Raw genomic sequence first — 70,092 nt, forward strand, 5'->3', positions numbered from 1 at the left:
GTTGGACATAGCTTAAAACCTTCCTAATGCATGATTTTGACAATGTTAATGTCTAGTTGAAATGGCATGTTTTGGTAAATGTGTTTGAATTAGGTTTGGAAATTAAAATCGCATGTTTGAACATAAAGTAGCATAGATAATAAATTGGTATTTGAATGGCTAGTTGGTTGGATGGATGATTTATAATTGAATGAGTTGAATTGGTATGTTTTGTGTTAATTTGAACTTATATTGAATTGATTGATTGGAAATGGTTAAATGACTTGTTTTGGTATGTTTTTGGTATGGTTTGATTCAAGTAAAGATGGGCGATTTGTTCAGTAAATTGAATAGGTTGTTTGGAAGCATTAAATAGGTACCGAATGGTTCATTTTTCTTAAAAACAGGTTCCACATCACGATTATGGTTCTCAACATCGCAACATTGGAAATTCAGAGAGTCTCGTTGCGACATATTGAGGTGCCCATGTCGCGATGAGGAAACACTGAAGTCACGACGACGGTTAATTTTTAAAACTTTACAATTTGGTCCTATTTCGTGCTCGGGTCAGTAAAAGAGCTTTAGTAAGCTCGATTAAGGCTCGAGTTTAATTGATTAACATAATGTAAATGTGTTTAGCACTTAATTACATGTTTGATTGATGTTTACTGTATAATTGACTATAGTTACTTCGACAACAAATGTGACATACTGTAACTCGAACCCGACAATCGAATCGGGCTAAAAGTGTTACAATAACTATTGAATGCCATTGGTACTCTCATTTTTTTAAAAAAAGACATCTATAATTAATATTCATGTTCCACGTATATTTAAACATAGATATAAGATTTGCTTTCTCAAAAATTTGTTTTATTCCAATCTGGTCAAAGCCAACAAAAGTGTTTGATAGAAACGAGAAGGACAGACAGACAAACTTTGTGTTGTGTTTTAATGATAGTCACTAAATATGGCGTGGCCCGTTTTCTTATACGGAACCATAGTTTCTACATCCTGGAAATGGAACATCAAGCCGACATTTTTAAGGTTAATTTCTGCTATTAGTCCTTAATTTTTGCGAAATTTATATATTTAATCTCTATATTTTAATTTAGTCATTTTTAGTGATTGAACTTTTCAAATTTTAAAGTTTCAATACTAACCGAACGGTAACTATTAAATTCAGTAAGTTTTGCTATTTCAAAAATCTGAGGTGGTAAACATATTATCATATGTGTAATAGCATGTCAATTGATTATTTCTGCATATTACTAACTAAAAATCCATGCAATGGATTAACGATTGTCATTTGCTTTAAGATTGAAATTTTAAAATTCGAAAAATATAGGGACTTAAAATGATCCACTTGAAGAATATGGATTAAATCTGTAACTTTAAGTATAGTACAGGACTATTAATTGAATTTAACTACTATTATTTGGGTTATGACTAAATTTTAAAATTCGAAAAATATAGGAAAATAATTGATCAAATTAAAGTATAAAGATTAAATCCATAATTTTGACAAAACATTGAGATTAATAGCAGAATTTGCCTTTTTTAATGAAATAAAAATATAACCATGGAAATATTCTTCATAGAACTTTGTTGTTCAATTCAGACTCAGAGAATTTTGTACTTTCTACTCAAGTTCTCTCGTGATTATCCTACAAGCTGTATTCACATGTCTTGTTATATATATATATATATATATATATATGGGTAAACTATACTAGTAGTCACCCAATTATTAATAAATTTTTTTTAATTACACAATTATGAAAAGTTATAATCACACAATTATGAAAAGTTATAAATTAAATGATCATCTAACTATTAGTAAATTTCTTTTTTAGTCACACAACTATGAAAAATTACAAAATAATTATTAAACTATTCAATTTTGTCATTTTTGGTCCCCAGCTGGCTACCATAAAAATAGAAATACCCAAAACTCCAAGATAGTTAGGTGACCAAAAAAGAAATTTACTAATAGTTAGAAGACCATTTTATAATTTTTCATTGTTGAGTGACAAAAGAAAATTAACTAATAATTGGGTGAATATTAAATAGTTTACCTCAAAACCCTTGCTATAATTTAAGTGCAGGTGTGTTACTTAGCATTGTGTTTGATATAGTTTTTTTGAGGCAAGAAAAATGGCTAAGGTTAGTGAGAAACTGATGGTGTATTGCTTGGTAGCAATCTTTGTGGTCATTGCAATGGTGGAAGGAATTTAAATGGCTGGATTTTTATTTATGATTTTTTTCTAAAATTACAATGATAATCAAAATGGAAGCAAACCCTTTATAAGATCCATCACCTTGGAGTACTCTCCAATGTTCTTCTCATCTACACCATTCCTCACTAACTGCGGGAGAAACAACCAAACGGCAGTCACCGCCACAAATCCCAAAGCTGACGCCCCGGAAACCACCGGGTGCAACCTCATTTTCTCAGGCACCACCTTCTTCACCACCACTTCCGCCGCCACCGCAACCCCATGTAAGATGAAAAACCATGTCACCTCCCAACTAGGAGCCACACGAGTCATGTAATAAAAAATCAATTCATGCATCAAGCCGGAGACGACGAACACAACGACGATCGCCGGCAACGAAGCCCACCTTGATCCGAGCAAACGAGTAGAAATACGGCGTATGGGGTAATATACGGTTGGTCGTAGAATACTAGTAACCATAAGGTTCCATCTACGACCCCAAAAATCTTGTAAAGAGGTAGCCAAGTAGGGTTCATTGAACTGTGGCTCGAACTCGAACCCAAACATGGCTCGAGCAAGGGTTGCGGCCAAGGCTAGGATGAGCTCAAGCTCAATGTAGATGTGGACACAGTACATTGCTAGAACTACATTTTTATTGAGAATTTGTTTGTAGCTATAACAATGATAAAGCAAAGCTAATATTAGAACTTTTATAGCAAACAAGATTGATCTTTGGGGTGGTTTAGATCTGTTTTGAGATGGGGTTTTTTGTTTTGGTTTAATGGGAAGAGAAGCTAAGGAAATGAAATGAAAAAGGTTGGACGGCGGTGGTGAGAGCGGTGGTTGGTCGAAACAAAAGAGGAGGAGCTTGAAATTAGCTAACCAAGAGAGGAAGAAGGCGGTGATGCCGACGAGATGGGCGGTGGAGATGGTGAGAGGGAGGTAAAGGAAGAAGATGAAGATTGGGGTTAAAGAAATAAGCTTGAAAATGCCTTTGGGGAGCTTTGATGGTATGTAGAAACAATAACAAAGGGAAATGATAGCTAAAATCCATACCTTGATGAAATTGTGAAGTTCGTTCTCCATAGGTTGATCTTTGGATCTTTGATGAAAATGAAGTTAATGTTTAATATTGACAAGGAATGTAGTTGACTTTACTTAGATAAGTGCATAGGCACGTGTAAAATTTAATGTGTATTTAATTGAATGTTGTATATAGATGTATTGCCTCCAATCATATCATAATGAATTTAAGCCTAGAATTTGTTAGTTTTGAATTTTGGTTGGACATGATAAATATAACTTTGGTTGTTTTTGATTAAAATATTGATATAATTTTATTTTTTTTAATTTTAAAATGTTACATTAGTAAATTTAATAGCATTAATTTGAATTTTTAAATTTGAAAATTAAAGGATTAAATTTCTAAAAGTAAAAATACAAAGATTAAATTTTAAATGTACGAAAACTACAAAGAATAGGGTGTATTTTTAATATCAATTATTTACTCTATAATTTAGCTTAGAAAATAATTAACCTAATGCGAAGCGTGGACAGAACTATATTAGCTATATTTCAAAGTAGAAAAATGAGAGAAAGCCCAAATTGTCCTTTTCATAATAGTTACCTTGTTGTTGGTTACTTGACCAGCTGAACTAGCTTGGTACTGAAACTTTTAGTAGTTATAATTTTCAAGTTGATTATGTGCACATCGCACTAATTGTTGATACAAAGTGTTGGCTTAGTGGTACATGGTGATTCATATAAATCACTATGGAGAGTCGTTCGTGGTGATATATAACTCATAATCCTTGAAATGGGTTCCTTTGAGGGAATTTAGAAGCTTGGTCATGATGCGTCTTTTTGCACGTTGATAATGTGCTTAATCAACATGTTTTTAGTGATTTTTTGTAATTAATTTTGGACATGGATGCTACTAATTCGATACTTTTTTTTTCCTATTTTCTATATTGGTACAATGCAAGTTTGAAATGTTAGAGTACAAGTTGCTTTCAAGGTTATGCACTTAGTAAAGGTTAGTCGTCGTGCTGGTCTTGTAATTAATTTATCACTACAGAAGAATTTGGAGATTTGAGATTGTTCCTCGATCTCTATAACTGACTTATCGATTGGAGGAGAGAATCCATTATCCGGGAGCAGTTCAAAGTCGAAGTCAAAATTGCGCCTAAGGCTAGATTTTTCATTTTATCGATTTATTCATTTTTTATTTTGTTTTACTTATTTCTATTCCATTTTATTTTTATTTAATAAAAGGTCCAAAAAGGTAATTTAACCAATTTACAATATGAAATAATGGCCTATGATGACATTCCAACTATCTTTGATTAATAGTTAATTAATTAAACTTAGTTAACTCATCCTTAATCTAAACAAATTAAAAGGAAAAGTTATCATCTTTTATTCATCTTCCTCTCTTGGCTCAATCTTGAAGGAGAGAAAACCTAAGGAAACATTTCACATTCGGCTACAAAATTGGTATGTGCAATTAAGCCATTTTCTTGTAATTTTTATGTTTTTGAAGCCATGGGAGCTTGATTTAGCTAGCTCATGTACCAATTTGTAAAATTGTTAAAATTTTTAAAAGTTTTCATTGCTAATTTCTTAAAGAAATTAGTGTTAAATCGATAGATTTCAAGCTTAGATATGAAAAAGGATGAGATTGTAAAGTTTAAATTGTTAGTTTTGTCAAGACGGATTAAAGTGTAAAAATTGAATATCTGATGTGAAATTTTTTTGACAATAGATAGTAGAGGGTCCTAAAAGGATGTGAGTGAGATCGGTTTTGAAATCTAAGCTCAAAATTGAAAGTTATGGCAATTTTGATTTTAGGGTCTAAATTAAATAAAATGCAAAAATTTAGGGGCATTTAGAAAATGAAATTGAACTGGTATATGCATGTAAAAAAATGTTATAAAATTTGTAGTATTGTTAAATTGAATTGAATAATTGTATAGATCGAGAATTGAACCAACCCGAAGATAATTGGGGAAAAGAAAAAATTATTGATTAGTCCTTCTAGTCTCATTTATTGCTCTTTTTCCGTGTAAGTTCATATGGAACTTACTAAATTATCTTTTGTATTTTTTTTTCAATTGTATGTTTATATTTAAGTGAAATTGTGGAAATTGGCTTATTTGGCTATTTATGGACTGAATTGTAAAACATGAAAATGTTGGCTATATGAAAGGGTACAAAGTACCGATATGAATGTTACATGTTTACAGGATTTGTATGAAATATGCATTCTGATATAAGGCTTGAAATAATACGCTTAAGATAACGATGCTAGTATGAATTTAGTAAAAGATTAGGATACGTATGGCATGCCATTAGGGTCAAATATGGAATCACAGGGATTTACATGGTTATATGAGATCCAAAATTTGTTGCGGATTCTTAGCCTATATGTATCATTGGTTTAGCCTAGACTAGTAACCTCAATACGATGTTAGCTTGTTTGAGCAAATTCATAAATGTCAGCTTGTCTGAGCAACCCTAATCCCTACCAACTTGTGTGAGCAATATAGTTACGTGTATCCGAAATGTTAACCTAACGGAAATGAAATCATTGTAATGATACAAATGTGGATTGACTTTTACATGCTTTCAAATTGAATATGAATTTTTTTGTACATGTTTCAAATTGAGTTGTGGCAAATTATTTTTGTTTAAAGTTCTTGATATGAAAATGGACTAACCTATTTGTTGTATATGATATTATATGTTAGCTATTTCAAGATATGTCAAATGATGTCATATTGAATGACAATGTATTTAAATGTTTAGTTTGTTGTAATGTCAAGGTAAGTTAAATTTCATATGAACTTACTAAGCAATATGTTACTTTCTGTTTTCCTTGTAGATCATTACCTTGCAGAACATATCAAGCAGATCGCTTTGAATCTCACACTATCCTGTTTTTTAATCGGTAGCTTTTCGATCATTTTAAGTTCGGAATTGTGGCATGTATATAGTTGTTTTGTATATGTTAACTTTGAAAGTTGGACATAGCTTGAAAGCTTCCTAATGCATGGTTTTGACAATGTTAATGTCTAGTTGAAATGGCATGTTTTGGTAAATGTGTTTGAATTATGTTTGGCAATTAAAATAGCATGTTTGAACATGGATTAGCATAGATAAGAAGTTGGTATTTCAATGGCTAGTTGGTTGGATGGATTATTTATAATTGAATGAGTTGAATTGGTATGTTTTGTGTTAATTTGAACTTATATTGAATTGGTTGAAAGAAAATGGTTAAATGGCTTGTTTTGGTATGTTTTTAGTATGGTTTTATTCATGTAAAGATGGTGATTTGTTGAGTAAATTGAATAGCTTGTTCGGAAGCACTAAAATAGGTATCAAATGGTACATTTTTATCGAAAACAAGTTCCACGTCAGAACTACAAATCTCAACATCGTGACATTGGCAACTCAGAGAGTCTCGTCGCAACGAGGAAACACTGAAGTCATGATGACGGCTTGGAATTTTTAAAACTTTACGATTTGATCCTATTTCGTGCTCGGGTCAATAAATGTATTTAGAACTTAATTACATGTTTGATTGGTGTTTATTGTATAATTAATTGTTAAAATTTAATGTCAATAATGACAATGAATCACAAAGAAAGAGAGAAAAATAGAACATGCAGAATTTTACATGAAAATCTTTTCGGGAAAAAATCACGGGCTGAGGAGAAGAAATTCACTATGTCGAATTCGAATGATACAAGATAAGTATAGATTACGTCTATTTATAGGTTTGTAAAACCATATTTTAATCAAAGTCAAATAAAAGTAATGCAGCAAGATTAAAACACCTTATTGTAATCAACATCAAATAGAGGAAGTAAACTTCTATACAGATTTCACTTGTGCAGCATGTACTATACCGCGGGGGATCTACAATGGGCTACGACCTTTGCCCTCGTAGATCCCCCTATCTTGCCACTTGTATTTTATTTTTAACAGGGATTTGAGTCATACAATTTCTAACATTAACGATAGTTGCTTCAACAACGAATATAGCATCCTATATCTCAAACCTGATCGGATCTTCGGATTAAAAGTGTTACAATGAACATTGAATTCCATCGGTACTCTAATTTTTTTAAAAGACATCTATAATTAATATTCATGTTCCACGTATATTTAAACATAGATATAAGATATGCTTTCTTAAAAGTTTGTTTTTATCCAATCTGGTCAAAACCAACAAAAGTGTTTGATAGAAACGAGAAGGACAAACAGACAAAACTTTGACAATTCACATGTTGTGTTGTGTTTTAATTATCTTTTTTATAGCCTATAGTCTAGATTATGATTGCATGCCCTGTTTTCTTATACGAAACCATAGTTTCTACATCGAACCGACATTTTTAAGGTTAATTTCTGCTCTAATTAGTCCTTATTTTTTGGGAAAATTTGTTGATTTAATCTTTGTATTTTAATTTAATCATTTTTAGTGATTATATTTTTAAAATTTTAAAATTTCAATACTAACTAAACAATAATTGTTAAATTCAGTAAGTTTTACTATTTCCAAAATATGATGTGGTAAGCATATTATCATATGTGTAATAACATGTCAACTAATTATTTCAAAATTCGAAAAATATAGGGACTTAAAATGATCCAATTGAAGAATACAAACTAAATCCGTAACTAACTATACGTATAGTACAAGACTGTTAATTGAATTTAACTAAACAAACTCAACTGTTACTATTTGGGTTATGACTAAATTTCAAAATTCGAAAAGTACAGGAATAAAATTGATCAAATTAATAGGATAATTTAACTTTTTTAATGAATTAAAAAATATAACCATGGAAACATTCTTCATTGAACTTTGTTGTTCAATTCGGATTCAAAGATTAAGTATTTTCTACTCTTTAAGTTCTCTCGTGACTATCCTACAGACTGTATTCACATGTCTTGTTATATATATATATATATATATATATGCATGTATGTATGTATATGGGTAAAGTAGGCTAGTAGTCACCCAACTATTAGTAAATTTCTTTTTTAGTCACACAATTATAAAAAATTATAAAATAATCACTAAACTATTTAAGTTATCATTTTTTGTCCCCAGCTGGCTAACATAAAAATAGAAACACCCAAAAATTCAATATAGTTGAGTGACCAAAAAAAATTTATTAATTGTTGGATGATCATTTTATAACTTTTCATAGTTGGATGACCAAAAAAATTTTTCTAATAATTGGATGACTACTAAGATAGTTTACCCTCAAAACCTTTACTATAAATTAAGTGCAGGAGTGTTACTCGGCATTGGGTTTGAAATAGTTTTTTTGAGGCAAGAAAAATGGCTAAGGTTAGTGAGAAACTTATGGTGTATTGCTTGGTAGCAATATTTGTGGTCATTGCAATGGTGGAAGGAGCTAAAGGGGCAACCATATGTAACATTCCATCGAGTAGGTTGAACCTTTGCCGGCCGGCGGTCACCGGGAGATACCCTCCACCACCGACCAAACAATGCTGTCTTTTGATAAAACATGCCGACTTGAATTGTCTTTGCAACTTCAAGGATGCTCTTCCTGCCTTCAATATCAACCCTTCTCGCGCATTTGCATTGCCTAAGAAGTGCAAATATAATCTTCACATACCACCAAAATGCAGGGGTAAGTTCTTGGGGAAATAGTTTTGTTGAGGGTTAAAAGTTTTTAAAGTGTCATCTATTGAACAATCGGTCGTAGTGTAAGTGGTATAATGTTCCTTAAGTGATAACCTGTATGTCAATGGTAACCCCACTAAGGGCGAGACGCTCATGACCCTTGGTGGGTGGTTGTGTGCCCAAGTACGGTCGAGGCACTTCTTTTATGAACCATTTACAGCTTTTGGCTAGGGATGGTAAAAAAATCCAAATCCAACGAGTTTCGACCCCACCCGATCCGTTAGGATTGAAAGTTTTTTGGAAAATTAGGTTCGAGGCGAGTTAGGTCAAGTTTAAGGTAAAACTACTCCATTCCAAGATATTTACAAAATTACCCCATATATATAATATTAAATTTTAAGCTTAAAAAAAAGATAAATCAATTAAAAATGTAATATTATTTCCTTCAAAATGAAAAACAAAACAATTAAATTAAATTCGAATCGGATCGAATTAAATTAGAATCGGATGTCTTATTAAATTTCAAGTTTAGAGCAATTTTTTTCTTAAAAATCGAGATTGGGACAGATTGGTCAAGCTTCGAGTTGACATAGAACATCCCTACTTGTGATAGAGTCAAGGACAAAACCCGAATCAAGAGACAAGTTTGTAAATCATTGTTTTCTTGTTTGATAACATTAATAGTGGGGACAGTTTTGGTTTCTAACTGATATGTCTTGTTCTTTTGCAGGCTGAAGCACACTCGAATGTTCCCTCATTATCTGCTGAAGAGTTTTTTTGGACCCTGCTTAGATCTTATATGTATTGAAATTGTGTTCTTTGAGTTTTTCGTCTTTCTTGCAATAATCATTTCAGTTTTCTTCTTATTATTTTTGGTCATGTCCTTAATGATTGTATTGTTCATGAATGTTACTCGAATTCGAGTTTCGATATTTTATAAAGATTTTCATATATCAGTTTACTGAAATTTAATTGTAACTCAAACACCGTTTGATTAAATTTAATTATTAATCTTGTACCACGTGTATAATTGTAAATTTAGCTCATGTTCTTCAATTAAATCGTTCTAAATCTCTATACTTGTCAAATTTTGAAATTTCAATATTTAACGCAAATGATAGTCGTTAATCTATTGATTGAATTTTTAATAAAAAAATGAGAAAATAATATTCTGACGTGATATTACATATATGATAATTTGATGTATTATATTTTAGAAATAACATAACTTAATAAATTTAAAAATACAAAGTTAGAAAAACATAAAAATTATATCTACAACTTTCACAAATTACAAGAATTTTTTACAAAGCAGACAATGTCACATGCAGCAATAGGTTACATTATAATACATACAAAACAAAGAAATCAATGCAAATATAGATTGAAATCCCTATACTTTTCAAAAATTAAAAATTTAGTCCCTATACTTATATTTCTAGAAATTTAATCCTCTACTTTTTGTATTTCAAAATTCAGGTTCAGCTAATTTTTTTTGTTAAATTTTAGGTTATTGACAACATTTTTTTTATTACATAGCTACCAAATGAATACTTTTTTTTATATTTCAGAATCCAATAGCAACAAATTTAACAACAAAAGAATTAACAGTATTAACAGTTAGACCTGAATTTTAAAATCTGAAAAGTAAGGACGAAATTCCTAAAAATACAAGTACAGGGACTAAATTCCTAATTTTCGAAAAGTCGCATCTAACCGTGGAATTTACATACACTTTGAGTTATCATATCCTCAAGGTCACTGATGAGTTTCAACAAACAGAGGGACTCACTCTGGTTTAGCTTTTACATTCTGTTTCGCCTCTATAGCTGGTTTAACTGCCAACCGAAAAACCCAAACCGCTAACAAAGTCGCCTCTATCGGAGCGAGCCAGTATACGAGTATATGTTCCTTCGAGATATGATCTCCACGAGCATAAGCCCATCCCATTACCTACATGTTTTAAATAATAATAAAAAAGAGTTTGACCGTTAGGTTCTGTTATCGACCACATCGATCGGGACTAAGAAACGGTGGGTGCTTACAGAGGCAGGGTTCATGCATCCACCAGTGAGATTAGAGCCAAGAATATGAAGAGTTAACTTGGAGATGCTTGCGATCCACGTCTTCATAAAGAAACTGCTAGGGATCTTGGTAGTAAGCCCGAGCGAGATGATGACAATTGCAAATGTTAAGAATCCTTCAGTTAATGCACCTTGATGGATATCGACATTCAAACGTGGCCCGGATCCAATCCCCGGAAAGATCTGGATAATGAGCTTAACCCCAGTAATAGATCCAATTACCTGAAAAGGAAAAAAAAACCATACATAACAACATATCAAAGTGCAATGAAGTAAAAGCTGTTTTTGATCTATCATACAATCAACATTTGAGATCATAAATAGCTTTGGCAACATACACTGATCAACCGAAACATAGTTCAAAAATGTTCGGTTTATGGTCGTGTGAGAAACCATGTTACAAGTCATGTCAAAAACCTAAAAGAATGATGTACTAAGCAAAGCCAAAGGGCTAACGTAAAACAACGGTTTGTTCCCCTATCACTATTAGGAGTGCAAATGAAACACTGGTGACAGCAAGCTACTCGATTCGATAATTATCGAGCCGAGCTTGAACTCAAGCAACTCAAGCTATCGAACGAGTCAAATTCGAGCTTAGTAATACTTGATTTGAACAGCTCCTGAGCCTTATCGAGCTTTTCATATTTTATATTATTAAATTACATTATTACCCTTAATATATATTATTAACCCTAAGCTTAATTTTTGGGCAGAGCTCGAGCTTAATTACAAAATTCGTTAAATGAGTAGCTCAATTATATCTCAAACTTAAAAACAGATGTTCTACCAAGCTCAAGCCAAGTATCGAGCTTATAATTTCAAGTGGAGCTCGAGTTTGACAGTATTCAAGCTCAGCTCACTTACACCCCTATTCACTATTAAGCATGTTTAGATTCTTGTCTAAAGAGAAACAACATTCTTTGAACAACCATGTACAAACAACAGATACCATACATAAAAAATACCAGACACTTGGCTTGTAAATCCATATCCTTGGTAAGTTTGGTAAGAACAAACAACATTATAGTTCCCTAAGTACTTGATGCAGACATGAAATGAGATAAACAATGGCAGTATATTCAGTAAAAGTATCATGGAAGCCCTGTGCTAGGAGTCAGATTGCATTTTGCCCCCTTTATTCAAAAAATAAGCATAAATGGTACATGGCGTGTCACATGTCACTCTATGGTATTTCTTCAACCACGCCAATTTTTATCAGTATAAATGAATGAAACTTTTAACGAAAAAGATCAATTTGCTCTTTAATGCAATGTACAAAGACTAGTAAAGGGAGCAAAATATAATCCAACTTCTAATTCAAGGCCTCCATAGTACTTTTTTACCAATTTTCAGGACTAGTTTGCTTTAGTAGAGCAAAATGGAATCCCCCCAATGGTTACCTAGTGGATTCTAACAAAGTATCATGCACCAAGGCACAAAATCCAAACATCAACAAACAGGAAACATCAAAAGAAATCTAAAATTCAGAATTAACCTAAACATCAACAATGTATATAATTTAATCATTAAATATACATATAATTTGTTGTAAAAAGACATTAACCTGAGCGGGAATTCTGGCCCCAACAGTGAAAAGGAAGTGGGCGAAACCACCAGACACGGCGGAGGCTAAAACAGTCAAAGGATTATAAGCGCCGCCATTAGTGACCTTACCCAAGAAGGCGAAGAAGAACATGTTGATAACGGATAAAGAATTCTTCACAAATTCAGCCTTGGGTCGGTAATCAATCCCTAAAATTTGATTCACCAACAGCTTTATCAGAAAATTAGACCATACCCACATCAAGGAGATGATAAAATCGTATATAATCACCCCCCTCTTGCCCATCTTTTTTTTTTCTTTTTGAAATTCCAGTTTCTATATGATCATACAGATTTCCATTTAGCGCTTTTCTTTCAACTCTTTGTTTAAAGCTGACAAATTTCTCCAAACAAGGAACTTTCATGGAAAATTCTGCGAATGTTTTTTATATGGGTTAATTACAAACATAATCCTCCATTTTTTGTAAAAGTTCTAAATTCGTCTCTGAACATTTAACCGTTAGCCATCTTGTTAAATTTTTGGTACAAATATGCTATTAGTTCTTGTACATTGACAAAATGTGAGATTTAGTCCCTTTATAAAATATTAACAAAAGACAATAAAATATTACTTTGGTTAAAGGTAGTAAAGATAAAATGAGAGTCGTAATATTTTGGGTTCAAATCTCTTTATACACGTATTTTCTAAATTTTATATAAAAAATGAAAGAATAAAAATATCTTTAAAATAATTTTTTTATAAATAATTCACCACTAAATTAGTAATTCGATTAAGGATGACAGCAATTTAATAAAAAATCTTAAATAATATATCAATGCTAAATATTTTGGTCGCAAAATTTTAAAATTAAATTATTATATGACGTGATTAATAGCAAAAAATATGATATGATAATTAAATTAAATTAAATATTATTTAATGTGATTAAATTAAATTAAAATGTTATATATTGTAATTAAATTAAGGTAATAGTGGGTATCATAATTATATAAAACCAACTCCTAAGCGAGTTTTTAGTAGTTAATAAGGATATTTTAGGTAACATAAAAAATTAATAGGGATATTTTAGGTAGTATTAAAAATCAATAGAGATAATTTATTCCTTAGAACTTAATACGGGAATTTTTTTTAAAGGTAAAATCATTAGTTCATTCAATGAATGGAATCATACAATTCAGAGAAAAAAATAGTAAACACTTGTCGTAGATAATGAAGGACAAGCTTCTTCAACACAACAAAGGCTTTAGCCTTAGCATCAAAAGAACATTATGACACGTTGATAATTGGCTTTGTCACAAGTCAAGCACGACGTATCTAAAGTGATTGCAAGCACTTAATACGATAAGGAAATCAACCCCAGATGGTCTATAGCAGAGAGCAAAAATCGACAAAAGAATCGAGCATTCACCAATCTAGAGAGGATGACAACAAAATCATCCGTAAAATCAATTGTAAAACTAAGATTACATGCATAAGCAAGACTAAAAAACGTATAACAAGCGTAGACAAAAACTTCTAAAACTAAAAACTTATTAAGTAATGGAAAAACAAATAAAAAAACATATAAAATTTAAGACAACATGGGTCCAAATCGACATTTGAAATCATTAATTATTCTGAAATACTCTCAAAACAGAAATAGATTAAGAAGTTGACAAAGAGCCACCTACTTTCCAAGAAAAACTACGGATGGCCGGTGGAGTTTTAGTGAACGACAAACACCATCATCTATCCATCACAAGTTGTGAAAACAACAAAGATATCCACAAAATATATTTACAAATTGAAAAAAGAGAAGACATATGTAGTGAATGAGAAGAAGATATTCATAAAATTTAATTTATTTTTAAATATATATATTATAAGAAGAAGACCTTCAAAGCTTTTTAGAAAGATTTAGAAAGATTTAGATAAAATTAAAAATTGTTTTAGATGATTGAATAAATATAAGGACATGTCCAAATCATAAAACTGATGTTCAAAGCTCTTCAGCTCAAATCGAGATCTTGTGTTTAGAAACATATGTAAAATCATTTGGAAATTTTTATGGGGTGATCGGAGGTGTTTGGGGTCTGATATAAGTTTCAGAGAGTTCAAAACAACCAAAACAATGCAAGGGAGTCTATCCAAGGGCAATGTGTCGATACCTATACCCAAGGTTTTGGTGCCTTAGTTTGGAATTGTAGCATTTTGACTACTGTCATTGATCTCTCAAATATTATTTATTGTGGTTCAATTCAATTCAATAATTCTTTTGGGGTCCATGACTGATTCAACCCGTCAATCTAATCTAATGTAAACAACCATGATTATCAATTTTATATGTTGAACTACATAAATTTAAAGTTTGAGTCTCGACCCGTGACATTACCACCAACATAACCACAGATTATGTAACTTAATTTTGTTTTAAAATAATTTTGTAACTCATTAAAAAAAATGGGGTTTATGATTTGCATGGTAAGGCCAAGTTGAAACTTGCTGCTTGGATATCTTCTTGGTATCCATAACAAAGTATTAGCTATCTATTCAAGGGTATGGCTTGGATACCTTTTAAATTTAAGTGAAATTTAAGTTAGCCATTGTTTGCCGATTGAGTCTTAGTTCGATTGGTATAGGTATTGTTGTCAATATAGGAGGATGTGAGCTCGATTGCGTTGAAGCGCTTATCTTCCTATTTATCGGTTGGAGGGCTATGGGTTGTGTTAAAAATAACAGATATGACCAGAACACCTTTATTCGAAAATTATTAAAAATATTAAATCAACTTAAAATTAATATTTTCAATGATTTAATTTGTTTAAGTACGTTCGATAATTGATTATAAAAAAATAAACTATAGATTTTTTCAATGAAAAAAATGTGAAAAATGTTAAGTAGATAAGAAGCTACTTATACTTAATGTTGAATTTTTTAATTCTGATTATTTTATTTTATTTCTTTTGACGTTACCCTTTAAATAATTTACTTGGGATTTTAATTGTTAAAATTAAGGAAAAATAACTTATTTGGCCCTCTTTATAAAAAAAAAATTATTTTAGCCCTCTATTTAATTTTTCGCCTTTTTTAGCCGTTGAACTTGTATTGTTTGTTAAATCACCCTAAAATAAATGAAAAAAATTAATTGTCTGTTAACTTTACTGACGTGGCATCCATGTGACAATCGACATGTATGACACGTTAACAATTAATTATTTTTTTTAATTTAAAAATATTAAAAATATATATTTTATATACTTTTTAATAATTTTTAATTTTTTAAATAACTTTATAATTTTTTTAATTTTCCAAATTAAAAAAATTAATTAATTGTTATCATGGCAATCCATGTGTATATCGCATCAACAAAATTAACATACGTTAACTCTTTCATCTATTTATGGAATAATTTGATAAATAACACAAATTTAAAGACTAAAAGGGACAAAAAAATTTGGATAAGAAACACAAAAGTCTATTCTTGTAATATCGTCTCAATAGTTGATTGAGTTTTAGTTCGATTGATATGGGTATTTTTGTCAATGCAAGAAGACGTGAATTTGAGTGTGCTGAAACGCATTACCCTCTTATTTATAAGTTGGGGAAACTATAAACAATTCTAAGCATTATGTTAACAAAATAATCCAGATAAATTATTTCAATATATATACAGAAATATATATGTGCCAAAAACCTGACAGCATATCTCAGTATCCAGAAATAACAGATGCTAAACCATGTGCTTTTTATTTATTATGAAATATAAAGACTATGATTTCCTAGAGTTATAAGCCTATGGTTTTAACATTAATTTTTAAATTACTAAATAATTATTCAACATGCACCTACCCGTATATAAAAATATTTCCGGTAATAATTAGGGCTGTCGATTGAGTCATATCTCGATTGAAATAGGTATTATTATCATTGTAGGAGGATGTGGGCTCGAGTGCACTGAATCGCATTATTCTCCTATTTAAGGGAGGGAGAAAGAATATATTAGTATTTACTCCCTTAAATAGAGAACTCACATCCTCTTACATAAGCAACAATGCCAATACCATTCAGCCTAAGACCATTCAATTCAATGTATACATCTTTTAAACACAGTACATACATATTTATTTAATATTGGACCAATTATTATAATATTTTATGAATTTTCATCACTTTATAATTTATTTATTTGTATTTTATATTTATATTTATTTATACTAATATTATAATATCAAAATCAATGAAGTGGTCCTCACGATTTGGGTTGTTTCTATATTACACAAAAACAAAAAATGTTACAATCAAATTTTCTTTGAATAATTCAAAGCAATATATATATATATATATATATATAATATGGAAAAAAAAAAGTAAAGTAGGTGTCTTGGAACATATCCCTTAGAATTAGTGTCACCATCATTTGCCCTTTGAACAAGTCTTTTTGTATTTAAGGCACCTTTCTACTTACGCCTGTTTTGATAAGATTGATTTAGGGTAAAATTTGTCACAAGTCCTTGTATTTTTAAAATTTTAAGAATTTAGTCCTTATATTTTTATTTTTATGATTTCAAAATTCAGGTCCAACTGTTAATCTTTTTTGTTAAATTCAAGTTATTTACAAAGTTATTGTTTTAATTACATGGCAACCGAATGTCAACAGCAACAAATTTAGCCGCGTTAATAATTAGACATGAATTTTAAAATCTAAAAAATAGAGGGACTAAATTGAAATACTTTAATCATTTATTTATTCTTATTATAAAATGATTTTGGATTATTTATTTGTATGTACATGACAAGTTGGGATAATATAAAAGAGAAACTTCCTCCCACAATAAAATATATCAAATTATTTATTTTACAATTTAGGGCTTCAGCAATGCCTTTGACTATGGTTTTAAATTGATTAGGTTGTTAATTATAAATTATAATTAGGTAGGAGAATTAAGGAATATAACATTAAAACTATATAATAAAATCGAGATTGTCAACTATTGGACTATACTCACCGAAATTATAAAATCAAATTATCTCGAAATAAATGAAAAAGTTAACTTTGTTGATCTGACATACATGTAACTGTTACATTAATAATTAATTTTTTTAATTTAAAGTTTTTAAAAAATTTATAAAAATGATTATGATATAATAAATATGTAGATAATGAATTATCATGTCACATTAAAGATGAAAAGTATGCTTTCATAAAGGTGCATCAAAAAGCATGAAGTCTACTTTAAGATTATAAGTACTGCAAAAATTAGTTGTTGGGTAACCATCTAATTGAACTTTTTTTTTCTTTTTAGTGTCAACTATTTGGTCAATAAAATTCATTTTTCCACATATGAAAAATGATATATTTCTACTTTATTTTTAATATTATGATTAAAATTTACTTAAAAGTGTTATGGAGATTCCCGTACTAGAAGTGAGATTAGATTATAATTTTTATATTAAAAAAATACGTAAATTTCTATGTGCGTTAGGTTAAAGAGTAAGCTAATCCTTTTATTAAAAGTTTTATCTATTTTTACAACTAATTTCTGTACGTCAGTAGAAGGTACATATGGTATGCAATGAGTCACTGTTTAGTTTTTTCATTAGCCACAAAGGGATAAAATTTTCAAAAGAAATGATAAATTGATTTTTTTATCTAACCTACAATGGCTAATTTGTCTATTTTTTTGCGTAGAGGGTACAAAATGCAATCTGACTCCTAATACAAGAACTTCCATGGTACTTTTACCTACTTATATTGTATTTCCATTGAGAATGTCAATAGCAAATAATATTATGTATCTATATTATTATTTTAAGTGTTCGACTAAATTGGTGTCACGAGTTAACTCGACACCGTTTCAATCAAGTAAATTATTAAAATAATCTTACATATTTTAAATAAATTGTATTATTACGAGGGTACTTTTGTATTTTTTTATTTCTTAAAAAAGATTTCGAAAATATTGATATTTAAACCCATACCACCAGTATCTATAAAATCTCTCCTTTACCACTTCAACCAAAGCTTTATTTTGATACGTTTACCCACATTAGTTGATTGAGTTAGTATCATTAGTCAACTCGATACTAACTCTAGAAAAATGATAATAACATAATAAACAATCGAAATGCATTTAATATTCTTAATCCGATGTAGTTAAATACGTAATTTTCATATATATATATATATGTAAAAGTTGGGTCATTTTAAAATTCTCTTGGCTTTTACATAAAGCAACTTGCAATTAATAAAGAACTATTGGATTTATATTTTTATATATTTTTTTGCTTTAGATTATTTAGTAATGTCTTTAATAGTTTTATAATAACCAACAAAGGTAGAATGGTACAATTATTGCCTTTTCTTTAATATAAACATAACCAATGGTACCTTTTCTCCCTGTTTTTGTAATTAATATTTTAATCATGCATGAAATCATAATTATCATTATAAAGAGTCTAAAGATGAGTTGGTAAAGATAGAAACTCCTTTATATAATTCCATTATCAAATTTTGAATTGAGATCATCTCTTTATATATATATGTAAGTATAAATTTTTTATATCAGTGGCAGAGCCAGAAAATTTTTTTAAGGGCCAAAGTGTAATTTTATCATTACTGCTAATTTGAGATTTAATCTCTCTATTTCGCGTTGGGTTAACTAAATTATAGAGTAAAAATGTAAAAGGTTATAATATGCTCAAAATACTTGTACTCTTCATATCTTTGGAATTTAATCTCCATACTTTTATTTTCAAAAATTATTTAATCTCTCTATTGTTTAATTTTTATAATTAAGGTCTATTTGTTAACACCGTTAAAATCCTTTTATTAAATTTGTTGGTGTGATATTTTGAATTAAAAAAAACTCTATTGGTATCCGTGCAACAGAAAATGATATTATAATGAACTTGAATTTAATAGAGAATTTTAACTGTGTTAACTATTCTAAAAAATTGACCTCAGCATTTTAATCAGAATAAAAATATTTAGACCAACTAATGGCACTATATAAAAGTTGAAGAATCAAATTATGTCAAAATTAAAATATAGATATTTAAAGCTCACATTTGAGCGAAATATAGGGATCAAAATTGAAATTTAACCACTTTTATATAATCTTAAAGAAAGTAGATGGATTAGACTTGAAATTGGCCATTATTTTCTCATGTCAAAAGAAAAAAAAAGAACAAAAAGTACGAATAGGTGTCTAAATTATATCAAAATTAAAGTATAAAAAATAAATCTCAAATTTGAGTGTAATATAGGATCAAAATTGAAATTTAATTATTTTTACATAATCTTAAAAAGGTATAGGGATTAAAATTGAAATTAGCCACTATTTTCCTCATGTCAAAAGAAAAGAAAAGAATGGACAGGTATCAAAATTAAAATATAAATATAAAATATAAAATTTGAACAAAATATAAGAGAAAACTGAAATTTAACCATTTTTATATAATCATAAAAAAGTAGAAACATTAGAATTGGAATTTAACCATTGTTTTCTTATGTATAAAATTAAAATTATATCCTCATTTATCTTTTATTTTATTTTTAAAAAAGAATTTAGTGCCCAAATTTATCTGTCCTTTAATCATATACAGCTAAGAGTCCAAGCATACAATTTTTGAATTTGAATTACTTGAAATAAAATAATAAAAAGAGTTTAATATATTGTTTTGTACTCGAGTTTGACATTTTTTTTAATGTGACACTTATGTTATTTTTTTGGTCCAAGTCGGTACCTATATTCGATGAAAGTTACATATTTTAGTACCCAAATGTAACAATGTTAATTTCTTAGTGTTTAGTTCGGTTTTTTTAGTAAAATAAATTTAGTATTAATTATGATTTTCTTTAATCCCGTGTTTAAGTTTTCAAATGCAATCTGATGGATGATGTAAGTTTTATTAATAATATTAAGGTCAACATCAAAAACCAAAAAAAAAAGGAAAATCAATTAATGTTTTTATACATTGACTAAACCCAGCCAAAATCCCAAACCAAAACACAATTTGCCAAATCTTTCAATTTCACCCTCAACATTTTATGTTGACCCCAATTTGCTATTTTATTATTGTTCTTATTATTTGTTGTGGTGGGGTTTCCACCTTGTAAGGTGACCATTTGACGAGTTAAGATGATCTCACGGTGGTGGCCAGCCAATGGTATAATCCCACGTGGTTATTTGCCAGGGTGGCGATAGGGTTTGGACACACACTACCAGACAGCTGTCCTCCAATCAGAAACTTGGTGGCTTAGTGCGCCGCATCCAGTTGCTGGCTCGAGCCGTGGGAAAAGAAATTGGGCTTAGTTTTCCTTTTGGATGAGATTGAGAGATTATAAAACTTCATCAAATTAGTTTATTTACCGTTAAATGGGTTAATTTAGTTCTTGTATTGTTAAAAAAATTAAATACGATCAAACACCATATGTTGTCCAGATAGTCAGGGAGTTCACCGCCTCAGGTATAATTTGGGTTTGAGTCGCGTTACTCATGTTGTTGTTAGGGCTTTACCCTCCTATTGTAATTCACAAAAAAAAAAATTAAATAAGGTCAAATTGGAATATAGTTAATATTTACTGTTTAATATTTTTATGGTTTTGTAAATCAAATCTTTTGTTTGGAATTAAACTGCAATTGAAAAAAATCATTTTTAAGATATTTTTTATATGGTAAATGTTAACTTTGATACAGTGTGGACTTATTTGATTATTTTTAACAGTATATGGACTAAATTGATCATTTTAATAATAGAGGAACTAGTTTAATCCAATCCTTATAATACATGGAATTCTTAGGTACTTTAACATTTTTTTTTACATTATAGGGATTGAATTTGGACTTATTTGCTTCCTTTCAATGATATTGACATAATTTGTGCTTGGCCAAGTTCGTTTCGACCCAAATTTTAGACTCGTCCATATTATTTTCTTAATTTTTTAAATAAATATTTATATTTTTAAGCATTTTTAAACATTTTATATATTTTTTTAATTTATTAAAAATTTATATGTAACCTCCCCAATCCGGCCTAGACATTAAGCCCGAATTCGAGAGATTACATCGGCCACTGAAATGGCCTAGTACATTCGAAGTTTTACAAAATAGTCATATTTAAACAATCATTTTATTTTAGAAGAAAACTTAGCCTATTTTCATGAATTAATAAAAACTGATTAAGCTTAATATTTTCCTTGTAACGGTGACTACTTTTGAAAACTTCGTTAATTTTTAATTTATTTATTCTTCAAAATTTATTTATAATCTAGTAGAGGAAAGAGTGATATCTAGTTTAGTTTTAATAAAAACCGAAGTTCATGCATAATTAATTAATATCCATATTTCAACCTCCTAAAATTAAATTATGTGTCATGCATGCTATTTTTAAAAAACCTAAGTCTCATGCCATGAATCGAAATTAAAGCAATATAGTCTCTGGATAACACAAATATCGAATCATAAATCTAAAATATTTTAATAAAAGTAAAATTGAGTCGAGACCCTATGGATGTCGAGTCCGCGACCTAACCTAGTGGGTTATCTATAAAGATAGAAATAATGGGGGAGAGAGCTTATAAAGTTCAATGTAAGTTCAATCATGAGAAAATCAATGAAAACAATAGATAAAACATATTGAATAATAATGCATAGAATAATCACAATTGAATAACAATTCAGAACATCGTTGTTTCAAATAAACTCAACACAATATCATTTCAAAATTCATAGTTTTGTATGCGCATGTTTATGAATGCAATGTAGTTTCAATTTAATAGAAAATGTCCTACCCAACTCTGCTACACACCACAGTAAAAGTTCCCCACAACTCATCCATCCCTACACACTGCGTTGTGGATAAACCATAAATTTGCAGATAAACTGCTGCTGGGCTATGGATACACAGCAAAATTTGCAAATGAAAACTGCCACTGGGTTGTGGATGCACAGCAAAATTCACAGATAAAATCTACTAGTGGGTTGTGGATACACAACAAAATTTCGCAATTAAAATCTGCCACTGGTAGGGGTGAGCATTCGATCGAATCGAATCGAATCGAATCAAAAATTTTTGAGTTAATCGAGTTTTCGAATCTCATTTTATCATCCTAACTTTATTTGAAGTTTTCTCGAATCGAGTCGAGTGAGATGGAATTCGAATCGAATCGAATCGAATCGAATATATTTGTTCGAGTTAAATTTTAAAAAATAATTTTGGGTCCTTGTAACCAATGTAACCCATCGTAATAAAATTTGTCCAGCTTAATCAAAATTTTTATTAACTTTCATCACTTCATAATTTATTTATTAATTTTTTATATACTGGTTAGCTTCTTTGCTTGCTTAGTTGTTTCAATTATCTTCAGATTCTTGTCACTATGTATTTTAAAATTAAAAAATATATTAAATGTAAAAATATGATTTTTTAATAAAAGTTATTTTAAAAATAAAATGTGAAATTGATACCAATATAAAATTTTAACACGAATATTTTATGGCATAATTAATAATTCAATTTTAATATAAATATTCAATATGACTAAACAATTCAATAATATAAATAATATAAAATGTGAAATTTAATTTAATAATATAAATAGTAGATATAAATAAAATTATTACTATTTATGTTTAGTGATTTTTTTGGATAATTTTGATTTTTTATTTGAGAGTAAAGGGTGAGAAGTAAAAGTTTAGGGGAAAAATAAAAAGTTTTGGGGAATAAAAGTTTGAGGGAAAGTAAATAGGGGGAGTAAAATTTTGGAGGGAAAATATTAAAAAAAAATTGGAGGGGGGAGGGTTTGGGATAGATGGGAGGTGGGATGAGAAGGGAATAAAAGTTTTAGGGGAAAAGTGGGAGGGAGTAAAAATTTTGGGGGAAAATAAAAGGTTTTGAGGGTTTTTGGGAGTAAAATTTTGAAAAAAAATAAATGGGAGAGTAAAATTTTGGTGGGAAATGGATTTTGGGTAGATTGGGGGGTTGGGAGGGGAGGGGAGTAAAAGTTTTGGGGGGAAAGTGGGAAGGAGTAAATGTTTTGAGGGAAAAGTAAAAAGGTTTGGGGATTTGGGGTAAAAATGCAAAATACTATAGTTTGATATTCGAATTATTTGAATTCGAAAACTCAACTCGATTCGAACTCGAAATTCGAAAAAAAATTCGAGTTGATTCGAATAACTCGATTCGTTTAACTCGAAATTCGAATTTTTTTTTCAATTTTTTCGAGTCGAATCAAGTTTTGCTCACCCCTAGCCACTGGGCTGTGGATGCACATCAAAATTTGCAGATAAACTGCCTCTCTTCCTCCGTACATATTGTCCCACCCCATGCAATGTAATATGTCATGCTTTGTAATAGAACAATTCAAAACTAGCAATAGACATGTTTAACATGTACTCAATTCATCATTAACAATAGACATGTTTAACTTGTACTCAATTCATTATTAACAGTAGACATGTTTAATACGTACTCAATTCATTATTAACAGTAGACATGCTTATCATGTTCTCAGTAGGGCGGTAACGATAGTATCATTAACAATTTATCGGTTTCACTTTAACATAAAGCATATAATATTCACAAATCATGTGATGTAACAATAGAACTTTAAGCATTTAATTCATAGATTCCAGAATTAACATAGTATTAGGGACTTAATTGAGCAAATAAAAACTCTAAAAATAATTCAGGGAATATACAAGGACTAAACTGCACATAATATAAATGTTTGGGCAAAACTGCGATATGGCAACCTATAAATAGGCTTATTACAATTTTATTCCAAATCAAAATAAAATAGGTCAACAACCTTCAATAGATTCAATCCTTCTTAAAGTAAATCTTGATCAACTTCTTAGTAAATAAGTTTCTACTTGAAGTAAATCTGATCAACAACTTATCCATTAAGATAACAATAAATTGTAGTCAAAGTTGAACTTCTAATTCAAGTCAAAATTATCACCCCTACTTGGATACGACTTTAAACTCCTTTAACCCTAGTTTCTTTGGTCATAAAAAAATGTTCAACACATTCTTTATTTGCTACTTAATATAAATCTCTAATATTATCTTTATACAAGTCAAAATTGCCAACAAAACAAAATATACTTTGATAACACTAAATCTGCTCTGATCTAACTGTTGTTCAAATACGATCTGAAACAATAGAAACAACGATCAAAGTTTCCAAAAATTAATTTCATATTTAATGTGATTAAACATGTTGAGGTTTTTGGAAAAGCTTTCATAGGTGTCAAGGTATTTAATAGAATCCCATTTCGCACCTCAAAGGGCTTGAAACTCATTGTTCGTTAAATTTCAAATTGACTCGACACTTGAAATTAAGCGGTGGAAAAATATTTTTTAATAAATAATTCTGGATGTTTGATAATTTGGAAAAAAGAATAATTGAATAAAAATTTCCTAAGGCTCTACCCGATGTTTTTTAAACTAGACTGGTGGTTGAACTCTTCAAACCACCAGTTCCCAATTTGATTGGTTTGTTTAGTTCAAAGTAAATAAATTATTAAAAAAATAAAAAAAAATCTAATTCAATTAACTCAACTAGTTTTTTAGTCCATTTCAATCTATGTATATCACTTTTCAAGTCAAACGATTTTTTTCACTTTCCGAACTGGTACCCCGAATGGTTCATGGCCCAATCAACCATTCTAATTTGATTAAAAAACATTGGTTATACCATCCAACCTTTCAAATACCAATAAAATGGAGAAAAGAAAAATATTTTTTTGGGGCTCATGATAATCTTGTGGGATCGGTGACACTCAATACTTATCTTATTGTTTTACGGCAAAAACCTCCAAAAAAAAAGGCTTAATATATAGATTAACTCTTGAACTTGGCAACTTTTCTCAAACTAACTCTTAATTTTTTCTTGGATCACATTGGTCCCTGAGGTTGGCATTTGTTACGCAAATCATTCCCTATGGTTAACACCATTAGTTTTTTTAAGGCTTAATATATAGATTGACCCCTAAACTTAGCAATTTTTTTCACACTAGCCCCTAAACTTTTTTTTTGGATCATATTGGTCCCTAAGGTTGGCATCCGTTACACAAATCGACCCTTACATTAACACAATTTGTTTATAAAAAAATTGCTAATGTGGATAAGTATGGGGGCAACACGTGGAGAAATAAAGGGATGTGTGTTTAAAATATTTTTTAATTTTATATTTTATACTTTTACACTTTCTTGCAATTTTCTAAAAATTAACCAAATTTATTTATTTTTTGATTTTCTAAACATATTTAATTTTTTTAAAATTTTAACTAAATTTGTTATTTATATATATTATTTTCAATTTTTATGTATATAATTTTTGAGGTTTTATAATTTATATATTTCTTATATTTTTTAAACAAAATTTTAAGATTTTTAATTTTTTTTAAAGAATGGTTAAAAATGAATTCACGTGTCGTTCTTTTATTTCTCTTTGTGTTAATCTCGTGATTGCGGTTGTCCACATCAAAAAATTCTTAAAAGCAAGCAAACAGTGTTAGCGAAGGGACCAATTTGTATAGCAGATGCTAACCTTAGGGACTAATATGATCCAAAAACAATTTTAGAGGCGAATGTGAGAAAAGTTATTAAGTTCAGAGCTAATATTAAGCCAATAATAATAGCCAAGAACCTTCCTGAAACCGGCTCGAGCCGAGCTTAGGACAACGCGTAATTTGGTATAGCATTAGAAAAAAAAAACCTGATTTAAAAAAAGAAAAAGTCATAATTAAATATTATAATGAATTAAATGGAATAATTATATAAATATTGAAACCAACCAAAAAAAAAACAAAAGAACTAAAGACAGCCTAAAAAGTTCAGTATTTTTCTGTTATTCTTCTCCGTAATCTTGCGCGGTTGACGAAGGAAGGGAAGGAAGAAACCGTCGACGGAGATCAGTGGCGGAACTGAGCTGAGTTGTCATCGGAAAAGATATTTCCGGCAATGGGAAGCTTACGTGGCATTTCGGTTGCCATTTTTGTAGTTCAAGCTTTGTTAGCTTCAGTAACTTTGGTATCTGCTCAGGGATCTACCAACGGTTCTCGTTGGCAGACTCTAAGTGGTGCGTTTCTCGTTATTAGAGTCTTCTCTTTGTTTTCTTTCTCTTTAAGCGATTACATGATGAGAAGAATCTCTTCTTCTTTTTTCGTTGGTTTAGTTTCTTGTTTCAATTTTTCTTTTAGCTAGTTTTCGTGTTTGATTGATGAGAAAGAGGGAAAAATGTTGAGAAAGTAGCTTTTTGGGATGGAAGCATGTTCAATTTTCCATATTTTGGCTTAATTGTTAGGTTTCGTCTCCTCAAAAGTGAAGGAAATGATAAGAAAATGGTTCAAACTAAGCTTACTTTGACTTTGAGCTGCTTGAGCTTTTAGCAGATTCGTTAAGGTTTATTTTCTTGTGTTATGCTTGAATTCTAGCTTTCTTTTCAGTGTTTTCTGTTTGTTTTCAAAGAAAACGGAGGAAAAAACGATGAGAAATGTATGTTTACTAATTTCCAACTCCATGCTTGTCAAAGTGGAAATATTTCCTTTATTTTAAATAAAATTTGACCTTTTTTTTAAATAGATTTTTTATCCTTAAAATTTAGTTATTTTCCATTTGGTTTCTGAGAAAGTTAATGAGCCAGGTTTTTTTCTCTATCAAAGTCAACTGCAATTAGTGTTTTCTTTTTTTCCCTAATAATATGTGTGTGGGTCATTTTAACTTTTATAGGTTTACTTGAAATATAAGGCTTTTTCTTAGTCTTATATATTTGTTTCATTCGTTCACTAGTAAATCTTTTCGGTTTTGTTGATGAGAAAATGGAACAAATTGATAGAAAATGCACCTTCATGCCTTCCTGATTTACTTATTTGAATATTATTGTTTCTATTTTGAGTCTTCCTTCTTAAATTAGAATGAGATTTACTCACAATTCACTGAAGAAAGGCTCTCTTTTTTTTTTCCTCTACCAAAGAGGTTGAGCTTTCTCCTATTGCTTCTACCTAAGGCTGGTTGAAATTACGATGACATCACCTGACAGCATTCTGAGCTATACAGCATTGGAACATTTGAGTCTATAGATGCAGAGAAAACTTTTAGCATTAGCATCCGTAGCAGCAAAAAGTTCTGTAAAGTTGGTCTCCCTTTTTATATGATGTTCCATAAGATTAAACGGTTTGATTGCTTTTGCAGGGAAGGCACCCTCCGTCATAGCTCACGGTGGATTTTCAGGAATATTTGCTGACTCCAGTTTTGGAGCTTATAGTTTGGCTTTATTAACTAGTCTACCTGATGTCATCTTGTGGTGTGATGTTCAATTAACAAGAGATGGAGCTGGGATTTGCTTTCCTGATCTTAAGCTAGATAATAATTCTGACGTGGCAGTTGTATACAAGGATAGGCAGAAGACTTACCTTGTCAATGGGGTCTCTACAAAGGGATGGTTTTCTATTGATTTCACTCTTAGAGAACTTGGAAATGTCATACGTAAGTTTAGCACACAATTTCTCTTCTTTTTTTTCTTTTTTTTTGGTCATCATCAATGTTCTCTTAGTATCATTCATTACTTTTGCCCTTGCTACATTCTGATTATTATCATCATCTCCTCAAAATTAGTTATCAGTTTTGAATCTTAAAACATAAACACATTCCCTAATCACTACCTAGTTCAAGCAATTACGAGCAATCAGGTTTTTGATATGCTTGTGCTAGTTGTTATGTCAATATTAAGACCTATAGAGGTTTAGCATCTTTTCTAAATTTCTTTTGGTTTGACTTGCTTCAAAATGTACTAGTAATAAAATCTTCTCTTCTTTCATTTGTTTGATGTTTCACATTCTAATGTTCTGTTTGTTATTTGGACAGTAAACCAAGGTGTCTATTCTCGAACTAATAAGTTTGATGGCAATAGTTACCCAATTATGACTGTTCAGGAGACCTATGCACAGTTGAATCCACCTCGGTTTTGGTTGAATATTCAGGTAAAGAATTTGCAAATGCTTAACAATGCCATCTAACTTTTTCCCTCCTGTCCCTTCTTATCCCCTTGTTAAATAAGTATAACTCCACCTTCCTGTTTTTGGATTTAATTGATTGTCTTTCAATTTTGCAGCATGATGCATTCTATACACAACACAACTTGAGTATGAGAAGCTTTGTACTTTCTGTAAGTAGAAATAGGAATGTAACTATTGACTATATCTCATCACCAGAAGTGGCTTTCTTGCAAAACATTGCCCCAAGTTTCCAAAGAAGTGCAACAAATCTTGTCTTCCGGTTTCTAGGACAGAATGATGTGGAGCCTTCAACCAATCAGACTTACGGTTCTCTCTTAAAAAATATCACATTTATCAAGACATTTGCCTCCGGAATTATTGTGCCCAAGTCTTACATATGGCCTGTAGATAAGGATCTTTACTTGCTACCTTCTACTTCTCTTGTCTTGGATGCTCACAAAGAAGGGCTAGAAGTTTTTGCCTCAGATTTCTATAATGATGTTCCATTTAGCTTCAACTACTCCTATGATCCAGTGGCCGAGTATCTTCAGTTTATTGACAATGGTGAATTCTCTGTTGATGGGATGATATCCGACTTCCCAATAACTCCATCAGCTGCTATAGGTGAGTTATACGCCTCTGGATGCAATATAAATCTTCATAGAATTCTTCAATTTGTTTTTGCATCTCACACACTGATATTTGCTTTTCAATTTAAATAATGGTTGAATTTAAAATATTCTTAAGGATCATTACTTGTCTCTGTGACTTGTGCTTGCAAATGTCTTACAAATTTCTTTAGTTTTCTCAACTTAGGTAGTATATCAAGAGAGCGCACCCAAGGATCTTGCACTTTGTTGGTTTTATTCTCATTAATTGCCTCATGCCATGGTTGCATCATATAAATAAGAGGATGAAGTGAGATTTTGTCTGCCTTTTCTGTCTCTCTTTACTCTCTTAGCCTGACACGCTCTACTGCCTACAAAATAACTTTGATTATTGAAAGAAAGATTGCCTTATTTTTACTAAATACCATTATGTTTCGCTGCTAATGGATAAGAACTTTTTTTGTTGAGATGCTAACTTTTGTTGAACATTGCAGATTGCTTTGCTCACCTTGGCAGAAATGCCTCCAAACAAGGTATGCCATTATATGATGCTTCAAAGTGAAAGACCTTAGGTTTTCTTGCTAGGAGTCAGTAGTAAATGATCATAAGATTGTGTGTTTTAAGGTACCAACTCAACTAAACTATTTTTCTTTTGTTGCAATGTTACAGTGGACCTTCTGGTCATCTCAAGTAATGGAGCAAGTGGAGACTATCCTGGTTGTACAGATATGGCATATTCAAAAGCAATTCAAGATGGTGTAGATGTTATTGACTGTCCTGTTCAAATGACAATGGATGGAACACCTATTTGCTTGAGCTCTATCAATCTCATAGATAGCACAACAGTTGCTCAATCACAATTCAGCAATCTTACAACAACAATTCCACAGATTATGCTGGGCAGTGGAATATTTTCCTTTAATCTGTCATGGAGTGAAATTAAAACCTTGACACGTAAGTTAAATTTAGTTTTCTTTCTATAAAATAGAAACATAACATGTTGGGAAAAAAAAAGTTTTCCAGCTCAATCTAGATTGAAGTTTGTACATTACATTGACTGGGTTTATAAAAACTTGACGCTTTGAGGATGCTCTTCATGTTCATGTTGATGGAGCATGAATAAAAAAACCTTGCTTTGGGAGATAATGGTTCCTTACATAGGGTACTTATTTCAATTTTGTATACTTTGCCTATCATCTAAATCTGTGTTTTAGTTGCTGACATTTAGCTGGCTTGTTGTTTCTTAAATAGATATGATTTGCATTAGCTTTTCATCAACTTCCTTGTTTTAATCTTTCATTACTTTCACTGTAGCTATAATATCAAGCCCACAGTCACAGTACAAATTGTTTCGAAACCCGAGGTTCAAAAATGCTGGGACGTTCTTAACATTATCCGAGTTTTTAACCATAGCAAGCAATGCTAGCTCTCTTCAAGGTGTCTTAATCAGCATTGAGGTCAGTTCTTTCCCTTCTATATTTTTCCTCTTCAAGTTCCTTCCATTGGAGTTTACTTTCATGGTTTTCATTTTCTATTTCCACACTTTATTGAGCCTCATGATGGATGTTAAGAGGTGAGGCACAGTAACTGAATGGTCGCTATTGTTTTCTGTTGTGCCATGGTGGTATGATTAGCATGGGAGCTTAATTATCCGGAGATGCATATATTTGTATTTCATAACAAACATTTTCTTGTGAAGGGTTGTTGACATTTTTGACTTGTTTATTCCTTTTCAGAATGCTCCTTTCCTTTTAGAGCAAGGATTTGCCGTAACCAATGCAGTGCTCGATGCTTTGAGCAAAGCTGGCTACGGTAACAAGACAGATCAGAAAGTCATGATTCAGTCAAGTAGTAGCTCGGTTCTAATGAAGTTCAAGAGTCAAACCAACTATGATCTCGTTTACAAGGTTGACGAAGATATTGGTGGTGCTCAAAGTTCAACGATTGATGACATTAAGAGTTTTGCTAGCGCTGTCGTCATTAGCAAGGATTCTGTATTTCCTGAAAATTCTGCATTCATCACTAGTGCTACGAATGTTGTACCGAGGCTAAAAGCTGCTAATCTCTCTGTATATGTTCAAACCTTCAGTAATGAGTTCACATCTCAAGCATGGGACTTCTTCTCCGACCCAACTGTTGAAATAAACTCATTCTATTTAGGAGGTGGTATTAATGGTGTTATTACAGATTTCCCGAAGACATCTAATAGATATCGGAGTAAGTACTTGCTGATTGAATTTTGACACTGCTATGTGCTGAAACTATAACATTTTCATCTCATTGTACTACCAGCTTTTATGAACACCAGTATTGACGTAATAACCGTTTTGTAGGGAACCGATGCTTGAACAGACTCAATCAAATTCCTGGCTACATGAGTCCCGTGCAACCTGGAAGCCTTTATGGACTAATCACAGCTCCTTACTTGCCACCTGCTGAAGCTCCAAATCCGTTCCTGACTGAAGCAGATGTCAACGAGCCCCCTTTGCCTCCTGTTGCTGCAAAAGCCCCAAGTACTTCTCCAAATGGTACTGCACTTGCCCCAACATCACCAAATGGACAACCTAAAGTTGCTGCAGCCGCCATCATGCAGCTATCGACTGTTTTTCTTGCCATTTCTCTACTGTTTTGAAGCCGTCGAAAACCTGGCCTTCCCCTAACACGTTTTACCCCCTTGTTGTCGTATGTTATTGCTTCCGTACCGAGTAGCTCGAAGGTCTTATTGCAGGAGTGGTGTGGCAAATACCACTTGTTCTTTTTGGTTCTCTCCCCTTCCAAAGTCCAAAACAGAAGTTAATTCTTTCACCTTTTAGTTTTGAAGGTTTGTTCATTCTTCTCTCTTGTAATTTTCAAAAACACAAAATTCTTCAAAGAGGTACATGTCCTTAATGGATCCTTTCCTTATTTGATTTGTGTATAAAGATATGGTGTGATTATTCTTTTGTGTTAGCACTTACTCTCTCCTTTGTTTTATTTCCTTTGATATTAGGCTCCAAATCTTTAATTTATTAATTCCTAAAAAGGGCTAATTATGGGTTTAGTCCTTACACTATACTGAAAATTGAGATTTCGTCTTTCTATTTTAGTTTTGTATTATTTGGTCCCGTTTTATGATGTTATTAGTGGACAACGAGGGGAACTTTTTTTTTTTTTAGCTAGCTTTAAGTACTCGGGTAATATATAAGTTATTATTGGTTGAACATTGGTTAACTAGAGACATGATTTTGATTGTGTAACTAAATAATAGTATTACATAATCACTCTAATAAGCAGTGTACCTCTCTAGAAGAGCTCTCCCTTAGGGTTTCTTCCTAGGCCTTCGTCCTCGTTTGCCCTTCCCAGTGACTCCTCCTCTGTCAGCTCGACAGACCTTCTTGATTCCCTCTTCCTTTTTCTTGTTTCTATTCGTTGCATTCTCTTCTTTCCTGCATTAACTCCTATTTTTGTAATCATCTTCGTCGCCACCTTTTTTCTCCCCCTACATTTAATCTACGTCACCCAATCCTTGCTAATCTTAACTAGTTTCCTCTCTCATGCGTTCCCCTCATTATTGCTCTTACCCTTCATCCTTTGGCTATCCCATAACCCCATTAATCTCATCATAATGCTACATCCTTCCCTGTCGTTTCATTTCCTCCTCCCTAATATCCTCAGGCCTTTTCTTTCATCGTTTCGACTTCCCAAGACACCATGACTTACAGACACTTAAAACGACAGAAAATAGGATCCCTTGGTCTTGTTTCTCTTCACAGTTTACTGGTTTCCCCTCCATCACTCGCTTCTTGTTCATTTCCAATCCTTTCCTTCTCTGATCCTCCTCCTCTAAATCCCAAGATCACCTTCCAGAGATTGTGCTTGGCCTGACAACAAATCTTCTAGGACCTCCTCTAAGGATGACTCTAGCATGCAACATACCATTCAAGCTGAGGTCCATCCCCATGCAAATGCAACAGTCAGAAGGGGCCTGTCATCCCTTTCAACCAGCAGGAGTTTGAAGTTGGTAGAGCACAATGGAATCATTACCTAATCAGATATATGCATGACTTTAGATGTTTCGATCCTCCTAATCTCAAACGCACTATCAAATAGACTTTATCGAGGTTCGGTACATGTAGATTCCAGAAGTGGTGACATTTTCATTCTCAGATTTGATTCCATGAAAAAACTTCATCAGATCCTTTGAGAGGGGCCATACGCCATTCATGGTGCCCTACTTATGTTAGCTAGATGGTCCCCCAACATCACTTCCTCCAGAGAACTATTTGCCACCTTACCTGTTTGGATACAAATTTGGGGACTACCATTGGAGTATTTTCGTTCTTTTGTGGCAATCAGATTAGGCAGAATCGTTGAAAGGGTAGTGCAAGTGGACAGCCATGACGAGACTCCTTAAAACATTCGTTTTCTCGGAGTCAAAGTGGAAATAAACCCTTGGAGAACTCTAATCTCTGGATGTAACATCCAAAGAGATGACAAAGTTATGCAATGAGGCCATTTTCAAAAGGATGAACGATCACATGTGAAACACTGTTCCAGTGACCTTCAAAATGTTGAGTATATGGTAAACGAACAAAAGAATGAGATTTGTGAGAATCTGGGATATGAAATTGAAAACAATGCCAATCAGACCCTTTTCAGAGGTTGCATTAGAGCAGCCATAGCCAGAGGCACCAACCGTTCCACTTACGTGAACCTTGACACTCCTCAAGTCTAATTTTGCATTAGTTGATCGTATCTTTTCTGCAGAAGAACAAGATTCCATTTTGGTTATAGTTTAAGAACTACACCTCCAAGAAGTTATAATGCAGATCAAAATGATGAAGCAACCAACCCCATCCCATGGCAATGGTATTTCGAGTATGGCTAACCCTATTCCTATTGACGATGACGATGAGGAATCTAACCCCTCAATGGATGAAGATGAAAAAAATAGTGAAGACTTAACTCCCTCAAAAATAGACTTGGTGATGAATGCTATTACTGGTGATCTTCCATCTATTCCCTCTTCTTCCCTTACATTTGATAATCATGCTTTAGCAATCATTCCACATTCTAGCAACCCTATTACGAATCCCTTCTTAGCCCCCATCCTTGATTTTGGCCCCTATGCTCTTGATGTCGAAGTGGATGATTCCATTAGAGCCCAATTTCTTGCCTCTTTCATCAGGGCTAATGAACAACTTCTAAATTGGTGGGTCAACAGACAATTCAAACAGATTGAATGGATTATTGTTGAACTATCCTCTCACTTTCTCTCAAGGAGTACATATCTTAACTCTAAAGCTTATGCTATGACTTTTGTTTAACCTATGAACAATAGATCTACCAAATTTTGAGGTGACTTTTGCGAACTACCGCCTTCTCTTGATGATTCCACCAACCAAGCTGAATCAAGTCAGGCTGAGGCTTTGGGTGGCTTTTACATGACCCTCAGGTTGTATCAAGTAAATCTCTTCATCAATATCTTTGAAAGTTGTTTTAACATTCATTTGATGGACTTCTAGATTTCGCAAGGCTGCAATTGTAAATATCATTTAAGTTACTCTGGATGTTGGAGAAAAAATATCAAAATTGTCAAAGCCTTTTTTTATCTATAATCTCTTATAACCAATCAATTGTTTCATCTGCTTTCATTTTCCATTTGAAAATTCACTTAAAATATAATGGTTTGATTCTTGGAAGAAGATTCACTAATTCACACGTATGATTTTGCATGCTGGAGTTAATTTCACTCTTAGCATCTTTTCATGAGGTGCTTTTGGATAATCGTATAGTATCATTATACATTTGAGGTTCGGCTTCTAACATTAAAGTTAGAAAATTCAATCCAAAAATTTTTTCCACCCTTGCTCGTTTACTCTTCTTAGCTCTATCTCAGGCAACTTTTAGCCTGCACCCATATATTAAGATATTCACTTTGAATTTTCTTTTGTTAAAATTTTCCAAAAAAAAAAAAACACCCACTAGGTAGTAGTGTCATGCTTTTGTGCTAATGATGTCATTTGATTTTAAACCTAAGATTCTAAAAGAAAATTGTTTATTTGTATTTATATTTAGAAATTCAATATATTAATAATTAAATGGCAAAATGATAAATTTAGACATTAACTTTGACTTTTTTTATTTTGACATTTATTTTAGTTAAATTTGGCCATTAATCTTTCAAAAAAAGTTAAATTATTTTTTTAACGGAAATATTGACTAAAACATTAATTTTTTAACGATGTTGGTGTGGTAACTCGCATGATAGCCCACTTATATTTCATACTAACATAACACTATTTATCTTGTACGCCCCAAATTTTGTGTTTCTGGATTGTTAAAAATTGATAAGTGAAGTGATTTGGTTTAGTGATTAAGGGTGAATTTGGACGGACGGTGCGTTTACCTGCTGTTAGTGTAAAAACAGCAATGGCGGTGAGATTAGATACTGTAGCGTGAGACAAAAAATAAGCTAAACGCACCGCACCCAATCGCCCATCCAAACCCACCCTAGGTGTTGTGTCCTTGTGTGAGTTGTTTTAAGTTTGAATCCATTCCCTTAAAGTTTTAGGTATTTTTGTCTCGTTCATCTTTGAGCATCTGGCTTATGTTTTATTTTTGTGCAAGTGTTAAATAATAAGTTTATTGGTTCAATGATAAAGCCTTAGCTTATCTTTGGTAATGTGTTTGAACCCGTATCTGAGTTAAATAGAATTATTTTTACTAATGATCCAGTGTGCGGCCCATCTAGAGATATTTGGGTTAAATTCGAATTTATGAGAATCTATTTAGATAAGGATCAAGTTGTGGGTAGTTTTAGATTTTTTTTAATTTTATTTTCTTTTTCTTTTTTTAAAAATAATTTATTTCACAAACTTGGTTTTTATACCCAGTTTTTTCTGCTGTTGCATCTGACATTGCACGGTATTTTTCCTTTGTGCTTGATCGAGAAACTGTTCTTTGTTTCTTGCTACTCCATAAGATAAGTGAACCAGCAAAGAAGACACAAAAACCTGAAATTGATCTCCTTGAATCAGGATCTCCGCCCCAGTTAGCATCTGAGTAAGCAACCAGATTAGGTTGCCTTTTGACAGTAGGGAAAAAAGAAAAAAAGCCCATCTGCTAATGTTCCTTTCACATAACCAAGGATTCTCTTGGCAGCTTGAATATGTAACTCACGAGGATCATGCATGAATTGAGATTTATTTGTTTTAGCTAAATTTGATCACTAATCTTTAAAAAAAAAGGTTAAATTTTCTTTTAACGAAAATATTAGTTAAAATATTAATTTTTTAACAATGTTGACGTGACAACTCGTGTGACAGTCCACTTATATTTCATACTAACATGATGCTATTTATCTTATATGTCACGTCAATAAATAATTTAAATTTTATAAAAATATTCAAAAATACAAAAAAATATGTATAAAAAGCTCATAAAATTACACATGGGTTCCCACGAAAACTGTCACGAAAACTTTCATGGTTAAAAATTTAATATTTTAGTCAATATTTTTATTAAAAAATAACAATTTTATACTTTTTAAAATGTTGATGGCCAAATTTAGCTTAAAAAAAATGTAAACGTTAAAAGTTAAATTTATCATTATACTTAATTAAATCTATCTTTATTTTATGTTTTCTTTTGTTTTAAATCATTGTCTCGTTTGTCGATTAAGCCTTAACTCAGTTGGTTTTATTGTTATTGTAATAATAAGAAAAACGTGGGTTCAAGCACATTTAAATACTTCTCTCCTTCTATTTTAAGGATAAAAAAGAGTTATGAGTAGAAATAAGCTTTGTATTAAAAATATTGTTTTAAAATTATCAAGTGTATAAAATAATTTTAAATTAAAAAAAGTATATATATATATATTTTTTAATTAAGCAGGTTTTTTTCAACTAAGCCCTTAGCAATATTTTGAGCTTTGTTAACAAAATCATCTAAATATCCACTACCCTTCTTGATGTACACTTCTTTAGCATATGCTTCCCATATGTTTTTATTATTTGGTAAAAAGATTTCTCCAGTCTCTCATGTTAATTTTAAAAGTGGGCAACGAAGAAAAATTAATTACGGTGTTAATGTTTTTTTTATTATCAATTTTACATAATTTTGTTTGGCATAATATAAATTTGGTCTTCAATGTTTATATATTTTTGTTAATTTAGTCTTGATTCTAAAAAGTTCAACAAATTTAGTCTCAACATTTTCTCATATGTTGCGGGCTAAATTTGTTAGATCATGACCAAATTAAAAGGATGTGTAAACTTTAAGGGGTAAATTTGTTATCATACCAATTAAAATTATGTACAATTGATAGAAGACATTAATTCTGTAATTAATTATCCTTAATTGCCTACTTTTAAAATTAACAGAGATTAAATTACTCCGATTTTTTTTTAGAAGAAACAACTTACTCAATATCTATATTGAAAGAGATTAAAAATGTTCTTTTACGACTTTCATCGTTAAAAAATTTTAGTATAGCGTTAGAAATTTTGATATCGAGAATATTAAATGACTTGCTAATGAGGTATGGACCCTCCCACTACCAAACCCATGGGTCACCACTAGGAGAAAGAGGTCTACTCTAGAAATATCAACAACTTAATTTTCATAATTAATCATGATAATGCAATTAATTTATCTTTTAATAGTCATTACTTAGCTGATTTTAATGCACTTTCTTTTTCCTTTGTGTGTAGTATAAGCAAAATATTATCCAACACACCATAAATGAAAACATTTTTTTTTGTCAAAGGAGTGATAAAAAAATATTGAAAAATCACGATAGTTAGGTGAGATAATAAGGGTCTCTCTTAACTTAATTAGTGATTGAGAGTTTGATCCTTACTCTGGGTATGGAGCAGATTTAAAACTCGTAGCCAGTATCTCCCCTTAATAGGTCTACAGAACGCGGATGATTAATTACTGAGCTCACTTTGATAAATACATTGAAAAAAAAATGAAAATTTCCTAGTTCCTCATTAGACTATTCTTAATCCAAATTTACCGTTTTGGCTAATTTTAATTATTGGCCTTCACAACATTATTTGAGTTTCTATTATCAATTTGAATAGATATTTTTTAAAAATTTAAAATTAATATAAAATAATGTGAGGAAAGACTCCTCATATTATATCATGAAAATTTAATGTATATCTTTTTATCACTTTGATTTTTAATCTTCAAAATTTCGATCCAACTCACATAGTAATTCACGTATACTTTGTTAGCATGCACATATTTTTAAAGATTTTTATGAATTTTTTAATAATTTTAATTTTTTTTTATTTTTTATAAAGTGCACATGACAATTAGGGAAATTGCTACACTAATATCTTTAAAGTTTAATGATTCAATCAATTTTTCATTTAAAAGGTAATAATTTGAATAAAATTTAAAAGTTGAGGCTAAAAAGTAAAAATGATAAAAAGAACTTGTGATTTTGCCTTTTGAAATTAAGACTGGGGCAACTTGTATTTCTTGTGGCAAGGGAATAAGGGTTCCTTTGGATAGGCAATGTATTTACATGCGGTTAATATAAAAATAGCGATAACAGTAAAATTAAATATTCTAACGATATTGTTGCGTGAGACAAAAAGAAAGCTAAACGCACCGCACTAAAAGTAAACGTCCATCCAAAAGGACCATAAGGACTGTTCATTTACAAATTAATACGGGGTAGAATATCATCCCTTCATATTTGTGGACCATTGCATTTTTCAAATCATAAATAGGAGGATAATGTGCTTCAGTGTATTCGAACTCACGTCCTCCTGTATTAACAACAATGCCCATCCAAGATAAATATTGAATGGCTCAAGTTTGCTTAGTTAGATATGTTCAAGATCATCACTTTATTAAACAATAAGTTGAATATTTTTAAATTTAATTATTTGTGTTCGTGGTCAAATTCAAGCTTGAATTAAAAAAATTCCAATACTAATTTTTTTTTTAAAAATGTATATATTAAAAACAAAAGCTAAAACATCTATTCGATCCTTTCAATTTCGAAATTGAATAAATTGATTTCTTTAAAAAATAATTTAATTTTTGTCAGTTTCAAAAGTGAGCAACTAAGAACAATTAATCACGACACCAATATTTTTAGCCAATTATACATAATGTGTAAATTTAGCACTTTGATGTTTATATATTCTATGTAAATGTTGGCAAAATGTGTAAATATCACATGCTAAATTTGTTAAATTAAGACTAAATAGACAAAATGTGTAAGCTTTGAAAACTAAGTTTGTTATTATAACAATAAAAATATGTAAATTTGGCAAGAAAAACATCAACACTTGGATTCTTTTTTCGAGAGAGACCAATCTATTCTATATCAAAATTAAGAAGGACCAAAATGATATTTTACCGAAAACAAGATGCTCCTAAACTAATTTAGAAAATGTCAACCATTAATGGAATAATGATCATTACCACATCATGGCAACGCTATGATGACGTTTAACTTAGAGTTGAAGGTATGGCGAGTCTTTTAATTGGCCAACTCTTTGCCCCCTCCCTTTTGACCTTCCATAATTCACATTCTTTACATTTTCTTCACAACAATCCCAAAACCCAAAAGAATAAAAAAATCCCAAACTTTTTTTTTCGAAATTAGTGATATCTAACTTCAGTAGCAGTGATTAATCGTCTCGTTGTGCAAGTGTTTTCTGAAAAGATAAGCTACTGATTACAAATGCCCGAGGAAAACAATAGTTGTGTTGGTTTAAATGAACCAAGATTGGTAGTGAGGAAGTTTTTGGCTAAGCCACAATATGAAGGTGCTGGAGCCATAGTGAGAAGAAGCATTGGCAGGTAGCTTGGGAATATATATATATGATTAATTTGGTGCTTATTTTTTCATTGGAATGAAGGAATTTGAGCAATTTAGATCAAAGGGTATTTTTTTTTCATCTTTTTTGCAGGTTTGAGTTGAGATACTTTGATCCTTTCCTTGTTTTGGATGAATTTTCAGGTTAGTGTCACTCTGTTTTTTGCTCTGTTTTCTGTCTTTTTTAATATCTATATTGTAATGTTTTGATTCTGGAAATTGCAGTCACAGCACCTGCTGGATTTCCAGATCATCCACACAGAGGTCTGATTTTCAGTTTTATATGTAGGTTAAAATATGCTATTAGCCCATGCACTTTTATATAATTTGAGATTTAGTCCACATACTTTTAAAAGCCTCTTATTTTACCAAAAATCTTAGTCAAAATAATTATTATCATCGGTAGTTTTCATTAAAATTTATCAGATAATAACTTAATCAACATGTCAAATTAATAATTTTTTATAAAAAATACTTACGATTTAATGATTGAATTGGAATTTTTAAATAAAAAAAAGTTAGGAACTTAATTTCTATATATATATTTTTTTGGTTATTCTTATACATACTCTGTTTCTCTTGTTAACAGGATTTGAGACAGTCACCTACATGATACAGGTATACAATTTATCATTTTAAAGCTAAACCTACATACTCTGTTTTTTTATTGAAAAATTATGTGTTGATGTACATTGTTAGGAGCGACAGTCACGAACTCCGAATATAATAGACCATAAAACGAACATGAAATATATCAAAATAATAACTTATAAAAGAAAAAAGAAAAAGTCAAATTAGATGTGATAGTTTAACTTTAAAGAAAGCAACTCATAAATGATAAATTGATCATCTATCCTACTTGAATGATTAGATATATAGATATGTATTGGGTACTGAGATATTTAAAGGGTTAAAATATTTGTATTTTTAGAAAAAAAAATTAAAATTTGGTTTTTATAATTTTATTTTTAAGAATTTAGTCCTTTTACTTTTCAGATTTTAAAATTTAGATTCAATTTTAAACATTATTATTTTTTGTTAATTACAACATCATTATTTAATTACATGGCTACCAAATAAATTTTTTATTTCAAAATGTTACACGAAAAAAATTTAACAAAAAAAATTAACAATGTTAACAGTTGGACTTGAATTTTGAAATTTAAAAGTAAATGAACTAAATTCTTGCAATTAGAAGTACATGGACTAATTGGGGTTTCTTTTTTTTTGTTTGTATTTGACAATTTGTCGTTTTTTAGGGTTGTTATAACTTTTGCCCCTAAATTTGGTAACTAAATCCACGATATACTTGTACTTTTTTGTCCCACTTTGGTACTTGAATTCGACAAAAAAGTTTATTTTGGTCCCTGACCTTAAAAAAATATAACAGTTTAATGATGTGACACTCCTAGATTGTACTACTTCGACATCTAAAAGAATAGTTGACGTAATGACATGACACAACTTTAGAGTTCTACATCATTAAACTCTTATAGTTTTTCAATTTCATGTATCAAAGTGGACCTAAAAAAATATAAATATTAAAATAGACCTGGTTATTAAGTTTAGGGGAAAAAATAAATTTAACCCTTTTTTAATTAAGGTTTTTAAACAAAAGTGTATGAAATGAAAGTTACCTTTGGTTGATATTGCAATAGGGGTCAGTTACACATGAAGACTTTGAAGGGCATAAAGGGACCATTGGAGCTGGTGATCTTCAATGGATGACTGCTGGGAGAGGCATTGTCCACTCTGAGATGCCTTCACCACATGGTACCCAAAAGGGTCTACAACTATGGGTCAATCTCTCCTCCAAATATAAAATGTAAGTTTAATTTTATATATATATAAAAATGAGGTTCGGGAAAAGAAAAACTATCGTAAATATTGGGTTCGGATTCATAATTATTGAAAGTAATCTTTTTTAAAGGTGACTATATAAATCGGTTTTCTAAATCCTGGTTCAATTAAATAGATATTTACAAGTTTTATGAAATTAAAATGGGGATTAAAAGAGATCACAAATTTGCTAAATACCACCTCTTGCTCTAGTTCTAAGTGTTAGATTTAAATCTTAAACTTATTAAATGGTCAATGATAAAATGTATCATTGTATTAACGTATATCTTTATAGTTTTTAAGAGGATTAAATCAAAATTTTTATCATTTTAAGAGTAAAATATAATTTTACCATTTATTTACTTACTGAAAGTACAATTTTTCATTTTTTGAGGGGGCCAAGACCCTTGCTTGCCCCCTTCCAAATTCGACACGGGTGTCGGATTGATAGTTTTTGTTGAACATTTACAGGATGGAACCAAAGTATCAAGAAATATCAAGCAAGAACATTGCAGAAACCACAAAGGATGGAATCAAAGTTAGGGTTATAGCCGGTGAAGCCTTGGGAACAAAGTCACCAATCTACACAAGAACCCCAACAATGTATTTGGATTTCACTCTGGATCCCGGAACTCACCTCCAACAACCGATACCTAAACCGTGGAACGCCTTTATTTACATATTAGAAGGAGAGGGTGTCTTTGGGCAGTCGAAATCGTCAGCGAGTGCTCACCATTTGCTTCTTCTAGGGCATGGGGATGGGTTAGAGGCATGGAACAAGTCCACTAAATTGTTAAGGTTCATATTAGTAGGAGGTGAACCATTGGATGAACCATTGGTGCAATTTGGACCATTTGTGATGAACACTCAAGAAGAGATTGATCAAACAATAGAGGATTTTGAGAACTACACCAATGGATTTGAGAAAGCAAGGCATTGGAGATCTGAATCTGGTCTTAGCCTGGATTTTTGATTCTTTGTTTTTGGTTTAAGAAGTATTCATTGGTTATGTAATAAAAAAAATATAATTCTTTCTTTTTTATACAATTATCTAATAAATTTATTTAAAATTTGATATAAATATCAAATATGTTTTTCGTTGAGATAGTAAAATTGAGAACGTAGAGGTCATTGTGCTTTGGGTTTGAATCTCATCCGGTGTATTTTTCCACCAATTAACTTGTACCATTTGCAGTTTGGGAAGTACAGTTGAAACTTCAGGATCCGAAGGTGTTTCACCTTTAGCAAAATCGTTCTAGCTAGCAGGAGTTGGCTATGAAGTTTCGAGTGACCAGTGCAATGTGTGGACATGTATGTAGGCAGAGAGGCGTACCCGGTAATTGCTACCGGAAGGGTGGAAGGTTTAGACCGAGCATGTGTTCCGATACATGTCGCATGCTATCTCCAACCTCGGTGCGAGTAGTAAGTGTGAGCGAATTGAGTAAAAGATGGTAGAGTTGATGGCAGAGTTGCACACCCCTTAGCACTTACGTAGGATTTGGTGTTTGGTTGGAGAAACAGTCCTGGTTCCTGTGTTTCCAAATTTGCCAAAGGATTAGGATCCATTCGTTGTACATGGATTGGTGTCTGAGTTCTGTCTTGGAATATTGTTGAATCCACTGACTAATCCATTCCCTGATGTATGGTACACCAAGTTGCTTCGGACAGACAGAATACTAAGATCCAAACGGAAGGGGGATGTTCGAAAGAGATGGTCGCTGGTTTCGTCCGCTTGATCACATAGTGGGCATTGGGAAGATGTTGTGATATGTCGGGCACACAGTTCTGTTCGGAGAGGAAGGTAATTATTGCAAAGTTTCCAAAGAAATATTAGAAGCTTCGTAACAATAACTTATATCTTTATAATTTTTAAAAAATTTAATTTAATTTTCATAAATTTAGGGGCTAAAGTATAATTTTATCATTACTAATATAAAATTTTATAAATTATAAAAGACCTAAATGAAAATTTTTTTATTTTAAAGGAGGCCAAACCCTACCAAGTCCTTGACTCTAATACGACACTTTAATATATATAATTCTCTACTTATAGTACTAGATTTTTCATCTCTACTTTATCTTTTATAACAAAAACTATCCAAATCACAAAATATAGAGTTAAACTTTCTACAACTACATAATTATAAATCAGAAATTTTATCACGCTATTGGCGTGAAAATTATGTATTTGGAACATAGATTTATGTTTAAAAATAATATATTCAAATTAATAATAATACATATACAATATGTATAGAATTAAAATAAAAAAATTAGTTTAAATTGTGAGTAAAAGAAAATCTAAATTCTTATTTTTGACTTGAGGAAAATTCTTGAGGGATATATTTGGGTAATTTAAATAAGACTTTTATATAATTTTTTAAGTTTATTTTTTAAAAAAATAAAAAAAATGAAAAAGGTTTATTTCTCTTATTCTTATATTTTTAAGGGCTATTTAAATTTAATTTCAAAAGAAAAGACTTAATATGTAAATAAATCAAAAGTTTAAAAGCATTTAAATGAATGCGGTGAGTAATCATATAATCTTTTTTTTATTTAATCTAAAAAGGTTAATTGCTTCATTAGATCCCTAAACGTTTCATATAATCATACTTCAGTTCGATGCCGTCAATGACAGAGGTGACACCGAAGTTCACTGTTCAAAACGATTCTTTACCTACATGATTTTGAAAGCGGATTATTTTTGTAATTAATAAAAAATAAAAAATTCAATTTCATATAATTTTTTAGTATTCAAACTGATTTTTTTCAACAAAATCATCAAAACCTAAAATCTCAAAAATCTTAGAAATCTTAAAATCATCAAAATTTTAAAATCACAAAACCTAAACTATTTTTAAAAAATAATAATAAGAAAAAAAAAACATTCCACCCATGAACAAGGCAGAATTAATTTTTATCAAGATCTTCTTAGCTCTATTTGCTCTAAACTCCCTCTCTCTTTATGTTTACTTCTCCTCCAGCCACCCCAACCATCATCACCATCATCTGGCGGTTAACCACCGTAACACGACAGCGGCGGAGGGTTTTCCCAAAAAAATCCCACACCGTAAACCCCATTTGTCAAACCCCGCGCGACCAATCATCCCATCAAAGCCCTGGCCAACCATCCCATCATATCTACCTTGGTCTTTCTCCCCAACCGTAGCTTTAAATTCATGTGAAGCTTATTTCGGGAATGGGTTCACAAAGATATCCAACATTTTGCCCGTAAAGGCCGCCTTGAGATCCGGGTCTAGTTGGTTTAGGTGTCGTTACTCAGAGACTTTGAGGACTTCAATTTGTGAAGGTGGGAAGATAAGGATGGATCCCGGGAAGATTAAGATGTCAGGTGGTGGTGAAAAGCTTGAAGATGTTATTGGGAGAAGTGAAGGAAAAGAATTGCCTGAGTTTGAAGATGGAGCTTTTGTGGTTGAATCAAGGTTAAAGAGAAAGAAGCTTGTTGGGTATAAGTTCTTGCATAAAATTTTACCTGAGAATGTTACAAGACACCCTATAAGGGAATCAGTTAGGTCTATTGTTATTGTGGGTCAAAATGATTTTGATTGTCAAGAGGTTAGTTTACATTTTTCTTTGATATTTTAATGTTTACTGGGATTTCTAATTCTGGGTTTTGTTTGATTTAGTAAATTAGTGCTTAAAAATGCAGATATGGAATTAGAATTTAATGCAATTCTATATGTTAAAATTAACTTTTCTTACTTGGTTTTAGTTAATTTTTTAGTTTAATTGCTGTTTGTGAACTCTTTGATTATAATGCCAATTTTGAACATGGATATAATTCGTAAGCAGAGTGGTTCATTTGTTAATTTTCTTCTAATTTTTTTCCCTTTTTTTATGGAATATTAACTTTATTCTTACTGTATTAGCTGTTTAGTTTCTTCATTCATCTTACTAATTCGATTCGATTTGTCGATTGTTGTTAGTTCTGCTTTTATGGATTCTGATGTGGAAAAGCTCTGATTACAGTGGGTAGAGGAACCTACATTGCTGGTAACAAGATTTGAGTATGCTAACCTTTACCACACGGTGACAGATTGGTACAGTGCTTACATGTCTTCCAGGGTTACCGGCTTGCCTAATCGGCCACATTTGGTCTTTGTTGATGGTCATTGTAAGGTATACATGCTTGGTATTCCGAATTCTGTTCCTATTGTCATCTTTCTTCTCTTTAGGACATTATCATTCTTTTATCACCATGTTGTTTGTCATTCATGTACTCGAATTTATGAGAAAATCACTGGCCTTTCAAGCTCAGGGAGTTGTCCTTTCTTGCCCGAAACAGATTAGAGTGGAATGCTCAGTTAGTAAAAAGTGAACCACAGGGAGAATACATGCAAAATGAATTGCATTCCATAATAAATAAATCCTGAGATACTATTCGAAGAATTTATGAGAAAAACACTGTTGTTTCGAGCTCAGGGAGATGTCCTTTCTTATCCGAACAGAATAGTGAGAAATGTTTGGTTAGTGCATCGTGAACATCAGATACCTATGTCAGTCTAGCCTGCATCCCAATTACAGACAAAATGAATTTTATTCCATAGGCAGTCCCGAGATACAATTCAAATACTTAGATTTTAATATTTGCTTGATTTTAATTTCTTGGCTTCCCCAACCTAAAGTTCTATTAGTTCACTGTGTCATCAGCGGTCCTCCTTTTCTCTAGTATCAACATTTCGAACATCTCTGTTGAGTTTAAACTGTTTATCTAGTAATGCTTTATTATCCTACAATGCTGATCTTTTGTTCTTGGCTGAACATTTCCAGACACAATTAGAAGAAACATGGAAAGCTTTGTTTTCGAGCCTTAGATTTGCGAAAAACTTTACAGGTCCAGTCTGTTTCCACCATGCTATTTTCTCGCCTTTGGGATATGAGACTCCATTATTCAGAGGGATTAGTGAAGAAATAAATTGTCGTGGAGTTTCTGCTCATGATCTACAGCAAAATCCTGATATCCACAAAACTGCTCGAGTATCTGAGTTCGGAGAAATGATCAGAGCTGCTTTTGGATTTCCGGTAAACAGACATCATGCTGGTAAGGCAGCCTCGGGTCATAATGTTCTCTTTGTCCGTAAAGAAGATTATTTAGCGCATCCACGCCATGAAGGAAAAGTTGAATCCAGACTTACCAATGAACAACATGTGTTCGATTCATTACAGAGCTGGGCATCTGATCATCTCAAATGCAAAGTGAACTTGATCAATGGGTTGTTAGCACATATGCCGATGAAAGAACAGATCCGAGCTATTCAAGATGCTTCAGTTATCATTGGTGCTCATGGTGCCGGTCTAGCGCACATAGTATCTGCAACACCTAACACAGTGATCCTCGAGATTATTGGCCGCGAATTCAAACGGCCACATTTTCGGTTGATAGCGCAGTGGAAAGGATTGGAATATCATGCCATTTACCTTTATGGATCGTATGCCAATCCTCGAGCTGTCATTCTTCGGCTTAACAAGATAATAAAGAGTCTTGGTTGCTAAACAACGGATAATCCTTCCATCATATGCGTGTTAGAGTTAGCCTTGCACGATTTTGCTCATTTTTCCCCGATTTTTTTCGGAACTGACCGAAGAATAGAATGAGATTTTTTTTTTAGAAACTTCTTAGGTGTTCATTCCATTTAATGGATTGAAATTATAGTCACGGTACAAAGATAAAGGAGAGGGTGAAATCATTCTAGTTGATGATGGATATAGGCAATATCCACATTCATAGATGGATAAAAAATTAGGGTTTCATATGGTTAACTTTAAATGTAAATTTACATGTTTGATTTCACTTTCTTTTTCCTTTGAATCAATTCCTTTGAAGAATTGAAATCCCTCAAAGATGCATATACACTTAAAATCTCTCAAAGGTGTATATACAATAATTCAGATATTACAAAATACAAATAACACCTGTGTAAAGAAATACAAATAGACCCAACAAGTGTTTTGGATAATTTGGGTTTTTGCATAATAGACTTTGTAAGTTCATTTCTCTGTCTTCATTCTTATTTCATTGGATCATATTTATACTCTCTTATTGATTTGGAATCATTTGGAGTCATTACAGGAAGCTTTTAGCTGTTGGGAACATTAATTTCGTGCATTAACTGCAGTCTATAGGGTCAAGTATCGATCTTGACACTTAGTTGAGAATAGTCGTTCAAAAAACATTGGTCAGGTCTTGTGACCTTAAGAATAAGACTTGATACGTACCATGCTCCTTTAAAAAGGATTTTTGGCTACTGACTTGCAAGCTTTAATATCGATACATGGTTGCCTAGGCATCGAAGACTTGCCTGATAAATCCCGATACCATACCCCTCTAGAAAGTCATTTTAGCTATTATTTGGGAGGTATCGATAGTAGTTTTGACAACTATGTAAAGCTCATTTGCACCCCTACATTTTGAACTCAGCCTTAAAATTTATGTGTTAAGATCAATTTTTTTAAAACTGAAACGGTAGTCAAATCGATCGGGTTATCGGTTCGTTGATCCGATTAGTTGGATTGATTAGATTAAAAAATTATTAAATTTTAAAAAATTAAAATTAAAAAATTAGTTTAATTGATTCAATCATCAGGTCAACTGATCCATACTGGTTTCCAATCTAATCGGTTCAAAGTCATTCTCCCCACTAGTATCTTAACCGATTCCCAATCCAACCCGTTTAATCGATCAGGTCAGTTTGGTTCAACCATCCTTGGTTAAGATAACCCAATCTACGATATGGATCACGTAATGTTAGTCTATAAAAGAACAGGCTAGGACTAGACCTGATCAACGGTCGGGCCACTTGCTCAGGCCCAAAGGCCTACTTGTAAAATGGGTTTGAACAAAAACATAAGACTTGTTTTCTAAATGGGTTGTGCTTTGGGTAGAATTTTTTGGCCCAAGCCCGACTCGACCCTAATCACATGCCTATACTTTTTTTTTATACTTTCAATTTGTTGGGAAATATTTATTTTAATATTTGTAGTGTTATGTAGTATATTTTAAAAAAAATTGTTTTTATATAAAAAAAATCTAAAACAAATTATTACAGCCAGGCTTGGTTGGGCTCGGATTTGGTATTTTTAAAATGGATCGAGCTTGGAAAAAAATTTAGCCCCAGTTTTCACCGGCCCTAGTTGGGTTGGGTTCAAGCTTAGAAAGCAGGCCTAAAATTTTACACCGGCCCAGCCCAAACCCGACCTAGCTCATGATGAGGTCTAGCTAGAACTTAGAATCATCTTTTTTCTCCCTTGTGAAAAAGGGTTAATATAACATATGGTACTTTAGTTTGGCTTTAATATTTAATTTGGTATTTAAATTTTTTTATTTCAATTAATACATGAGTTTAACTTTAATATTCAATTTGGTACTCAGAGCAAACAATATCACGTGACCCTATGAACATTTGATACGTTTACTTTAGTAAAAAAACATATGTACTTAATTGAAATAAAAAAGCTCAAATACCAAATTAAACATTAAAACTAAACTTTTGTAAGGGAAAAAAAATAAGTAAGAAAACGTAGGTACCAAATTGAACATTAAATCCAAACTCATGCCCCAAATAGTATATTAAGCTGTAAAAAATAAAAACAAAAAATTCAACCCTTTAATGGATTACAATTGTTCTTATTTTATGTCGAATCTGAAGTTCAAAACATTCCAATATTAGACAAAGTCTATTCCTTGGGAACTTGCCTGTTTAAAGCATTGCAGTTTGAGGTATGAGTTCTTTCTCTGTTATGTTTCAATGTGTAATATCATACAAATATGAAGTAATTATTTCATGTAGAAAAAAGGCATGAATTATGGTGCTTAAACATGTTTATAGTTTTATATCGTTCATGGTGTCATTGTAATTGGGTTAGATTGATTATGAACTAGGTTAAATCAATATAGTTCGCCAAGTGTTTGACAAATTGCCTCTGAGAAAAAGCATGTATTTACTATGCGGTTTATAACATGTTACCCACCTAAACCCGTGAAGGGGAGGTCTTAAATTGTGTACATTATTGGAATCTTCTTGGTTCTGGGATCTGTTGTCTGTGTTAACTCGAGCATTTTCGTGGCTGGTTTATGTTACATGATTCTTTGGTGATCAGCAAAGATGGTTTTTTGCTTCCCATCTACACCTAAGAAGCTGGCAATGACTGTGGGTTGCTTCATTGCTGGTGCGGGCCTTTTTGTTGTTGGTACGTATCTCTCCTATGTAAACGTTGCTCCTCAGCAAGCTCGAATTAAAGCACGAAATGACTTTGTTAAGGAACGGTTAAGAAAGAAATATGGCAAACCATAGAATTGCATTGCACTGTTGCTTCATCCTTGGTTTTTACTCACATTCTCTGCTCTCATTTAATGTTTTTATGGTAATAAGAGTTCGCATTAGAATGTTACTTTGACTTTGGTTTTATGGTAATAACAATTCTCTTTGTTGATTTGGTTATGCACTTGAGATTCACATAAGCTTTAGCAGATATCCCAGATTCGGTAAAAGTACCATGGATATTCTTGTAATAGGAATCGGAGTGCATTTTACCCCTTCTACTCAAAGAATAGGAAAATTAACTCTTGTATATTAGATCAAATAATAAGCTAGTTCTTGATTAAAATTTCATTCATTTCTACTGTTAAGTATTGGTGTGGTTGATGGAGCAACTATAAAATGACACGTGACGTGTACCTCATGCTAACGTGGAGGGATTAATTTAAGCAAAATGGATGGAATTTTAACAAACAATAAATTTGATAGAATTTTTTACGTATAGATATCACTTAACAGTAGAAATGGATGAAATTTTGAACAGAAGAAATAATTTGCTCTTTGACTTAATATATATGGACTAATTTGCTCATTTTTAAGTAGAGGGGTAAAGTGTGATTCGACACCTAGTACCGGTACTTTTACGTATAGATTCTTATTATATATGGTTCATAACATTACTTGCTAGATGTGGTTGATTGCTATTATTTACACTAAGTCCAAGTATTATTATCTAAATCCAATTTTAAATTAATTAAATTACTCGTTAAATACTAAAATCTTGTAAATACTCAAAAAATATATTAAAATAAGAACTTTAACGAAATGCATCTCGATTCATATATCTAATTTCATTATTCGTAAAAGAAAAATGAATTTAAATAATGGATATTTGATTCCAAATTTGTTATTTACAAAAATAAAACAAATTCGAAATATAAATATACCCAAATTAATATTCACATCTTCTTTGAATCTGTTATAAATATAAATAAAATATCAAAAATAAAAAATTTCTTTGAATCCGTAACATTAAATTTCGTAAAATATCAAATACATCCAAATATTAAATACCCAAATATCATGCACGCGGAAAAATTAAATTAAATTAATTGGTAAAAAAAATATCTCTTAATTTTGATATTAAGTAAATTGTTTTTTTTTTAAATTGGAGTAATTTAATTCTTGTTAATTTTGAATGTTAGTAACTATGGATATTTAATCACAACAATAATATTTTTCGTTAATTGTAAATTATTTTTATTGGCCTGATAACAAATTTAGTCTTCAAAGTTTCCATATTTTATCAGTTTGGTCTTGATTTAACAAATTTAGTTCGCAACATTTTCATATGCTATCAATCTGATCTTGATTTAACAAATTTAGTCCGTAATATTTACGCATTTTGCCAATGTGTACATAATATATATAAACATTAAAGGCTAAATTTGTTATACCAATCAAAATTATGTATAATTGCCATAAAACATTAACATCGTGATTATTTGTCTTTAGTTGCTTACTTTCAAAATTAACAATGATTAAATTGCTCTAAGTAAGAGAGACTAAAGAAGCGTATTTACCAAACTAATTAGAAGTGACAATTCGACGGGTTCAAATCAAATTATTTTAAATTTGGATTATTACAAATTTAGGGTTTTTCGAATTTGAACTTTTCTAAATTGAGAGTTTTTCTGAGTTAAAACATCCTCAAGTTTAGATTATTCTAAATTAAGATTTGGTTCAACGCAATTTACATCTGAATATAAATTTAAATGTTTATTGTCATTTTACATTTTTCTTTAAGTATAATATGTCTGACTACTACGGTGTACCAACACTAGTTTAAAAAATTACTATTTCATTTATTAAAAAAATTTGAGAGCTTTTATAAAGAAAATCTCAAACCATACATGATTTATAATTTAATGTGCAAATTATATACATGAACTTTGAGTTTAAAAATTCTAATTTGATTCAATTCTTATAAATTATTAAAACAATTAAGATATTTATCCAACATAAAAATAAATTAAGATATTTATTTTTAAAATGTGTATGATTAAATCAAAATTAAAATTTCAAATATACATTTGAACCACAAATATAATTTCACATATATAATTATACCAAATTTTAAATTCATTTTTGGATTTTCTTGAATGAGTTTTTTTTTTCAAACACAAATTTTATGAGCTCCCACCTTTCTTGTTCAAGTCATATTTTCAAGCTCGGGCCTAGTAGTTTGACACCTTTAAAATTAACTAGAGAGCCACATCCCAACCAAAGTTGGCTCCATCTATAAAGTTCAAGATACTACCTTCAAAGTACAAAAAATAACATGCAAGTATATAAAAGTACACAATAATTAATATTCAAACTAAAAAAAAAAAAGCTCAAAACTAACACAATTTCAAATGTTCTCAAATGGTGAAAGGCAAAAAAAAAAGGACATTTTGATCTTAATGATGAAATACTCAAAAGCAACAAAATTTTAGGCAGCTCCCTTCCCCCTCTTTCTCTGCATCTTCTTCATGTAAAACTCCAGCTCTTTGCCCTCCAAGATATATCTATAAATCCCATTTCACATCATATTAGAATAACATTGATACTAGTTATTGTTTCCTAAAGGGTTAATGTAATTTTTGACCCCTGAACTTGATAATTAGGTCCACAGTCTCAAAACTTGCAGCTTTTACCAATTTAATCCCTGAACTTGAATTCCGTTGAAGTGTGATGTGACACTAAGATTCTGTAACATCAGCTTTTCCCAAGTTTATATATTTTTAAAAGTTTTAAGTGATTATGTGAAACAATCTCAAAGTGTCACATCATTACACCATAAAAGAATCCAAGTTCAAGGACCAAACTGAGAAAAGTTGCCAAATTCTAGGACTAATGTGCGGAAAAATTTTCAAGTACTGAAGTGAGCCTAATTGCAAGGTTCAAAGTGAATCCAAACATATCATCCAAGAGACTAACGAATCAAAACAATATTGCGAAGGATAATTAGTCTATTGGCTGTCTAATTAATATTCCTCTTCTAACAAAGCAATTATAGATGCTAATAATAAAGATGAGAAGTTGAGGGTATATGATGGAAGGCTTTTGTAAAATGACTTTTTAAGACATGACTTACCCATCAGCACGGCCGCATTGACCAGGCCGTGAAGAGATGCAAGCCAGTAAACGACCACTACCAAATTGCTCCTCGATATGGGGGTCAAGTGTGCGACTCTGCTGACGTTTCTCCAGCTTCCTCAAGACATGGCTGCTCTTCTTCACTTCCTCAGTAGCAGTTTCACCTTCCTATAGATAAATGGAGGATTAAAAGAAGAACCATACACATCATTACCTCCCTCTATTTTAGGGACTAGATAAAATTAGTCCTATTGTTAAATGGATCAATTTAATCTCTGTAATTTTAAAAAAGTCAAATAGGACTGAATTGTAACAGAGCTAACATTTACTGTTTAAAAAGTGACCATTTGCAGCTCAATTTCAAACAAAAGATTTCGTTTGCAAAATTATAACAGCTTTCGAAACAACTAACTCTGTTAAACAGTAAATGACATTTTTCAAATAATAAATGTTAACTCTGTTGACATTTGGCCTTATTTGATTCCTTTTAATAGTACAAGGAATAAGTTGGCCCATTTAATAGTAGGACTAATTTGATCCAAGCTCTATAATAGAGGGACCTACCAGGTGCTTCCACCCATCATTATGCTTAACCTTAAGTCTTGCCTACGGTACAACTTGGATAGCTATATAACTTCTATTTTGTAGGAAACCAAGTTCGAGAAGGTGCAGAAACAAACTTATCATAGCATGATAAGAATTAAACTCTCGTATCACAGATCACTCTAACAGCGAGGACAAATCAATTGCAAAAAGAACTGTGCAGAGACACCACTAAAGTGGAGGATAACAAGGTTCAATTTCTTTCTGAAAGACATGAAAAATACAAAAAGAATAAACACAAAGCATAACGACTACCACTTTATTAGAAAATATTAATTCATCTGTCATTGAAGCAATATCTGTGAGATGAAAACATGAAAAGATAGTCCTACCTCTCCTTCTTTCTTGGCTCCTGCTGCTGCTTTCTTCTTGCGACCAATGTCAACACCATAGTGCTGGAGATACCATTGCTTGAATGGAGCAGCATCGACTTGAACAATAGCACTCTTCACCAGAGTTTGTGTACGAACCAACTCATTGTTAGACGCATTGTACACCACATCCAAAATTCTGGTCTTACGAGTCACAGCCTCACTTCCCCAGGAGTAGTTTCCTGTGTCAAGCCTCAAGGCACGCCACTTCACATTGCCACCTCGGACCCTAATCCTCCTGACCGTCTTGTTGCTGGATAGCTTTGTGTTTGCAGGTTGCCTTCCAAGCTCATACCTTTCAAGATAAATCACCAAAATTTAGAAAACGAGATAAAATCACATCGAGACATCAACTGAAATAACCTAATAATAATGGGAGAAAAAAATGGACAAGTCTCTGGATCTAAACAAGCTAGAAAGGTTAAAGTTTAATGGTAATGATAAGCAATTTGAATCGATTAGCAAAACCAATAAAAAAAAACAAAATTCACTCCAAAATTTTCAACCACAATCAAATGAAGCTAAATCCAAAACTAAAGACTAAAAGTAGAATATTAGTTCAAGTAAATCACAAGAATAAAAGTTCCAATTTCTTAATCATTTTAAATTAACTTTCTAAGCAACCAATCACAGCCAAAAAAGAAAAAGAAAAAAAATGAAAGCACAAAGAAAAATGGAGGAAAAAGGGTCTGTAGATTACTTTCTCTTCTTCCTCCAAGCCTTCTTTTTGCCACCAGTGGCACGCCTCTTGTGCATGGAATCACGAGAAATACCTATCAGTACAAAACAATTAACCCCATTAAACAAGAGAATTAATAATAAAATTCAATGATTTAGAAGAGACTAATAAAAAATTAAACGAATGTGAGGAATACCCATTTTGGCTTGGCAGGGGCTTTAGAGTGCTGAAGCAAAATCTCAAAGAAGAAGGAAGCTAGGGTTTGAAAGGAAGTGATACGCCGAGATTAGAAGATCGGTTATACACTCCGAAAAAAAAATTGAAAAACCCTAGTTTTTATGAAATTACTTTTGTGTCCTTTTCGGATTTGGGTTTTATGTTAGATAATGGATAAACTATGGGTTTTGATCCAATAAATGTTTGGATTAATGATTTGGTCCTTTAAGGCCCAATACTAATGGATGCTTTGGAACCCAATTAGTCCTTTTTTTTTTCTCTCCAACCTTCATAATTAGTCTTTTTTTTTACTATGTGAAAATTTGTAATAATTGATTATAATTATAATTATCGATATAATTAATTGTAATTTTTAAAAAATATTAGTAAAAAAATTTTCTTCAATCTCTTTCAATTTCGAAATTAAACAAATTGGTCCTTCTAAAAAAAATTGGAGCAATTTAATCCTTATCAATTTTGAAAGTGACTAACTAAGGGCAATTAATCACGATGTCCTCCGTAAGTTGTACATAATTTTGATGGTTAAAATGTGCTACAAGTCCCTGTACTTTTTGAAAAAAATAGGAATTTAATCCTTCTACTTTTTAGATTTCAAAATTTAAGTCCAACTGTTAACACTGTTAAGTTGCTTTTGGTTCATCAAATCTTAGGTTGCGTTTCATAACAGGATTACACTAGTGTAAGATTCATGTGTTTGATTGATAAAATTTAAGATTCATGTGTAAGATAGAATTTTTGTTTTTATAAATTTAATTTTTTAAATCTTAGATTTTTCATAAAATTATATTAACTTAAAATTTTCATTTTTATTACACCTTGATTTTATCATATGAATTTAATTTAACCATTAAACCTGATTATGATTGTTTATTTATACAGTTTATAATTATTTATTTTAGAGAATTTGGTTTTCTTTTAATATGAAAAGACAACTGCAACTTAATACAGTTTGGTATATAATTTCAGCAAGAAATTACAAACATTATCATCACCACATATTTTTATTCATTAAATCAGATAAATAGATTATTCAGTTGTCACATCATGATTAAATTATTAATAAATTTACATTTTGATGACTTGACTTTAAAAATTATAAAATAATTATTAAATTGTTTAAAAATTTTCATTTAAGTCAATTGGAGTATTAAAACCGTTGATATATAACCTTTTTTATTTGCATCGCTAGCACCAACTGAAAACTCTAATTTCACTTCTTTTCTATAGATCAATATTTTTTCATAAAACAACTTTGAACGTCATAAATCTGCGAACCAAAATTTAAACAACTTTTTTTTCTGATCTCTGACACTAACCATCAATCAACATGGACCTAAGGTATATCCTTCTGATCTTCAATGGGTATTGATCTACCATACCGATCATCGAATCATCGTTTGGAATTTGCTAATCGGACTTTGAAAAAAATCTTAACAACCCAGTGACTTAAATAAAAACTTTCAAATAATTCAACGACAATTTTGTAACTTTTTAAAATTGAATAATCAAAACGCAAATGAGAATAATTTACTTTAATTTTTTTTTCTTAAATACATCAAGTGTCATATTAAGCAAACACTTTCAAACATGAATAATCTTCAACTTTTATGGGCATCCCAAGTTGAGCCTCAAAGACTGACAAAATTCTATCTAGAAAAGAGTATCTTTCACCTTTGAGAGCAAAACAAAGTTGATGCCTTTTGGCTAATATATAGAGCTAATTGTGTTGTTAATCATTTTAATTTCAAAAGTTGTCATCTACCAACAAAAGTTCTTCAAACATGACTAGGTTTTTTTACTTTGACAATTGGATTCTATAAATATAGGTAACCCTTTTTTTTGCTTGATGTTATGGTAGTGAAATTTACAAGTTCTTAACACCTTTTTAGATTCCATAGGGCTAAGAAGCTTGTAGATGTGCTTTTATCCATTCTATATGCTAATAGAAGTGTATATATTTGCAAATGTACAATTAAAGAGCAAAACAAGCTATAGTTTTAGTTCATGAAATGATACTAAAATTGGTCTAATCCATCTCCATCATCATTTAAGATAAAAAGAAGAAAGAAACAAAGAAAAAGGAGAAAGCCCCATTTCTATCAAGAATTCATGTGAGCCAAGGGGTCACCTTTGATTAAAATGAAAAAGATTGTTTGATTAGAGGGTGTTGTAGGCCATGTTTTCTCTAAAGTCTACCCCCATAGGTATTTTTATTATATTATATTTCTTTTCAATTTTTTCCTTTTTTAAATTTCAAAGGGAGAGTTAAGCATCATTGATTAAGTCTATCCCTTTTAAGTCTTTTCAATTAAAAGAAAAATAAATAAGACCCCACCTTATCAATTTTGTCTTTGATTTCTAGCATTTTGGGTTTGCAAAAAAGGGCATTTAGTTTGAAAAATACAACATAAGGCTTCATGAAGAGGAAGGATGGCATTTTATTTTAAAATTTACATTCTCAAATTTTCGATATTATATCATCGCACTTTTTCATTATTGAAACCATTAATGTAACTATTAAATTATACATAAAATTTTATACGGCATAATTTAAAATAAAATTTTAAAATAATAATAAAACGTTGTGGCGTAGAGGTGTCTTAGCTAGTCAAGCCAAGTCTAAGTATGATATTAACATACATTTTGCTTGCTCAAGCTCAACTTGACCCAAAATATATGCCTAAAATTTTATCCAAGTCTAAACATATTTGTAATGACTAGCCCAAACCAATTTTAGACTCGTATTATTTTAAATTTAATATTTAATAATTTTATATATTTTTAGTTTATTAAAATGTTATACATATAGAGCCCTTAATATTATTATATCTTACTAAAGATTTAATTTTTGTACGATTTATAAATTATATAATATATAAAAATAACACAATATATAATATATTGGAAACTTAGAAATGGGTAGAGCCAAGCTTGGGCATTCAATGATTGAGTTTGAGCATAGCTCATTTTTAAACGGGCTTAATTTTTTTTTTTTGCCCAAATTTTTTTTTTGGTCCTAATGTTTTTTTCCCAAACTTCCAAAATTTTTACCAGGCCTTCAAGCTTGGGCTAATAACTCGGCTCATGAACAAATTTATTGTGAAATAACTTTAATTAAAAACTAAAATAAAGCGAATTGAAAAAAAGAGAGTGAACGATAGTTTTTGTAAAAGTTTCAAAAATTTTTATTTTTACAATATTCTTTTTATTTTTCAAATTTTTATCTTAAATCATGTCACATAATATTTGATTTCTCTTTTAACAGTAAAATTAACAATTTTAGTAATAAAAGGACCTTAATAATTTGAGAATGCAATTAGAATGTTTTAAAGTTTGAGGACCAATTTAGAATTAGGCTCATAATTTGGGAATGTTTGGTGCAATTAACTCTTTAGTTAAACACGTTTTAAGTTTTTTTACTTTTCGTATATTTGGAATTTAGTCCTATTTTTATTTTAAAAAGTTTAATCCGTTTACTTTTCAGATTTAAAAATGTAAGTACAATTTCTAACATTGTAAATTCTTATGTTCAGTCAATGATCATTACAATGTCATTCTTTTTGTTACATAGCTACCAAGTAAGTTTTTTTCCTAAACTTCAAAACATCGCATCAACAATTATAATAAAAGAATTTTAATAGTGTTAATAATTAAATCTAAATTTTAAAATCTTAAAAATAGAAAGAACAAATTTTTTAAAATAAAATAAAGGACTAAATTCCAAATATTAAGAGTACATATTTTAAACTATTAATAGTGAAAAATATATAAATATTAATTAGATTATGGAAACGGAATTATGTTATAAATATATTTATAAAAAATTAATATAATTAATAAACAATGTTTCAGTTAAATGGTAAAATACAAATGTTGAAAATTGTACAAGTTTATTGTATATTTATATTTTCATTTTAAAAAATATAAAATAACAAAAAGCTCCTTAAAATAATATAATTTATAAAATAAAATAAAATAAAATAAAAGTATTTCATCATTAAAATTAATAAGAGATATAAAATGTTTTTTTAATAATAATATAAACTTTTAAATTAGTCCAAATTTGACCACAAAAATAGACAAAAATAAAAATAAAAAATTTCCAACTTACAACCTAACCCAACAGCAGTGAGGCCCCAATTAAAAGAAAAAAAGGGTTGTGCTCTCTCTCTTCTTCATCCCTTAGTGGGGGATTTTTGTCCCTAAAGTGAGAATTATCCTAAATCCTTACATTTTGCTTAGTCTTGATTGTTCTAGAATCTCAAAAATTTCCTTACTTTTTACACAAAATTGTTATATAGTTATAATAAAGAAAATACTGGATTAGGGTCTGACTTGAAAATTCGATCCGACATAATAAAGGAATATCCTAAACCTCAAAATGGGAGACTCCTTGAGCCTCCATTTTACTTCTGTTGATTCTCTGTACCAACGCTTCTTATTACAAATACTTTTTCATTCAAGAAAAACAAAAGATTTTTATGTCTTAATTTTGTGGGTATTTAACACATCATTTGTAAGTACAAATAGTTGGTGAAATTAGTGACATTAATTCCATGTTATGTAATAATTATAGAGTTATCCCACAAAAAAGAAGATTGATTAATTTGCTATTATTGCCATTATTTCCCATCAATTATAGGCTTAGGTTAGTTGGATACATGGGAATGGATTTGGCTTTTTATCATAAAGAAAAAACAAAGTAGAAGAAAGTTTAGAATAGTCTAAATACACCTAATAATTGACCTTTCTAGATAATGTACTTATAATAGATTTCTATTTAATTTTTCGTCTCTTTTAATTCTTGAATTTATATTCTCAAAATAGATAAAAAAAAAAGTTAAACGTCTGTTAACTTTGTTGACGTAACAGTTCACGTGTATACCACGTTAGTAATTAATTAATTTTTAAAATATTAAAAAAATATTTTTTATAGTTTTTTTTTAAATTAATTAATTATTGTCATGGCATCTATATGTATATCAAACTCTTGGTAAATAACATAAGTTTAAGGGCTAAATAAGGTGAAAAATTAAATCAAAGGCGAAAATAATTTTTTTTTGTAAAGTTGAGGACGAAATAAGTTACTATGCCTATCAAATTTACATATGAACTTTGATTTGGTAAAAATTATATACAAGAAACTTGAATTATAGTTCATATGTATACATGAAACTTTGATTTTGTTTTAATTATAGACATTTAAGGAAGTAGATATATACGTATATTTTCATATTAGATTAATATAATTTTTTGCGAATGAAATAGATTGCCGTAAAATGGTGCTAATTCGACAATAATATTAATGATTTGTGACAATTGAATAAATCAAGTTAATGTATAATTTTAATATTTATCTCTTCATACAAATAATAACAAATATATATATATTTTTTTTGAAGTATTTTTTATCATCTATATAACTATATATAAAAGGAAGGCATGAGAACCTTATGGGTAAACTTTAATTCTAATACCTCTACTTTTTCAGATTATAAAAATGGTTAAATTTTAATATAATCCCTGTATTTTGCTTAAATTTTAGATTTAACCTATATATTTTAATTTTGACATAATTTGATACGTCAACTTTTATATTGCTATTAGTTAGTATAAATACTTTATTCTAATTCAAATGATGATACGAATTTTAAAGAATTGTTACAATATTTTTTATGTTACATTGATACCAAGATTTTTTTTTCAAAATGTCATATCAACACGAAAGAATTCTAACAGCGTAAATAAATGGACCTAAATTTTAAATTTTGAAAGTAGAGAAATTAAATTATTGAAAATAAAAGTACAACGATAAAATTACAAATATACGAAAAATACAAAAGCTTTTAATAAATTGTAACTTTTAAAATTTTAAACTATAATTTAATTAAGAAATAAATAATTAACCCAACACGAGACGTATTGAAAATGTAATTGGGTTATATTTTTTATGTAATTAAATAAAATAAAAATATAAAAGTAATTATGTGTATAGTACATCTACATGTGATTTTAAGTCAAAGTCTCAAAAAAAAAAAATTTAATATCCTAACATGTCATTCATGCATTTATTGACTTTAATGGTGAGACTGAATGCTGAAATTTATTACCTAGAAAGCAAAGAGTTTGACTACAAACACCTCAGCATTCAATGTTTCAAGCTGCCATTGAAGACAGGCATTAATATTTGCAGGCTTGCAAACTTATGGCTATCCTATTTTCCCTTTTATTTTGTCAATGAAAACTCCACAAAAATGAAAACTCCACAGGCAATTAATGGTTGATAAATATTAGTTATACATATATATATCATATAAAGTAAGATATATATAATAGAAATTATTTTACGGACCATTTCTATCATATTATTTATGGTCTCTTTTTAATTATTTCATGATATATTAATAATTTTTTTCACATCATTGATTTTTTTTACTTTAAACCCTGAACTCGAACCCCGAATCTTGAAAGTTTAAGGTTCAAGTTCAAAGTTTAGGATTTGAGCTTGAGGTTTGGGTTTAGGGTCTAAGTTCAGGTCACACATTATCCCAAGTTTACAATCCAAGTACTCGAATATTTTTGATTTCTCGTTTCTATTACAGGTATCATCCAAATGACCATAAATCTATAAAAAAAAAATCAATGCAATGAGAAATTATAAATATTTTTCATTCAATATATTTTTATATATTAAGTACAATTACACTTTTAACTTCGATACAAAGGGAGCTCTCATGGCTGGGAATGGATAGGCATTAACTACATCATTCGTATTTAAGCTTGTTTTACAAAAGCATACAAAAACCATTTATTTCACTGATTGACTGTTGAATCACCTTGTAATCTAATGGACCTTATTGCTAAAGAAGGTTTTTTGTATTACAGGTATGATTCAAATGACCTTAAAGGTGAATTTGGATGGACGGTGCGTTTACTTACGGTTAGTGTAAAAACAGCGGTGACGGTGAGATTAGATACTAGAGTGATACTGTAACGTGAGACAAAAAATAAATTAAACGCACCGCACTGCACCCAATCGCCCATCTAAACTCACCCTAAATCTATAAAAAGAATCAATGCAATGAGAAATTATAAATATAAATGCACCGTTAATTCTTAGTTGATGATAAAAGGAAAAAAGAAAACTTTAAAAAGACAGTATTTTGATTCAAGAATTATTGCATAGTTAATAATATACAGAATAATTATGAGCCACACATCCACATGAACTTGTCTCTGACAATGAACAGTTTAGGTAAAACAGCAATATAAAGGGGGAAAAAAATACTGTATAATAAAAATGTATATAAATATAAAATTTCCCATGTCATTGTAATCATTAAGCTTCAGATAAGGAAAAAAAAATTAAAATATTCATAAAACATTACCACTGACCCAACAGCTCCAACAGCCCACACTCTCTTTCCGACAAGCTTCCATACACGCCTCTCAGAACTGAGAATCCACTGGTTTTTTTTATTTGTAAGAGATTTTATTCTTTTGTATTCCTTTTTTTTTTGTTTTTTGGTATTATATAGAATACAGTGCTTCCTGTTAGAAACTACCAAAAAGGAAAAAGAAAAGAAAAAAGAAGAAGCTCAGTTCTTTACAAAGAAAACCCCAAAAAAAGGGTCCTCGATTTTGGAACTGGGTTTGTGTTTTTGTTTAAAGTTTGTTTGACTTTAAAGTCGCATAGACATTAGAGCCAGAGCCCCGAGGTGAATATACAGTTCATGTTTTTTTATTATTGCTATTTAATATTGCTTTGGAATTGCTTGAAGTTGAGAGGAAATTTGGGAATTTTCATTGGGATTTTCTTTTTCCTGTTTTTACTCTTCCTTGGATTCTGGTTTTTGTGAAGAAAAATTAAAAAAAGTTGGTTGCTTTATTGGAATCTGAGCTTTAACTGTTGATGGGTCTTTGCCAAGTCTCTCAAACTTCAAAAATTTCAACTATATAATAAAATCTAAATGTTAGGTCTTTTTTAGATAGTTTTAAATTCTGAGTTTCTCAAACTTCAAAAATTTCAACTATATAATAAAATCTAAATGTTAGGTCTTTTTTAGAGAGTTTTAAATTCTGGGTTTTTCTTTTTTGGTTTTAAAAGGCAAATCTTTTGAGTTTTTGGTTGGTGTTCTTGGTTACATAAAGGTTAATAATTAGGCTTCAATTTGGAATTTTCATATCCTAGTGTTTTGATTGAAGAATTTAGGGTTTTTGATTTGGGGATTGTTTCTCCTCTTAGAACTGATTTGGGGAATTTTTTTTTCTTTTGTTTTTGACAGGTTTCATTTGACCATGGATTCCCCACAATCAGTTGTGTCACCATTGAAGAACACAGTTATAGCTGAATCTGGTGAGAAGCAAAAATCCAACACAGAAGAAGCTGTTTTGTCCAAAAAAGACAACAACATCCTAGGTGTTCTTGAAGTTTATGTTCATCAAGCAAGGGACATTCATAACATCTGCATTTATCACAAACAAGATGTGTATGCTAAGCTTTGTCTCACCACTGATCCTCAAACCACTGTTTCCACCAAGATCATCAATGGTGGTGGAAGGAATCCGGTGTTCAACGACAACCTCCGTCTCGATGTTGGGAACATCGATTCGTGTCTTAAAATCGAGATATTCATGATGAGTAGAGTGAAGAATTATCTTGAAGATCAGTTATTGGGGTTTGCATTGATACCACTGTCTGAAGTAATACTCAAGAATGGGAAATTGGAGAAAGAGTTCTCCCTTTCTTCGACGGATTTGTTTCATTCGCCGGCTGGTTTCGTTCAATTGTCGCTCGAGTATATCGGATCATCTCCCGATGTAATGACTATTCCTAATGTTGTTGTTGATGAAACCGTTAAGGATTCGGAAACGGAGGAGCTCGAAAAGATCGAGTTCCCGGATCCGAAAATCGTTAACGAGAACCAAATGATGGTGTCCGAGTACTTTGGGATCTCGTGTTCGAATTTGGACTCCAAGAATTCGGAAATGGGTGTTAATGTATTGGATTCAATCCAAGTCCCTGAGCTTGATTCTCCCCCAAGTAGTGTTTCCACCAATGGGGTTTCCCTTTCAAGCTCCGAGTCTTCCGATGGCGCTTCGAAAGAGAAAACCGTCGATGTGGGTGACGGTGACAGCAATTTATCCGGGGCGAAACCGGTTGTTTCCGTCAATATCGAGCCTGAAATGAAGGTGGTACAACAAGACATAGTGGATATGTATATGAAAAGCATGCAACAATTTACCGATTCCTTAGCTAAGATGAAATTGCCTTTGGACATCGATAGTGGACCGGCCAAATCGGAGAATTCGAATTCGAGTACTACATCCGATCAGAAGACACCGGCATCGAAAAATTCCGGTAATCGAGTGTTTTATGGAAGTAGGGCTTTCTTTTAAAGCTTATAACTTCGTCTTTTGAAAAAAGGAAGACACATAGGTGACTTCAGATTTTTAGGATGGTGACTTGTAATATGTTGTTTTCCTTGATGGCAAAAAATCATGACATTATGACTCACTGTTACTACCTTTGTTTCACTGCAACTGCTCTTAGTTTATATATATATATATGAACCTTTCCTTTTTTATAATGGCAAATCATATATTTTCTAATTATGATTAATCATATTCTTGTTATCTTTGGTCCCACCTTCCAAAGTATTTGTATTCGACACATATTCGGACATTTCACTTCAATTTCCACAGTCGAAGAATATTGAAGCAGATCTTAGAAAACAAGTGCGATGACAGGCGAGGGTGATGGAGACAATAAAGGGTTGAGAAATGCGAGAGTTACTGTTGTTGTGATTGTAAAAAGAAAGTCATAGAAAGAATTTTAAAGAACTCGAGTTTGTCGAAAGATCAAAAAGTCTCAAATAAAACGTTTAATCCTCTATTTATAAACATTAAAAAGGAAGTTATTCAAAGACGGTTATAACGAGAAAGTGGGGATGAACATGTTAAACTAACGAGTAGTGAGATTGAGAGAAGTTGGCAAACGTGCTCCTATACTCTTCAAGACATCCGAAGCAACCTAGGAGTCCTACTAACCTTTCAAGTTAAGGCGTGTTCTCTATTACCGGGGAAATACATTATCAAGCCAAAAAATGATTTTCCACTAGAGAAGCAACAAAGAACATTCGACTTTTGGAGTCAAATGTGCGATCAAATCACACCACCCAATATTACGTTATTTAAATATTTCATGTATCATTATACTAGATTATTTAATTATCATATAACTTAAAATTTTTTACGTTTTATTGTCATGTTTAAAACGGACATTTTAATCATAATGAATAACATTAAGAATTAACAAATCGTATTTTTTTGAAACATTTTTTTCTAAAAACACTTTTCAATCACAATAGTAACGGAGAACTAACCCTTAATTTCAATAAAAGTCATTTTCAATATAGTATTGTTCGCGAGGATATCTGATCTCAAGAGACGATATTTATTTCAACGTTTTTAGTTAATTTAGTATATTATTTTTTAAAATAAAAATTAATCTAAAAAATTGAATAAACTAACTTTACGTTTCTTAAATTGAAACCTAAATTTAAAAATTAATTTAGATATCTTGTATAAACTTGACCCAAACCCGAGATAAGCTCTAGATATTACTTATAAGCAGCTTGTATAAATTGGAGCATGTAGTAGTGGTGGTACATTTCTCGAGTTATGTGCAAATAAGTGAAATTTGCGGTGCAATCAGAGCCGTACAGTTATTGTCAAAACCTAGGTAAATGTCATTTTCTTTGTAAAAACAGAACCCAATTCCCAGGTTTTTTTTTTAATAAAAATTAATCGATTAAAAAAAATTAAAAAATATGTATTCTTTGTAAATTCATTTAGAATTTTAAAATTTAGTGTTTTTATTTTTTAAATTTTAAAATATTTATTTAAATTTAAGTTTATTATAATATTTTTTTATAAAATAATTATCAAGCGAGTATTTTTTTTATTTTAAAATATTATATTAATAAATTTAACATTTGAACTAAAAGGTAAAAAGATTAAAATTCTATAAATAAAAGTAGATGGACTAAATTATAAATTTACAAATAATATAAAAAATTATGAAATATCTTAATAAAAGTTTAAATTGCCAAAAAAAAAAAACTTCAAACTTATCAAAATCAAAGTAAGGTAAAAGTACCATGGAATTCATTTTACTAAAAGTATCGTAAAAATAGGTAAACTAGTCACTATATGTTAGGTCAAGAAAGTATATTGGTCGTTCTGTTAAAAATTCTATCTATTTTTACTGTTAAAAATCTAGTTCTTATATCTCAAAAATGGGTATCTACCCATGACAGACCACGTGTAACTGTTTGATTATTCTGTCAACTATATTAATTTTTAACTTTCATTTAACATATAAAGACTAATTTACTATTTGTTACTATAGTTATAATGAGCAAACTTTGTAGCAGTGACACAAATTATTAAAGTTGAAGTCAATCATCCATGTATGATCATTCATGAATGAACCACCAGAACTTTTTTCTCTTTTGGACAAACATTTGTGACCAAAAGTAGAGGGACCAACAAAAAACAAAATTCAATTTGGGGGCACAAAATAAATAAATAAATAAGAGATCCTGCCTAAACCAAAATGGCATTTTAACCTTTGCCCCCACTGTAAATTTGAATGAAAAATTTATCATCTTAAACCTGTGTTCACTTAGGAAATTTTTTTAATGGACTCAAAATCCAATTACTTCGACCTCAAGTCAAGGTTAAATTATGCTATTAGTACCTATACTATTCGTAATCCTATAATTTGGTAATTTTTAATTCTTATTCTTTTAAAATTTTAGTCCATTGTTTTCAAAATATTATCATATGCAAAAAAAAATCTCAACTAATACTAATAGATTTAACGACTATAGTTCATGTTAAGATTAAAATTTTGAAGTTCGTAAAATACGAATATTAAAAATGATCCTATTGAAGAACATGAACTAAATTTACAACTAATGACAGAAATGAACCAAACATATTTAATTGTTACGGTTTATTAAAAACTAAAATTCCGAAAGTCAAATAAATCCCCCCAAGTATAGGGTCTAACAATGCAATTTGACCTTATTCTTATTCCCATCTAACATCATTATTATCATTTTTGTAGCAACTTGCAAAATGAAAACCCACATAACATATAATTTAACCTAATTAGTTAAAAAATAATATTTGACCTAGGGTCGGATTCGAAATTCAAATCTCAACATCTGCAATCTTTTTATCATAACCATCCCAACTTTTTTTATACCAAAAGTACCCCAAAAAAGAAAATAGAAAACTTAAATAAAGTGAATTGGATAGTGGAAACCTACTAAAATCCACATATCAAAAAAGTTCATCTCATTATCATAAAATGAAAATTCACATAAAGTTAAGAGAGGACCACAATCATGGTAGTATCCATTTTTGGATGCCACTATTAAATAAATAAATGAAAGTGATTTGAAAACCCCAGCAAGAAAAATTCCAGTTTTCTATGGAAAAAGTAAGGATAAGAGCTTAGTATGGCCACAAAAATGGAAACCTATGAATAACACACCAATGGCAATTAATGATGCAGCACAGTCCGGATTCCGATTGTATCGGTATATCATAACCATAGAAAAACAGCATGTCGATGAGAGATGAACAGCAACAGCAAAAGCAAATGCAAAGGCAAAAGATGGAGAAATTCTTGTAACTTATTTGATTGGGATTTTTTTTATATGGACGTTTTCTCTAATGTTTCACACTAGCAAATCGAATCGAATCGAAACTCCTTAAAATCGGATAGAAAAAACAATCCCGGATAATACGAAGAAGAATATAAGGACAAGAACCAGCAGCTTCGCCAGGCATTACAGCAGTTGAAAATTTTGAAAAAGAAAAAAAAGGGAAAAATCATTAATACCCTATTGTTCAATGTACCACAATTGGCACGCGTTCGAACCGATCTTCTGGAGTATATATATCCCGCATTCTGATTGTAAACCTCACTCAAATGCCAAGAAAGGAACCTAAATTTTGTTCTTTCACTATTTTAAATAAAGTAAAAAGAAAAAAAAATCAAATCTCAAACCTTGTTGAAAATCGCTTGAAACCGCTCACTCTGAATGTGTATATTTCAAACCATTAACCGTCGTTAGTGCCATAAGATCAATTTCCATGTAAGCCAACATAGTAACAAGTCATATCGAATTTGTGCAAATCCATTCACCCTACATTATAGTATCTGATATCCGAATACCGGATCTCCTAGGCAGCAATTCCTAAAAGATGAAACAAAGAAATAGATGAATTAATGAAGGCTGCAAAAGCCGGGATTCACCTCTCAAGCCTCAACATTCGGTCTTACGACATTATTAATAATACTGAATTTTCGGTGTTCATATAGGGGTAATCCGATAACAATTGTTAAATAGGCAAAAGAAGCATGTTTACCTCTATTGGACTGTCTACTTGCGACATTGTAACTTCCAACATAATCCTCAGAGGGTCTTGTAGTAACATCTGCGGATGTATTGCCAAGTCCATAACCAAACGAGCTAGAACCATCCAAGTCAGGTGATGCAAACTTCCAAGTTGAGTCACCATAAACTGAAGCATTACGGTAAAGATCTCCATAGGAACATTCAATATTACCAGTTGACCCAGCAAATGATGATGGTGGTGCTGCAACAATGCCGATGTTTCTTCCATATCCTCCCCCTCCCAAACTGTAGTTGTCATCGGCACTCCCACCGGTATAACCAGAAGCGTTCCCTCCGCTTCGAGCAGGAAGAGAAGGTCTCCAATTTGCCCCACTATTTCCTAAAGAACCGAAACTACCATTTCCAGACCCTAAGTAACTAGCAGGACTGGAAGCATTTGTAGCATTGCTAAGGCCTACATTTCCCCAAACATTCCGAGTAGCAGGGCTCAAAACAGAATCGTTTCTTCCACTTCCGACACCATAACCAATTGGAGTATTATACCTGTTTGAATTCCCACCGTAATATGGACTAATTATCTGTCCGTATCCAAGACTGTTACCAAAGTTAGAATTCCCACCATAGTTCGGGCTCATTCCTGGTTCCATATTCATACCGATTCCGTACCCAGTGGTACTAAATGGAGAAAACCCGTTTTGCCTACTAGCGAGAGGATTAAACCTACCATCCATCCTAACTCCAATGCCTCCGATGGGACTTAGATTAAATCCCTGCGCATAACTATTGAGGAAGTTGGAAGCCCTATTTAAACCATAATTATATCCAATAACATTGCGGTTGGTAACACCTGGAGATAGTTCTTTAGGAACTGCTCTCTTGACCTCAACCAATTTCCCATTGAGTTCGTGAAATGTTTTATGTAGGACTTTGTCTACTGCTTCTTCCGAATCATAGGTGATGAAGCCAAACCCTCTCGGCCTTTGTGTATTATGATCATACATCACCACAACATCAGTAATTTTACCAAATTGATCAAAGTAGTTCTTAAAGTCAACCTCGGTGACGGTAGATGCCAAACCTCCAACAAAAATCTTTTTCGTTTGTCCAATACCGGTAGATCCAGTGACACCAACCACGTTCCGGTTTAGAACAATTTGATCATCCCTAGGAACAGCCTTCTTTGCCTCAACCTGAAAAATCGGGCAGTCAAAAACTTGAATCAAATAATTGCATCTCGATTTTAAAAAGGATCATTATAATCGAGGCTCTCACCTTGCGACCATCGATCATATGCTTATCCATAATTACCCTCTCAGCAACAGCAGAATCAGCAAAGACAACGAAACCAAAGCCACGGGCACGGCCAGTGACACGATCTCTCATGATCATTGCCTCCACCACTTCCCCGTACTTTCCGAAATACTCCTTAAGACGTTCCTCATCGGTGTCCCACGATATCCCACCAATGAAGAGTTTACCAAGATCAGATTCCATCTTTATCTAAAATCACCATCATTAAACCACCAATTTCAATCCCCAAAAACACAAATTCTAAACTTTGTTTTTCTCAAAATAATGTTT

General features: G+C 31.1%; 10 protein-coding genes across 16 annotated transcripts in view; 6 read left to right on the plus strand and 4 right to left on the minus strand.

The window, feature by feature from the left end:
• Positions 1-2,209: 2,209 nt before the first annotated feature.
• LOC107903425 (probable long-chain-alcohol O-fatty-acyltransferase 5) lies at positions 2,210-3,345 on the minus strand. Its single transcript, XM_016829472.2, has one exon. The coding sequence runs from the start codon at positions 3,282-3,284 to the stop codon at positions 2,265-2,267; it is 1,020 nt and encodes a 339-aa protein (XP_016684961.2). The 5' UTR covers positions 3,285-3,345; the 3' UTR covers positions 2,210-2,264.
• Positions 3,346-8,515: 5,170 nt separating this feature from the next.
• On the plus strand, positions 8,516-9,832 carry LOC107902896 (putative lipid-transfer protein DIR1). Its single transcript, XM_016829002.2, has 2 exons — positions 8,516-8,866; positions 9,590-9,832. The coding sequence occupies exons 1-2, from the start codon at positions 8,551-8,553 to the stop codon at positions 9,592-9,594; spliced, it is 321 nt and encodes a 106-aa protein (XP_016684491.1). The 5' UTR covers positions 8,516-8,550; the 3' UTR covers positions 9,595-9,832.
• Positions 9,833-10,399: 567 nt separating this feature from the next.
• Positions 10,400-12,926, minus strand: LOC107903428 (probable aquaporin SIP2-1). Its single transcript, XM_016829474.2, has 3 exons — positions 12,508-12,926; positions 10,905-11,165; positions 10,400-10,812 (listed from the first exon to the last, which is right to left on the minus strand). Exons 1-3 carry the CDS (start codon positions 12,790-12,792, stop codon positions 10,648-10,650), a joined length of 711 nt encoding a protein of 236 aa, XP_016684963.1. The 5' UTR covers positions 12,793-12,926; the 3' UTR covers positions 10,400-10,647.
• A 13,347-nt stretch (positions 12,927-26,273) lies between these two features.
• LOC107903429 (glycerophosphodiester phosphodiesterase GDPDL3) lies at positions 26,274-32,047 on the plus strand. Its single transcript, XM_016829475.2, has 9 exons — positions 26,274-26,575; positions 27,688-27,981; positions 28,360-28,475; positions 28,607-29,114; positions 29,593-29,631; positions 29,768-30,052; positions 30,413-30,555; positions 30,835-31,315; positions 31,432-32,047. Exons 1-9 carry the CDS (start codon positions 26,458-26,460, stop codon positions 31,728-31,730), a joined length of 2,283 nt encoding a protein of 760 aa, XP_016684964.2. The 5' UTR covers positions 26,274-26,457; the 3' UTR covers positions 31,731-32,047.
• A 7,565-nt stretch (positions 32,048-39,612) lies between these two features.
• On the plus strand, positions 39,613-42,913 carry LOC107903430 (pirin-like protein). Of its 2 annotated transcripts, XM_016829477.2 has the most exons (6): positions 39,613-39,910; positions 40,021-40,070; positions 40,152-40,190; positions 40,516-40,544; positions 41,585-41,751; positions 42,237-42,913. In XM_016829477.2, the coding sequence occupies exons 1-6, from the start codon at positions 39,792-39,794 to the stop codon at positions 42,736-42,738; spliced, it is 906 nt and encodes a 301-aa protein (XP_016684966.1). In that variant the 5' UTR covers positions 39,613-39,791; the 3' UTR covers positions 42,739-42,913. The 2 variants fall into 2 exon arrangements, with proteins under 2 accessions (XP_016684966.1, XP_016684967.1); XM_016829478.2 differs by lacking the exon at positions 40,152-40,190 and having other exon boundaries at positions 42,237-42,904.
• A 1,709-nt stretch (positions 42,914-44,622) lies between these two features.
• LOC107903431 (beta-1,2-xylosyltransferase) lies at positions 44,623-47,595 on the plus strand. Its single transcript, XM_016829479.2, has 3 exons — positions 44,623-45,341; positions 45,756-45,905; positions 46,557-47,595. Exons 1-3 carry the CDS (start codon positions 44,661-44,663, stop codon positions 47,277-47,279), a joined length of 1,554 nt encoding a protein of 517 aa, XP_016684968.1. The 5' UTR covers positions 44,623-44,660; the 3' UTR covers positions 47,280-47,595.
• A 1,585-nt stretch (positions 47,596-49,180) lies between these two features.
• Positions 49,181-50,224, plus strand: LOC107902897 (uncharacterized). Of its 3 annotated transcripts, none has more exons than XR_001685624.2 (2): positions 49,181-49,503; positions 49,884-50,224. XR_001685624.2 is itself a non-coding variant. In XM_016829004.2 (2 exons), the coding sequence occupies exon 2, from the start codon at positions 49,889-49,891 to the stop codon at positions 50,075-50,077; it is 189 nt and encodes a 62-aa protein (XP_016684493.1). In that variant the 5' UTR covers positions 49,268-49,503; the 3' UTR covers positions 50,078-50,224. The 3 variants fall into 3 exon arrangements, 2 of the variants coding, with proteins under 2 accessions (XP_016684493.1, XP_016684494.1); XM_016829004.2 differs by having other exon boundaries at positions 49,268-49,503; positions 49,889-50,224; XM_016829005.1 differs by lacking the exon at positions 49,181-49,503.
• Positions 50,225-52,343: 2,119 nt separating this feature from the next.
• LOC107903432 (40S ribosomal protein S8) lies at positions 52,344-55,193 on the minus strand. The gene is made up of 5 exons (XM_016829480.2): positions 55,032-55,193; positions 54,857-54,929; positions 54,118-54,451; positions 53,181-53,350; positions 52,344-52,611 (listed from the first exon to the last, which is right to left on the minus strand). Exons 1-5 carry the CDS (start codon positions 55,033-55,035, stop codon positions 52,536-52,538), a joined length of 657 nt encoding a protein of 218 aa, XP_016684969.1. The 5' UTR covers positions 55,036-55,193; the 3' UTR covers positions 52,344-52,535.
• A 7,009-nt stretch (positions 55,194-62,202) lies between these two features.
• On the plus strand, positions 62,203-64,589 carry LOC107903433 (uncharacterized). Of its 3 annotated transcripts, none has more exons than XM_016829481.2 (2): positions 62,203-62,554; positions 63,358-64,589. In XM_016829481.2, the coding sequence occupies exon 2, from the start codon at positions 63,371-63,373 to the stop codon at positions 64,469-64,471; it is 1,101 nt and encodes a 366-aa protein (XP_016684970.2). In that variant the 5' UTR covers positions 62,203-62,554; positions 63,358-63,370; the 3' UTR covers positions 64,472-64,589. The 3 variants fall into 3 exon arrangements, with proteins under 3 accessions (XP_016684970.2, XP_016684971.2, XP_016684972.2); XM_016829482.2 differs by having other exon boundaries at positions 62,412-62,790; XM_016829483.2 differs by lacking the exon at positions 62,203-62,554 and adding an exon at positions 62,822-63,223.
• A 3,175-nt stretch (positions 64,590-67,764) lies between these two features.
• The window catches only part of LOC107903434 (heterogeneous nuclear ribonucleoprotein 1), a 3,082-nt gene continuing 754 nt past the window's right edge, over positions 67,765-70,092 (minus strand). The window contains exons 3-5 of one of the 2 annotated variants that reach the window (XM_016829484.2): positions 69,784-70,011; positions 68,522-69,701; positions 67,765-68,349 (exon numbers count right to left, since the gene is read on the minus strand). In XM_016829484.2, coding sequence (XP_016684973.1) covers positions 68,336-68,349; positions 68,522-69,701; positions 69,784-70,005 — 1,416 coding nt within the window. In that variant the 5' untranslated portion in view covers positions 70,006-70,011 and the 3' untranslated portion in view covers positions 67,765-68,335. Of the gene's footprint in view, positions 68,350-68,521; positions 69,702-69,783 lie in introns of both variants that reach the window. The other variant, XM_016829485.2, reaches the window with a different exon arrangement.

The sequence above is a fragment of the Gossypium hirsutum genome, chromosome D05, assembly GCF_007990345.1.
Source record: "Gossypium hirsutum isolate 1008001.06 chromosome D05, Gossypium_hirsutum_v2.1, whole genome shotgun sequence".
NCBI classification, from domain to species: Eukaryota; Viridiplantae; Streptophyta; class Magnoliopsida; order Malvales; family Malvaceae; genus Gossypium; species Gossypium hirsutum.

What these genes read in the sequence shown, in the direction of transcription:
- LOC107903432 (XM_016829480.2), bottom strand. An exon ending in GCTTGGAGGAAGAAGAGAAA is followed by an intron (nt 54,452 to 54,856) that starts GTAATCTACAGA and finishes TTATCTTGAAAG; the next exon opens with GTATGAGCTTGGAAGGCAAC. An exon ending in CAATGCGGCCGTGCTGATGG is followed by an intron (nt 52,612 to 53,180) that starts GTAAGTCATGTC and finishes TGGGATTTATAG; the next exon opens with ATATATCTTGGAGGGCAAAG.
- LOC107902897 (XM_016829004.2), top strand. Translation starts at nt 49,889, where the DNA reads ATGGTTTTTTGCTTCCCATCTACACCTAAGAAGCTGGCAATGACTGTG.
- LOC107903433 (XM_016829481.2), top strand. Translation starts at nt 63,371, where the DNA reads ATGGATTCCCCACAATCAGTTGTGTCACCATTGAAGAACACAGTTATA.
- LOC107903431 (XM_016829479.2), top strand. Translation starts at nt 44,661, where the DNA reads ATGAACAAGGCAGAATTAATTTTTATCAAGATCTTCTTAGCTCTATTT. An exon ending in ATGATTTTGATTGTCAAGAG is followed by an intron (nt 45,342 to 45,755) that starts GTTAGTTTACAT and finishes CTCTGATTACAG; the next exon opens with TGGGTAGAGGAACCTACATT. An exon ending in TTGTTGATGGTCATTGTAAG is followed by an intron (nt 45,906 to 46,556) that starts GTATACATGCTT and finishes GAACATTTCCAG; the next exon opens with ACACAATTAGAAGAAACATG.
- LOC107903430 (XM_016829477.2), top strand. Translation starts at nt 39,792, where the DNA reads ATGCCCGAGGAAAACAATAGTTGTGTTGGTTTAAATGAACCAAGATTG. An exon ending in GTGAGAAGAAGCATTGGCAG is followed by an intron (nt 39,911 to 40,020) that starts GTAGCTTGGGAA and finishes TCTTTTTTGCAG; the next exon opens with GTTTGAGTTGAGATACTTTG. An exon ending in TCCAGATCATCCACACAGAG is followed by an intron (nt 40,191 to 40,515) that starts GTCTGATTTTCA and finishes TCTTGTTAACAG; the next exon opens with GATTTGAGACAGTCACCTAC.
- LOC107903428 (XM_016829474.2), bottom strand. Translation starts at nt 12,792, where the DNA reads ATGGGCAAGAGGGGGGTGATTATATACGATTTTATCATCTCCTTGATG. An exon ending in GGGCCAGAATTCCCGCTCAG is followed by an intron (nt 11,166 to 12,507) that starts GTTAATGTCTTT and finishes TTTCCTTTTCAG; the next exon opens with GTAATTGGATCTATTACTGG. An exon ending in GATGCATGAACCCTGCCTCT is followed by an intron (nt 10,813 to 10,904) that starts GTAAGCACCCAC and finishes TAAAACATGTAG; the next exon opens with GTAATGGGATGGGCTTATGC.
- LOC107903429 (XM_016829475.2), top strand. Translation starts at nt 26,458, where the DNA reads ATGGGAAGCTTACGTGGCATTTCGGTTGCCATTTTTGTAGTTCAAGCT. An exon ending in AACTCCATCAGCTGCTATAG is followed by an intron (nt 29,115 to 29,592) that starts GTGAGTTATACG and finishes TGAACATTGCAG; the next exon opens with ATTGCTTTGCTCACCTTGGC. An exon ending in CAGAAATGCCTCCAAACAAG is followed by an intron (nt 29,632 to 29,767) that starts GTATGCCATTAT and finishes GCAATGTTACAG; the next exon opens with TGGACCTTCTGGTCATCTCA.
- LOC107902896 (XM_016829002.2), top strand. Translation starts at nt 8,551, where the DNA reads ATGGCTAAGGTTAGTGAGAAACTTATGGTGTATTGCTTGGTAGCAATA.
- LOC107903425 (XM_016829472.2), bottom strand. Translation starts at nt 3,284, where the DNA reads ATGGAGAACGAACTTCACAATTTCATCAAGGTATGGATTTTAGCTATC.